The sequence below is a fragment of the Anomaloglossus baeobatrachus genome, chromosome 2 (assembly GCF_048569485.1).
Source record: "Anomaloglossus baeobatrachus isolate aAnoBae1 chromosome 2, aAnoBae1.hap1, whole genome shotgun sequence".
Classification (NCBI taxonomy): domain Eukaryota; kingdom Metazoa; phylum Chordata; class Amphibia; order Anura; family Aromobatidae; genus Anomaloglossus; species Anomaloglossus baeobatrachus.
In genome coordinates, this window is record NC_134354.1 from 410041386 (window position 1) to 410113474 (window position 72089).

Here is a 72089-nt window from a genome sequence, read left to right on the forward strand (position 1 = left end):
GCTTTTAACTTAAGGGGGCTTTACACGCTGCGACATCGCTAATGCGAACTCGTTGGGGTCACGGAATTGGTGACGCACATCCGGCCGCATTAGCGATGCCGTTGCGTGTGACACCTATGAGCGATTTTGCATCGTCGTAAAAACGTGCAAAATCGCTCATCGGTGACATGGGGGTCCATTCTCAAAAATAGTTACTGCAGCAGTAATGAAGTTGTTCCTCGTTCCTGCGGCAGCACACATAGCTCCGTGTGACGCCGCAGGAACGAGGAAGCTCTCCTTACCTGCCTCCTGGCCGTAATGCGAAGGAAGGAGGTGGGCGGGATGTTATGTCCCGCTCATCTCCGCCCCTCCGCTTCTATTGGGCGGCGGTTCAGTGACGCAGCTGTGACGTCGCTGTGACGCTGAACGAACCGCCCCCTTAGAAAGGAGGCGGTTCGCCAGTCACAGCGACGTCGCCGGGCAGGTAAGTAGTGTGACGGGTCTGGGCGATGTTGTGCGGCACGGGCAGCGATTTGCCCGTGTCGCACAACAGATGGGGGTGGGTACGCACGCTGGCAATATCGGTACCCATATCGCAGCGTGTAAAGCTTTAGTCTCACACCCATGCCTTTACTTAAGGGCTGAGGATTCCTTGAGGTGTGATGGGACACCATAGGCTTTGTCTGCCTAAGACACAAAAATACCTTGTCCTGGCCCTGCTCAGAGCCCACCATTACTGGTATGATGACAGCAAAAGCTTCCCTACAGCACATGAGACATTGTGTGGCACCCTGGACAAGCCAGGGGCCACAGAGCACAACACCAACACACCCCACACTCCCGGCAGGCACACCAAAGCCAGAACACAAAACCCTTGTTGCCTTCCTCCAGGGGCTGATGATCACACCAGGGGGTGGGCCAGGTGGTTGGTCCCGCCCACCGAGGAGTTCACAGTCCTGGAGGCGGGAAAACCAGGCAGATTGAGTTTGGTAGGGAAAGTGAGCAGAAGGTAGTAGTCGAGCAGCCGGAAGTTGGTCCAGGTGTGTGGCCCGGACAGATCAGCAAGGTTGTCAGACGGTGGTGGCCGTCTGCAGGAGTGGCCGATTGGAGTCTACCGTAAGGACCGTGGACGGGCGGTGGCCCGGCGGTACCGGACCGGTACACAAAGAGGAGCCAACACCATCTGGCAGGGGCTTTTCGGACCCCGGCAAGGCTAGGAGTCGCCGTGAATTTGCCAAATCCGTTAGTGAAGGGGACCTTCTGGGTTTCCAAACAGTCAAGTCCCGACAGAAGGCAACCGTCCAACCGAGTAAGAGAGACACCGCCACCGCCAAGGCAACCGTTTCTCAGGGCCAGCACCTGCGGGCAAAAGGGGCTCCTCCGGCCCATATCCAAGCCGGGGAGCGGGTTACCGGTGGGAACCCATTGGAACCGTACAGACATCTTAGGTGCAGGTAAAGGCAGTCACCACCAACCTGCTGGGAGCAACAACACCGCAGCCGTCTGTGGGACCCGTCCATCCAGCCGTGTGTTTTACCGAGACTGTGTCTTCATCATTGGGCTGAGTGAGTACCACCGTGCCGCGAGGCACAGCGCTGCCCCCGTGACCCTGCACCTCTCCAGGCCCCGTAACCTGCCTGCCATCCGTCCCTACCCGCCATCCGTCCCTACCCCATCACCGGGCCCCGGGACAACCAACCCCCTACCCACGGAGGGGAGAACTAACAACCAAGCTGCTCCCAGTCACCGCTCCTGGGATCCCCGTCTAGAGCAGCGGTGGTGTCACCAAAATCACCACAACCATGTGTGGCGTCACGGACAATATCCATAATCAAAACCCCCACAACCAATCACCCCCTTTTCACTCACAGGCGAGGAGCGCCGCTCGAGTCCCCGGGATCCGGCCCACCGCTCGAGCCACCACCGAGCAGCAGCAGCCGCAGCAGCAGCTGCAGCCGGACCCGAGCAGTGGGAGAGCACAGCGTCCCCTCCTCCGTCCGCGACAATTTGGCGTCACGAACAGGATCCTACCGTTCTACCGATTGGTGGAAGTGCGTCTTGTGTGACCGCCGGAGGTGTCTGGACGGAAAATTTGAAAAGCCGCCATCTTGGGCGCGAAGAGTTCCCGCTCTAGCATCTCCTCGAGTAGTGGAGGCGCGAAGGCCTAAACCCCGCCCCGATAGAGGAGGAGCCGGAAAGAGACTAAGGGGGACGAAATGGCGGCTGGTCGCATGTGAGCGCGGCTATAAAAGCAGGGACGCCAGGACGCTGCGGCCATCTTGTTCCTGGGAGAGGCCGCCAGCAAGATGTACATGCCGTCCCGAAGCACCGTAGCCCCCGCACCTGGAACAGCGGCGTGGGTGGAGATCCGGACCGCGCAGCTCTATCAGAGGCTGCAGGTCAAGATGCAGCTCCTCTTGGAGGAGTGGGAGACCGACATGACGGAGGTCATAGCGACCGTGCGGAGACGCGAGGAGGAAGTTGCGGAAGGGAGGGTGAGTGACCCACGCCCCGGTACCCCTAGTGGGCCGGTCATCGTGGCTGCGGGACCCGGTCTGAACCCCCTCGCCCTACTGCCTCCCTCGCTACCCGTCCCGGCTGCCGTGACCCTGTCACTAGGCCCGCTACCACCGAAACCGGTAGCGATACCCAGCATGTCCGCCCAGGCGGACCGACCTGTAGCCGGAGCCCGTAGCCGACCGGAGGTGCTACCTTGGAAAGCCCTGAAACCCGAACCGGAGGCATCCCCCGAGAGATTCCCCGAGCCGGAGCCGACAGCCCACTCCGTGCCAAAGGCCCAGCGGAAGAAAGCCACTGTGCCCATCCCCTACACCTCGGCTGAGGTTGCGCCAGGTTGCCGCTGCAAGGCGGCGCCCAAGGCCAAGTCACCGCGGGACCTTCCGCCCAGATCACCAGCAGTGGGCAGTGTTCAACAGGTTTCGCGGGGCCCGACCCGTGCGCCGGAGCTCGCAGCAGCACCGTACTGGGATAGGGAGCCGATACGGTTGGGCCCAGAAATCGAGGAGAGGGAAAGGAAGAAGGCGGAGTTGGTGGCCCGTGCAATCCGGGAGAAAGAGAGCCTGAGACAAGCGACCTTCCATGTCCGGGGCCCCATGTATGAAGGGCAGGTGAGGCGGTTTGATGTCCGCCGGGGTTTTGGCTTTATATATGAACCGGGCCTGGAGGCCGAAGTATTCATAGCCCGGCGGGATGTTAATGCCCACCTGCCAGAAGAGCGCCCAGGCCGTAACCTGATGCCGGGCGACCTGGTGCAGTATACCCGCCACTGTGGGGAGAGGGGGTGGTTTGCGCTGGATGCCGAGCTGAGGGGCAGTCAGGAACCCCGAGTGTCCGCCGCACCCTCTCCCCCAACAGACACCGAGCCCGTTTCGGAAGAAGATGAAGGAGTCGTCGCTCTGCATGACATGGAGGCCACTTACATCCCCCGGAGTGGAAATAACGGGTATCGGGCGGCCCTTCCTCGCCGTGCCTGCTATGCGCTGGAGGGGCTGGTGCCCGTGTTCTTCCACCCAGAGCCGGGTGGGGAGGACGAAGGTGCACCATAAGGGCAGCGGAATGCCGCTGTCACCGTCCCCGTTGGGACCATGTGTGTGTTTTAAAGTTTGAAAGTTTGAAAATGATAAGTGAATGAAACAGAAGAAAGTTACCTGATTGTCAACTGTGATTTGGAACCGGTCGTAGCCGGCAGCTGGTCCCCGTTGGGACCCCCTTCACCACTTTACATAAGAAACTACTTATGAACAAGCCTGAGAACTTGCAGGGCAACCACAAACTAGTGGCATGTAAATAGAAATGTTTGTTGCAGCTTCCACCGTTACCGCCTCCGGAGAGGCAGATTGGAGGAAGGGCCCGCAGTGGAGTAGGCTGGGGCCCAGCCACCACTGGAACCGGTGGCAATCCTCTGGGGGTTTCAGGGGTTCCCCATGGACGTGGGTCCACTGAAAAGGACAGAACCCGCTCGGGCAACTTATGCAGGACTGGGGTCAAGGGGTGCTGCCTGTTTGTTTAGGGGCAGCATCAGAGCCAGGTTGCTTGGGTGGGAGAGAGCGGAAGACGTAACCTTTTGCAACCGTTAGTAACGTTTAAGTAAGAGTACCTCCCGATGTGGGAAGATGTTATTATAATTGTATGTCTGTTACCGTTTTTTATATTTTTCAGTTGGTGAAAATAAAACCGGTGATGGACGGGCAGCCCGCGGACGGTCTGCATTTAACTAAGGGGGAATGTGGCGCCCTGGACAAGCCAGGGGCCACAGTGCACAACACCAACACACCCCACACTCCCGGCAGGCACACCAAAGCCAGAACACAAAACCCTTGTTGCCTTCCTCCAGGGGCTGATGATCACACCAGGGGGTGGGCCAGGTGGTTGGTCCCGCCCACCGAGGAGTTCACACTCCTGGAGGCGGGAAAACCAGGCAGATTGAGTTTGGTATTGAAAGTGAGCAGAAGGTAGTAGTCGAGCAGCCTGAATTTGGTCCGGGTGTGTGGCCCGGACAGATCAGCAAGGTTGCCAGACGGTGGTGGCCGTCTGCAGGAGTGGCCGATTGGAGTCTACCATAAGGACCGTGGACGGGCGGTGGCCCGGCGGTACCGGACCGGTACACAAAGAGGAGCCAGCACCATCTGGCAGGGGCTTTTCGGACCCCGGGAAGGCTAGGAGTCGCCGTGAATTTGCCAAATCCGTTAGTGAAGGGGACCTCTTGGGTTTCCAAACAGTCAAGTCCCGACAGAAGGCAACAGTCCAACCGAGTGAGAGAGACACCGCCACCGCCAAGGCAACCGTTTCTCAGGGCCAGCGCCTGCAGGCAAAAGGGGCTCCTCCGGCCCATATCCAAGCCGGGGAGCGGGTTACCGGTGGGAACCCATTGGAACCGTACAGACATCTTAGGTGCAGGGAAAGGCAGTCACCACCAACCTGCTGGGAGCAACAACACCTCAGCCGTCTGTGGGACCCATCCATCCAGCCGTGTGTTTTACCGAGACTGTGTCTTCATCATTGGGCTGAGTGAGTACCACCGTGCCGCGCGGCACAGCGCTGCCCCCGTGACCCTACACCTCTCCAGGCCCCGTAACCTGCCTGCCATCCGTCCCTACCCCATCACCGGGCCCCGGGACAACCAACCCCCTACCCACGGAGGGGAGAACTAACAACCAAGCTGCTCCCAGTCACCTCTCCCGGGATCCCCGTCTAGAGCAGCAGTGGTGTCACCAAAATCACCACAACCGTGGGTGGCGTCACGGACAATATCCATAATCAAAACCCCCATAACCAATCACCCCCTTTTCACTCACGGGCGAGGAGCGCCGCTCGAGTTCCCGGGATCCGGCCCACCGCTCGAGCCACCACCGAGCAGCAGCAGCGGCAGCCGGACCCGAGCAGTGGGAGAGCGCAGCGTCCCCTCCTCCGCCCGCGACAATTGTGCCCCCTTCCAATATAGGCATTATAATTACATCCACTTTACACCTAGACTGTACATATATTTCATATATTCAGCCTGTAGCAGTCTACTTTATCTGTGCTGGGTATCAATATAAGGGATACCCTACATAATTTTTTGCAATTATTTACAGTGGTACCTTGCTTAACGAGAACAATCCGTTCTGGGACTTTGCTTGTTAATCAAGTTACTCGTTCAGCAGAGCAACATTTCCCATAGGAAATCATTGCAATGCTGACAATTCGTTCCACAATGTGTTAAATGTCCCATCCTGGTCCCCTATTCTATCATTCACAAACGCACAAACGCACACAAACATGTACACACAAGCTCACACAAACACACACAAGCACACATGCACACGCACATATTATATGCTCACCTTACCTTCCGTTCGATCGCCGGTCTCCTGGGACTTCCTGTTCTCCGGTGCGGGCCGTGTATCAGGTAACCATAACGACGAGGGCGGAACTTCCTGCCAGAGCGCTGACGTCAAAGGCAGAGCCGCTTGCCTCTGATTGGCCAGCGCGCTGCCTTTGACAAGCGATGACAGGAACCAGGAAGTTGCTATGGATGCCGATGCCTGGAGTGGAGCAGAGCGGCGCGGCGCACTACAGGACTCAGGAGGCCGGCGATGAAGCGGAAGGTACAGATATTATATGCTCACCTTACCTTCCGTTCCACCGTCGGCCTCATGGTACTTGTAGTTCGCCGCAATATACCCAGGAACTACAAGAACCATGAGGCCGGCGGAGGAACGGAAGGTAAGGTGAGCATAATACTGTATGTGTGTGAGTGCGTGTGTGTTTGTGCGTACATGTGTGTGTTTGTGTGGACTGCAAGTGCGCGTTAGAACGCGGTGGATGGACGGAACCGGAAGTGTGTGAGGTGAGGATTTCGCTCGTCCAGCAAAGCTTTCTCGTAAAGCGGGTTACAAATTTACAGAAAGCTTTTCTTGTTAAGCGAAATTCTTGTTAAGTGGGTTACTCATTAAGCGAGGTACCACTGTACTTATTTTTATACTTCACAACCAATCACAGATACCGGCACACTGGCAGTCTGACTGCAACCAATCACAGATGCTGTCACAAAGGGTGGGCAGGGGAAGCAGTGCATTTGCATGAGGGTTAATGAGCGGACCCGGAAGTAGTGTGACAGCTGCGCAAGAGACTTGGTAAGTATAACTGTTCTGTTTTAATCTCTATTTTGCTTTCTGTTAACTTTTAGTTGTCAGGTGTGGGATTTCAGAGTAGGAACTACAAGTCACAGGCAGACTGTGAAGCTACTAGGCGGCGAAAATGATGCTAATGAAGTGTGGAGGCAGGGCTATCTTCTAGGCAGCATACACCCCATAGCCTGGAAGAACTCATTAGCATAAAGCGATAAAAGAGTATATTTAAACAAGGCATCTGCTATGAGGCAGACAGGTAAGACCATTGTCAGCATTTTATAACCTGTATGCCCATATTAACAGTTTAAAAAGGCCAAAGTGGTGACAGATTCCCTTTAAATAAAGCTGCTTTGTTTTTGATACTTCCTGGTATTTGTCTTTCACAAAACTTTATTGATATATTTAAGTGCAGATTCCATGCGTTTTTTATGTACTGTATTTCTTCAGCGGAAACACACGAAAACCACATTTGCATTTTTTACCTGTGGTATTTCAGCATCTAATGCAATTCCGTGGGAAAAATCTGTACATAAAACTCAGTGTACCCACAGATGAAATTGATATGTTGCGGATTTGAAACCCGTGTAACGGGGTGCCAGGGGTGCCTCGGGGGTTGTAGTCGTGGCCCTTGCTGTCAGGCTTACCCCTGGCGCCACCGTCACTGGGGGGACAGGAGATGCCTTGGTGGGGCAGAGTGTGGTGGTGGTGCAGGTGTGGTCCGGCGCACAAACACTCTTCAGGCATGGTTCAATGCAATAGACAAACATTCTTTATTCTTCACAAAGTTCCACACGAGGCAATAGGGTGATGATACGCTTTCTTTAGCTGGGGAAAGCCTGTCCCTGCGTCCCCTCCAGTGGGGATGTGCCTGACTACTCCTCTTCGCCCGGCTCCCACTTCTGGCTACCCACAGCCCGGACCCACACCGGACTGCTTCACTCTATGAGGTTCCGCCCCGCTCCTGTTCTCTCTGGCTTCCCTGTTCTTCAGCTCCCACACTCTGCCCCGGCTCTGTTGCTCCGCTCCCGTCCCTGAGACAACTGCTCTCCTGATCTTTTCTTTCCTTCTCAACCCTTGCTCTCTCCTCCCCCTTGCTTCTGCCGGCTCCTCCTCCCCACTGTGGTGACAGCCGTCCCACCCGGCCACTAGGGGTACCCTAACACAATACACATGCAAATACAAATAAAACATTTTTATTAATAAAATTTCCGGGTTAACTATGCTCCCTTTGTAGGGGGTCTGCCCACCCCCTACATACCTCCCCTCTTAAAGCCCGAGCCTCCCGGCAAGGCTCCCATCTAAAAATCACATTTTTTAAAACTAGGCAAAAACATGTTCAATAAAACTGCGAACCTGTCCACAGGAGGGTGCCCGAAAGAGGGTGCTCCAGTCCAGCGCCCGGAGTTCCTCCCGGAAGCTCCCGGTCTTGGTTGTGCCCGGAGGCTTGACAGCACTCCCGGTCTTTGTTGTTAACCGGCAGGAACACAAAGAAAAAAAAACTCCTTCTTCTCAGCGGCGCGGAGGAGCCCCCGGCTCAGTCCAGCAGCAGGCTCTCTCCGGACTCAACAACTTTAACGGTTTCAACCAACACACCTTCTTCCGGCTCGTAACAACGCCGGCGTCTAACACAAAAACAGGGCCGCCATCTTCCGGTCTTGATGCTTATTCCGGATGGTAGGCCCGCTGCCACTCAGCTCTCTGAGCTTGTACATACTCGGACAAAGATTGCCCGGGCAACCGGCGCAACCTCCGGAAAGGCTCGTAGCTAATGGGTTGTTCCGCTATTTCAGCCTCCGGCTTTGGCTCCTCAGTCCCCGACGGAGGTGATGGGGTCGCTGCGCGGTACGACGGCGGGCTGCCCATAACAATGACCGGGTGGGTGGTGATGTTTTGATTGATCGCCAGCACCGGCGGGATTCCCTTCTCCGGGTCAGTACTCTGCCCGGGCATGACTGCCGGAGCTACAGCCAAGGTACGTTGCGGGTGGGAGGTTTCGGCCAATACCGGTCTTGGTTGTGCTCATCGCCGGTTCTGGCATTCCTCCTATTCCACTTCCTGCTGCCACTGAGCAGCCTCTTGTGCGGTGGGCACCCGGGTCACCCCAACCGCAAACAGGCCCCGGCAACCCACTTCCCTCAGGAACCGTACCTTCTCTCCTTGGTACAGGGTATGTAGGCGCTGCGGGAGGCCTTCCGTATCTAGGTTGACTCTGTTGTAGAAATAGTCATCACCGGTCTCGCCGTCCCGGATGAAGCCGTATCCCTCTCTCTGGTTGAACTACACCACCACTCCGGTGGTGTACTGCTGCTCAAATTCCTCGCTTCGGGGACCCGCCATCAGCTCCCGGGCGACGGTCTCGGCGAGCAGCCGTTCCTGTACTGGATCCGGCTCAGGTGACGGGGACTTTCGTGTCGGTAGTACTGAAGGCTGAACTGGGTCCCAGTAGAAGCCCCACTCGTCTTTCTCCAGTTTCCGGGCGTATATTTCTTCCGGAGCCAGAGCTTGACCAAGTGTCGCAGATCCCACCGCGGCTGGCAAGGGTATGTCCGGGCAGGGGTATGGGGCTCCCAGCATCCGGCTCCCCGACGGTAGTTGGGCGGTGTAGGTCGCCCGGACCTCTGTGGTGGTCGCTCCGGTCAGGGCGTCCCACGTGGTCACCCAAGTTACTTTCGTGGCTCTTCCCGGTCCTCCGGGTACAGCCGGCAGATGGGCGGGGAATCCCTCCGCAACCACAATCTGCCTCGGGTCACTCTTCTCCAAGCCAGGCGCAGGGTGTAGTCCCTCGGCATTTTCCATCTTGCTTGGGGAATTAGGCTCAGGTAAAGGCGTCAGGGTCGGTGTAGAAGCTGGAGGAAATGGAGGCGGGCTTGCTTTTCCCGCTCTTGAGCATACTCCACCCCCAGTCTCACACCTCAGGTCGACCCCTCCGCGGCGGCACTTCTTTCTTCTTACAACACCGCCCACTCCACATATCTTCTTACGTGCCCTGGGACCGGCACCTCCCCTCTTTGGGCGGAGTACTCATAACTTCTTTTTCGGCACTGGCCAGCCCCAGGCTCTTCTTTTGGCGCCAACTTTTCGCGCGCTTTCTGCATCTTCACAGACGACGGCCATCTTGCCGCCATCTTGTGCCTGGTCCAACGCTGCAGGCACTGCTTCTTCTTCCCACCATGGGACCGGGAACCTTCTCCAATAGTCCGGATCCTGGGCCCTAGGCACCACTTGATCTCCATCTTCTTGTGGGTCCCGTTGCATATAATCCGGATCCTGCCGACTACGCCACATGTAAAGGGGTGCCAGGGGTGCCTCGGGGGTTGTAGTCGTGGCCCTTGCTGTTAGGCTTACCCCTGGCTCCACCGTCACTGGGGGGACAGGAGATGCCTTGGTGGGGCAGAGTGTGGTGGTGGTGCAGGTGTGGTCCGGCGCACAAACACTCTTCAGGCATGGTTCAATGCAATAGACAAACATTTTTTATTCTTCACAAAGTTCCACACGAGGCAATAGGGTGATGATACGCTTTCTTTAGCTGGGGAAAGCCTGTCCCTGCGTCCCCTCCAGTGGGGATGTGCCTGACTACTCCTCTTCGCCCGGCTCCCACTTCTGGCTACCCACAGCCCGGACCCACACCGGACTGCTTCACTCTATGAGGTTCCGCCCCGCTCCTGTTCTCTCCGGCTTCCCTGTTCTTCAGCTCCCACACTCTGCCCCGGCTCTGCTGCTCCGCTCCCGTCCCCGAGACAACTGCTCTCCTGATCTTTTCTTTCCTTCTCAACCCTTGCTCTCTCCTCTCCCTTGCTTCTGCCGGCTCTTCCTCCCCACTGTGGTGACAGCCGTCCCACCCGGCCACTAGGGGTGCCCTAACACAATACACATGCAAATACAAATAAAACATTTTTATTAATAACATTTCCGGGTTAACTATGCTCCCTTTGTAGGGGGTCTGCCCACCCCCTACACCCGCACTGGAGGTCAGGTTACACTGAGTAAAAAAGAAGCTCAGTGGGCAGGAGATTTCTATAGATCCCATCCACTGTGCTGGATCTGTAAGATTTTAAAATACGAATAATAAATTGACCTGTCATCACATTTTTTATGTTGAACTGGACACATGAGTTAGTAGTAATGGCTGCAGAGGAGAATAAATCATTATTATTTTTTTTTTAACTGTCGCCTGTCCATTGTGGAAGAAGTACATAACCCAAGTGAAAATTCTCTGATGCTGCCCACTTGGACTTAACAAAAATGAACCCTTTAGGTGTCATATAATTTGTTTGATAATATTTCTGCAATGGATAGGACAAAATTAAAACAAATAATGTTTTATACTGCTGTGCAGCTGTCGCGGGCGGAGGAGGGGACGCTGCGCTCTCCCACTGCTCAGGTCCGGCTGCCGCTGCTGCTGCGGCCTGCTGCTGCTCGGTGGCTCGAGCGATGGGCCGGATCCCGGGGACTCGAGCGGCGCTCCCCGCCCGTGAGTGAAAGGGGTTTGGTTTTTGGGATAGTTTATTGTCCGTGATGCCACCCACGGTTGTGGTGATTGTAGGAACACCACCGCTGCTCTGTATGGGAATCCCGGGAGCGGTGACAGGGAGCAGCAAAGTTGTTAGTTCTCCCCTCCGTGGGTGGGGGTGGTTGTCCCGGGGCCCAGTGATGAGTTGGAGGATGAGGGATGGCGGGGCCGGTGCAGGGCTTGGTGGGGTGCAGGGACGCGGGGGCAGCGCTGTGCCTCACGGCACTGTGGTACTCACTCAGCCTGAGATGGTGACACAGTTCTCGGTAAAACACACGGCTGGAAAGACGGTTCCCACGGACGGCTGCTGTTGCTTTTCCCCCGGTAGTTGACGGTGACGGTCCCTTTTCCTGCACCTAAGTCTATGTTGGTAGCGATGGGTTCCCACCGGTAACCCGCTCCCCGGCTTGGATATGTGCCGGAGGAGCCCCTCTTTGCCCGCAGGCACTGGCCCTGAGAAACTGGTGCCTTGGCGGTGGCGGTGTCTCTCTCTAACGGTCGGACTGTTGCCTTCAATCGGGACTTGGTTGTTGGGAGACCCAGAGCTCCCCTTCACTGACGGATTTGGCAAATTCACGGCGACACCTAGCCTTGCCGGGATCCGAAAGGCCCCTGCCAATGGTGCTGCCTTCTCTTCGTATACCGCTCCGGTACCGCCGGGCCACCACCCATCCACGGTCCTTTCGGCAACCTCCAAGTAGCCTCTCCTGCAGACAGTCACCGCCGTCTGCTGACCTTGCTGTTCTCAGTCCGGGGCACACACCCGGACCAACTTCAGGCTTTCTCAACTGTCACTTTCTCTGTCACTACTCTCACTGTCCTTCTCCTTCCTCTCTTGCTCCTCTACCACTTCACTGTTTACTCCTTCACTTCCACTCTCTATCTCTCTCTAAACTGATCTCTCCTCTCACTTCCTCCTCCAGACTCTAACTCTATCTGCCCGGTTTTCCCGCCTCCAGGGCTGTGAACTCCTCGGTGGGCGGAGCCAACCGCCTGGCCCACCCCCTGGTGTGGACATCAGCCCCTGGAGGAAGGCAACAAGGATTTTTGTGTAGCTTTGGTGTACCTATCCGGGGTGTAGGGTGTGGTGGTGTTATGACCTGTGACCCCTGGCTTGCCCAGGGCGTCACATTCCCCCTTAGCAAAATGCAGACCGTCCGCGGGCTGCCCGTCCAACACCGGTTTTATTTTTTTATTTTTTTTGAAAAAGGTAAACATTTGAACAGTTAGAAAAACATCATCCCACAGCGGGAGGTACGGTACTTAAACGTTACGGAACATTAAAACGGTTGCTGCTGCCGCTCTCTCCCACCCAAGTAACCTGGCCCTGATGCTGCCTCTAAGAAACAGGCAGCACCCCTTGACCCCAGTCCTGAACCAGTTACCCGAGCGGGATCTGTCCTTCCCCTCCAGAGGGTAGCCATCGGTTCCTGTGGTGGCTGGGCCCCAGCCTGCTCTACTGCGGGCCCTCCTTCCAACCTGCCTCTCCGGAGGCGGTAACGGTTGCAGCGGTAACAAAACATTTTTATTTACAAGCCACTTAACGTTTGTGGTTGCCCTGCAAGTTCACGGGCTTGTCCATAGAGAGTTCCCTATGCAAACAACTTCAAGCGGTCCCCACGGGGACAACAATGTCGGCAACGGCCGGTTCCAATCACGGTTGACAATCAAGTAACTTTTCGGTTCCATTTACTTATCATTTTTCATCCTTTTCAAACTTTACAAACTGGTGGTCCCAACGGGGACAGTGCAACGGTGCTCCGCTGCCCTTACTGTGCACTTTCGTCCTCCTCACCCGGCTCTGGGTGGAAGAACACGGGCACCAGCCCCTCCAGTGCATAGCAAGCACGGCGAGGCAGGGCCGCCCGATACCCGTTATTTCCACTTCGGGGGATATACGTGACCTCCATGCCATGCAGGGCGACGACTCCTTCATCCTCTTCCGAAACGGGCTCGGTATCAGGCCCGGAATCACTATCGTCCGTCCTTGCGTCAGGCGGGTTGCCGCCAGCTGCCGCAGCTTCCAGGCTTGCCACTCTCTCCGCCACTGTCACGAAGGAGTATACGCCCGACGGGCCAGGCGCAGTGCGGTGCACGAGCAAGGAGGACTGAGGTGGCATGGGGGCCAGGGGTAGACCGGGTCCCTCAGCCGCAGCGGCCGGTCCCTCGGGGACACAGGGGCGTGGGTTACTCACCAGCTCCTCCATCATGGCCTCCATTCCATACACTCGTGCAACTGCAGCTGCATCCTCCACCTCTGCGGTCCACTGTTCCATCAGCCTGCAGATCTGGCTCCGGTAGTGTCGGCAGATCCCTGCCGTTTGGGCCCTCAGCCATGCTGCTGTCCCAGGCACCGGCTCAGTAGCCTCCGCATAGCTAGGTGGAACAGACATCTCTTTGCAAGGCTCGGCAAATCGCAGGGTCCCAGCGTCCTTGCTTGTATAGCCGCGCGCTACATACATCCAGTCGCCATTTCGTCCCCCTTAGCCTCTTTCCGGCCCTTCCTCTATCGGGGCGGGGTTTTGGCCTTCGCGCCTCTGCTACTCGAGAAGACGCTCGAGCGGGAACTCTTCGCGCCAAAGATGGCGACTTCTGAAATTTTCCGGCCGGACACCTCCGGCGGTCACAAGGCGCACCTCTACCCAACGGCAGAGCGGTAAGATCCTGTTCGTGATGCCAAGTTGTCGCGGGCGGAGGAGGGGACGCTGCGCTCTCCCACTGCTCGGGTCTGGCTGCCGCTGCTGCTGCGGCCTGCTGCTGCTCGGTGGCTCGAGCGATGGGCCGGATCCCGGGGACTCGAGCGGCGCTCCCCGCCCGTGAGTGAAAGGGGTTTGGTTTTTGGGATAGTTTATTGTCCGTGACGCCACCCACGGTTGTGGTGATTGTAGGAACACCACTGCTGCTCTGTATGGGAATCCCGGGAGCGGTGACAGTGATGAGTTGGAGGATGAGGGATGGCGGGGCCGGTGCAGGGCTTGGTTGGGTGCAGGGACGCGGGGGCAGCGCTGTGCCTCACGGCACTGTGGTACTCACTCAGCCTGAGACGGTGACACAGTTCTCGGTAAAACACACGGCTGGAAAGACGGTTCCCACGGATGGCTGCTGTTGCTTTTCCCCGGTAGTTGACGGTGACGGTCCCTTTTCCTGCACCTAAGTCTATGTTGGTAGCGATGGGTTCCCACCGGTAACCCGCTCCCCAGCTTGGATATGTGCCGGAGGAGCCCCTCTTTGCCCACAGGCGCTGGCCCTGAGAAACTGGTGCCTTGGCGGTGGCGGTGTCTCTCTCTAACAGTCGGACTGTTGCCTTCAATCGGGACTTGGTTGTTGGGAGACCCAGAGGTCCCCTTCACTGACGGATTTGGCAAATTCACAGCGACGCCTAGCCTTGCCGGGATCCGAAAGGCCCCTGCCAATGGTGCTGGCTTCTCTTCGTATACCGCTCCGGTACCGCCGGGCCACCACCCGTCCACGGTCCTTTCGGCAACCTCCAAGTAGCCTCTCCTGCAGACAGTCACTGCCGTCTGCTGACCTTGCTGTTCTCAGTCCGGAGCACACACCCGGACCAACTTCAGGCTTTCTCAACTGTCACTTTCTCTGTCACTACTCTCACTGTCCTCCTTCTCCTTCCTCTCTTGCTCCTCTACCACTTCACTGTTTACTCCTTCACTTCCACTCTCTATCTCTCTCTAAACTGATCTCTCCTCTCACTTCCTCCTCCAGACTCTAACTCTATCTGCCCGGTTTTCCCGCCTCCAGGGCTGTGAACTCCTCGGTGGGCGGAGCCAACCGCCTGGCCCACCCCCTGGTGTGGACATCAGCCCCTGGAGGAAGGTAACAAGGATTTTTGTGTAGCTTTGGTGTACCTATCCTGGGTGTAGGGTGTGGTGGTGTTATGACCTGTGACCCCTGGCTTGCCCAGGGCGTCACACAGCCACTATTACATTATGTGTCCAGCTCAATATAAAAAATTTGATCTTTGTGCATACAGATCCATTTGGCTTTTTAGTATGGAAAATATGATGTGTATAATTGTTGCAGCATTGACATTTTATGTAATGTCGCCCTCATTCTGCATAGGGAATACACAGTGTAAATAAAACAGCGCTGCAGATTTTATATGCACACCATGTCAACTTATTCTGCAGAATTTCCTTGATGATAATGGCAAATTTGGGGAACTAAATCTGCAGTATTTATTCCATTGCAGACAGGGGCGGACTGGCCTGTCTGGGGCCCACCAGGAGAATTGACTCCAGGGGCCCACCCTACAGCTAAATATAAACACCCATTAGCGTTATCCCCATTATTGTGTTGCTTTGACTGTATACACAGGCGGCTCCTGCACATCTATATTGTGCACCATAACTGGGATGTACAATTATAGTCGTTTGCAGTAATTGGGTCTTTGGTGAAAACAAGTTATCACCGATCCACAAGGTAGGTTGGTGATAACTTATTGATCAGTGGAAGCAGACCAGTGGAAACCGCACCGATCGGAAGATTGGGGAACTTTTTGCAGCAGCAGGTGGAGTGTGTGACCGCAGCTCCATTCATCCTCTGTGGGGTGGGATGTGTGACAGCAGCTCCATTCATCCTCTGTGGGGTGGGATGTGTGACCGCAGCTCCATTCATCCTCTGTGGGGTGGGATGTGTGACCGCAGCTCCATTCATCCTCTGTGGGGTGGGATGTGTGACCGCAGCTCCATTCATCCTCTGTGGGGTGGGATGTGTGACCGCAGCTCCATTCATCCTCTGTGGGGTGGGATGTGTGACCGCAGCTCCATTCATCCTCTGTGGGGTGGGGTGTGTGACAGCAGCTCCATTTATCCTCTGTGGGGTGGGATGTGTGACCGCAGCTCCATTCATCCTCTGTGGAGCAGCCAGATAATAACAAGCGCAGCGCTCGCAGCCACTGAGGGAATGAATGGATCAGGGGTCGAGTCGGACACGAGCTCCAGTGTAATGGGGGATAAAAGTTGCACGATCGGTGCAGGTCCCAGCAATCGGTCCACACAGATGAATAAGTTATCACTTATCTTTAAGCCACGTTCACACACTTTCTCTGATTTTACTGCTCCTGGTTTTGGCTTCAAATACTGAGGTAAAAAACTCACTGAATACTCAGTGTGTGAACGTGGCCTTAGTAAAGGTGATTACTTGTTTTCACTGGAGAATCTCTGTAAGTGCATATTTACTGCAGTTTAATAGTCACAGGACAGGGCAGGACAGGGAGGGGAGGGGTTAAATGTTTAAGTATTTAATTTCTACTGGAAATAATCTCTCCCTTATAGAGAGAAAAAGTAACCTCCATACACAACACAATCCACTATACCAAAACCAATAATACCATATACAAGGGGGAAATACCGCCACACCACGACCAGACAACATATTACCACCAAACAGTGAACAAATACAGCCACATACAAGGGAGAAATACCACCACACCGTGACCAGACCACAAAGTGACCGAATAATACCACATACAAGGGAGAAATACCGTGACACTATGACCAGATAACATACTGTGAGGGCCGGGGAGGACTGGTAGGCCCAGGAGGTGCATCCACTGGACCGAGCACCCCACCTGGAGGGCAGGGTACACGGTAGCTGGAGCACTAACGTGGCAGGAACGGGTGCAGGTATCAGGAAGCAAAGACAGGACCAGGTCACTAAGGTCACAGCGTACTTTAAGGCAGTAATAGGAAACAGGAACAAAGACCTGAGCACTTAGCTCACAAGACAAGGCATAGAAACACAAGCGCTGATCAGGCGCCGCCCACATGGAGAGGCCAGTCTTATATACTCAGCACAGCCTCAGGTCATTTCCTGTTGCAGCAGTGCTGGGGCTATAAGACCAGGTGAGTGGGCGCGGCCCGGTCCTATACAGAACATTAGTCAGAATCAGACTCCTGAGACCAGGAACAGGACTCTGGGGAGCAAGAGCGGGAGCGGCAGCCATGACCGGTGGACACGTGGACTGGATCAGTGGGTAAGGAGTGGTGCTGGGACACGGGGAGCGTGACAGTACCCCCACTTGAAGCCCCCCTCTCCTCCGCCGAGACAGGAAGGTACACCGAAGAGGGGCAGCAACGTACTTCCGGGACAACCAGGACCGGGCCTCAGGACCGCAATCCACCCAATCGACCAGGAAGGACTGCTTACCCCGGACCGTTTTCATGGCCACTATGTTCCGTATCGGGGAACCCATGTCAGCGGCAAGGGAGGCAACGGAAAGGGAAGGACAGTCAAAAGCAGGACTGGAATCTTGGACGACCGGATCGGGCGTCTCGGACCGGTTATCAGACAATGTCTCATCCTGGGCAGCCGGTGGAGTCAAAGTCTCATCTCCAGAAGATGGTGGAATCAAGGTCTCAGAGACTGGGGATGATGGAACGACACTGGATAGCGTCGTCTCTTCTTCAGGATCCTGCAGCTTGATTGAGTCAAGTGCCAGGGGCTGAGGAACAGGCTGCAAGCAGGTTTCGTGGCACAAGGGACTCCAGCGGGTAATCGCGCCAGAGCGCCAACTAATAACAGGGTCATGGATTTGAAGCCAGGGCAGACCCAGCAGGAGCTCAGGAGCCATCCTCGGGATGACATAGAAGGCGATGGTCTCCGTATGCGAAGTGCCAACCTGGAGGCTCACGGGCTCGGTGGTAAACCAGACAGGTTCGTAGAGCGGTTTGCCGTCTACGGAGGCGAACCAGAGAGGCTTCTTCAGCGGGGTGACAGGGACCTGGTATTTGTCTACCGTGGCCTGGTGAATGAAGTTGCCTGCTGCCCCGGAATCGATGTGGGCCTCAGCTGAAAACCGGGTCCCCTCTGTCATTACCCGGACAGTCTGTTTAACTGGAACCAAAGGGATTTCGGTGGCAAGGGTGGCGGTTCCCACCATCCCTTGGACCTGGGGTCTACCTGGTTTCACCGGGCAAGAACGGAGCATATGTGAACCGTCTCCACAATAGAAGCACAGGCCCCGGGCGAGCCGTTCTGCACGGCGTTGCTTGGCTTGGGTCAGACGGTCAACTTTCATGGGTTCTGGTGACGATTCGCGGAAAGGCAGGGACGAGGGTGCGGTAGGTCTCTGCGGGGGAAAGACGTGGCAAGGTGGTCGCTTCTCCTGGACTCTCTCTTTGGTACGCTCCTGAAAACGGAGGTCATTCCGGGTGGCCAGGGAAATCAAAGCGTCCAAGGTTCGTGGAACGTCACAGCCGGCTAGTTCGTCTTTGATGCGGCCAGAGAGACCTTCCCAAAAGGCCGCCGTCAAGGCCTCATTGTTCCAGCCCAGCTCAGAGGCGAGCGTGCGGAACTGGATGGCGTATTGGCCGACGGTCAGGGACCCTTGGCGTAGCCGGAGAAGCGAAGAGGTCACTGCGGGAGTTCGTCTGGGCTCATCGAAGGTACTTCGGAAAGCTTGCAGGAACTCCTGGATGTCGGTGATCATCGGGTCCTCATTTTCCCACAGGGGGTTAATCCAGGCCAGGGCTTCGCCTTCCAGGTGTGACATCAGGAACGCCACTTTAGCCTGGTCTGAGGTGAACAAGTGCGGGAGCAACTGGAAGTGCAAGGAGCACTGGTTCAGGAAGCCTCGGCAGGACTTGGGATCCCCTGCGTAGCGAGGCGGAGCAGCAAGGCGAAGTTGCGAAGCTGTGGAGGAACCTGGTTCAGACCTGGAGACTGGTTGCTGCGTGGACTCAGACGAGGCGGCGGTCTGCAGCGTATATAACCGGTGGTCCACGGACGCCAGGAATTTCAGCATCCGGTTCAGGGTTTTGTGTCGCCCTGGACAAGCCAGGGGACACAGGTAACAACACACACACACCCCAACCCCCAGCAGTTCACAGCAGACATCCCCAAAGTGACCTGCTTTCTGCCTCAGACTGACACACCAGGTGGGTGGAGTGAGGAGATGGGGACGCCCACCCTGGAGTGAGCTGACTGGAGGCAGGAAACAAGCCTAGTCTAGTCCTAGGAGAGGAAGAGTGAAGGTCTGCAGAGAGGCAGACAGAGCCAGGGGCCTAGGTTGGAGCCTAGGGCCTCGTAGAGAGAGTCCGGCAGACGCTAGGTGCCGTCTGCAGGGAGCCGGGGAGACAGCTGGTGGAACCGCAGGTAGCCGGGGCTGGGCAGTGGCCCCCCGGTACGGAGTCGGGGAGCCAGCTGGAAGCCGGAGTGCAGGAGAGGGGTGCACGGAGGTGGAAGAAAGGACTTACACCATCAAACTGGGTCAGGGGAGAAACAACAACCGCAGTCGTCTGAGGGTACCCGTCCATCCAGCCGAGTGTTTTACTAAGAACTGTGTCAGTGTCTCAGGCTGAGTGAGTACCTCCGTGCCGCAAGGCACAGCGCTTTCCCCGCGTCCCTGCACCCACCAGGCCCTGCATCTCCCTCACCATCACCGGGCCCTGGGATCACCAACCCCTACCCACGGAGGGGCAACCCAACATCTCGCTGCCACACACCATCGTTCCCGGGCCTTTAGAGCAGCGGTGGTGAAATCACCACAACCGTGGGTGGCGTCACGGACAATAAACTATCCCCACACCCAACAACCCCCTTTCACTCACGGGCGAGGAGTGCCGCTCGAGAACCCCCGGGATCCGGCCCACAGCTCGAGCCACCACTGAGCAGCAGCCGCCGGACCCGAGCAGAAGGGGTGAGCGTAGTGTGCTGACACCCTCCTCCCCGCCCGCGACAACTTGGCGTCACGAACAGGATCTTACCGCTCTGCCGTTTGGTAGAGGTGCACCTTGTTACCGCCGGAGGTATCCGGCCGAAAAATTTCAGAAGTCGCCATCTTTGGCGCGAAAAGTTCCCGCTCGAGCGTCTTCTCGAGTAGCAGAGGCGCGAAGGCCAAAACCCCGCCCCGAGAGAGGAGTGGCCGGAAAGAGCTAAGGGGGACGCGATGGCGGCTGGCTGCATGTAACAACGCAGCTAAAAAGACGGGAACACGAATGGAGAAATGGCAGCGTCCTCAAATTGGAGTGCGGGAATGCCCGCCACCGGAGTACCCAAGCTCTGGGGGAAACGAGGCGGAGTAGCTTTTGAGGACTGCGGCCCGGGTGAGCTCCCCTCCGGGACCGCGGCGTGGCTGGAGCGGGAGCTGGGCCGATTCTGCGTGAAGGTGAGGGCGCAGAGCCTGCAGCAGTTGATGGATTGGAAGGCAGAGATGCGAAGGATGATTGCCGTAGTGGGGGCCCGTGAGCAAGGGGCCGCTGCGGCCGTGCCGCGTCGCGATCAGTCCACCCAAACCCCCGAACCGGCCCTGATTGAGTGGGAGACAGACATCAGCACCGCGGCTGGAGGTCTGAAGAGGATGTCGTTGATGGAGGAAGAGGTCCCAAGTATGCCGCCTCCGCCGCCATTCCCAACGGCTGTCAGTGGTTTGGGGTTGAACTGCCAGTGGGAGGAAAATCCCATGTACCGCTCGGTCTCGGAATGGGCCGACACCCTGCGGTGGTAGCCGCCTCAAGGGCAGCGGATGCCCGCTGCAGCAGTCCCCGCTGGGACCACCACTGAGTTCAAGTTTGTTTGAAAGTTTGCAAAAGAATGATAAGTAAAATGAAAATTACCGAGTTTTTCACCTGATTTACAGTGATTTGCAACCGGCCGTTGCCGGCACCGTTGTCCCCGTGGGGACCGTTTAAAGTTTTGCATGGGAACTATCCATGGACAAGCCCGTGAACTTGCAGGGCACCACAAACGTTAAGTGGCTTGTAAATATGTTGGGTACCGTTACCGTTTCCGCAATACCGTCTCCGGAGAGGCAGGTTGGAGGGAGGGCCCTGAGCAGAGCAGGCCAGGGCCCAGCCACCAAAGGAACCGGTGGCCACCCTCTGGAGGGGAAGGACAGATCCCGCTCGGGTAACTTGTGCTGGACTGTGGGTCAAGGGGTGCTGCCTGGGCTTTAGGGGCAGCATCAGGGCCAGGTTGCTTGGGTGGGAGAGAGCGGAAACCGTGACCGTATACCGTTGCAACGTTAAAGTAAATGTGCCTCCCGTCTTGGGAAGAATTTTGATTAAAAATGTATTCATGTTTTCTTAACCTTGTTACCCCCTTTTACAGAAAAATAAAACCGGTGTAGGACAGCAGCCCACGGACGGTCTGCATTTTGCTAAGGGGGAATGTGTCGCCCTGGGCAAGCCAGGGGACACGGGTCACACCACCACCACACCCCACACTCCAGGTAGGCACATCACAGCTAACCTACAAATCCTTGTTGCCTTCCTCCAGGAGTCTGATGATGCACACCAGGGGGTGGGCCAGGCGGTTGGCTCCGCCCACCAAGGAGCTCACAACTCTGGAGGCAGGAAGTAACCAGGCAGATTAGCCCAGGCAGGGCTCGAGTGCAGTCTAGTCAGGGAGGAGGAAGTAGAAGGAGTGGAGGAGTAGTCTAGACAGGGCAAAAGTCAACAGAAAAGTGAAAGTAGAGAAGTGGAAAAAGGAGGAAAGCAAGTGAAGTGACAGAAGAGAAAGACAGCCTGAAGGGTCCAGCTTTGTGGAGGGCCAGATCAGCAAGGTCAGCAACGGCGGTGACTGTCTGGAGGGGGACCGTTTGGAAGTTCCTGGAAGGACCCCGTTGGCTGTGTGCCCGGTGGTCTGGAGCAGTGTTCCGAAGGACAGTCAGCACCAGGGCAGGGGCCTCTCGGACCCCGGCAAGGCTAGGAGTCGCCAAATTTGCCGAATCCGTCAGTGACGGGGACGCAGATCCCCCAACAACCAAGTCCCGATTGAAGGCAACAGCCCAACCCGTATTGGAGAGACACCGCCACCGCCACGGCACCAGTTTCTCAGGGCCAGCGCCTGCGGGCAAAGTGTAGAGCTCCTCCGGCCCAGATTGCAGCCGGGGAGCGGGTAACCGGAGGGAATCCACCGATACCACAAGTCAAACAAAGGTGCAAGGAAGAGGGACATCACCGTCACCTACCGGGAGTGCAGGTGCAGCCGTCTGTGGTACCGTCCTACCAGCCGTTTGGTTTACCGTACGAACTGTGTCCACGTCTCAGGCTGAGTGAGTACCACAGTGCCGCAAGGCACAGCGCTGCCCCCGCGTCCCTGCGCCCACCGGGCCCTACACTTTACATCTCATCACCGGGCCCCGGGATCACCACCCCTACCCACGGAGGGGCAACACAACACCTGGCTGCTCCGCATCACCATCCCCGGGAGCCCCGTACAGAGCAGCGGTGGTGAAATCACCACAACCGTGGGTGGCGTCACGAACTATAACAATCCCCACACCCAACAAACACCCCCCTTTCACTCACGGGCGAGGAGTGTCGCTCGAGAAACCCCGGGAACCGGCCCACGGCTCGAGCCACCAGGAGCAGCTGCCGGACCCGAGGGGTGAGCGCGGTGTGCTGACACCCTCCTCCCCGCCCGCGACAGTTTCACGCTGTTGCGCCAGCTCCTGGCGCAGCTCAGCCAGCTCTGATTTCTGTGCTTCAGCGGAATCCATGGCCTGTGCTCCAGCGGGATCCATGGCCTGATCATACTGTGAGGGCCGGGGAGGACTGGTAGGCCCAGGAGGTGGATCCACTGGACCGAGCACCCCACCTGGAGGGCAGGGTACATGGTAGCTGGAGCACTAATGTGGCAGGAACGGGTGCAGGTATCAGGAAGCAAAGACAGGACCAGGTCACTAAGGTCACAGCGTACTTTAAGGCAGTAATAGGAAACAGGAACAAAGACCTGAGCACTTAGCTCACAAGACAAGGCATAGAAACACAAGCGCTGATCAGGCGCCGCCCACATGGAGAGGCCAGTCTTATATACTCAGCACAGCCTCAGGTCATTTCCTGTTGCAGCAGTGCTGGGGCTATAAGACCAGGTGAGTGGGCGCGGCCCGGTCCTATACAGAACATTAGTCAGAATCAGACTCCTGAGACCAGGAACAGGACTCTGGGGTGCAAGAGCGGGAGCGGCAGCCATGACCGGTGGACACGTGGACTGGATCAGTGGGTAAGGAGTGGTGCTGGGACACGGGGAGCGTGACACATACTACCAACACATAGTGATCAAAAGCAACCACATACCAGAGAGTAATACCACCACATCATAATTAGACCAAACAGTAACCGAATATTACCACATACAAGGGAGAAATACCGCAACACTATAACCACACCACATAATGGCCGACTATAACTACATACAAAAAAGTAATACCGCCACACCATAATCAGACCACATAGTGACCAAATACAACCACATACAAGGGAGAAATAACGTGACTGACTTACCAGTGACGTCTCTAGCTGACTTTATTCATCTCCACTTTTCCTCTTCATCCGGCGCTGACCGCCATCACTTCTTCCTGCCATGACGCGACTCTGCAGAAAATAACAGTCACCTATAGCCGATCACTCCCAGAGCACATTCCTCACTATTTCCCCAATTTCTACACCACGTCAGACTCTTGTTCCCCCATTGGAGACAGTATCCTCAAAATTAACTTATATTTCATCAGTAATAATGTCCCCTAATTTGCCCCTACAGTAATTATGCCCCAAGTGCCACCATAAACCAATCATGTATGTCCCTCATTCAGGCCCCATATAGTAATTATGTCCCTCATCCTGGCCCCTTTTATTTAATAATGTCTGGGGAAACAAGTGGAATGAGAAGGGATTGTTAATTGCTTCCTGCACAAAATATCCCCCCACAATCCTGCTCTCCAAAATAGCCCCACAAAGTGCCCCTTTCCAAAATGTCCCCCCAAAAATTGCCCTTTCTATAATATCTCCCCCAACTACATCCCTGTATAAATCCTCCCCTCCTCATTATACTATGCTGCCTTCCACAACCTTTGATGCCCTATAATGTTCCAATTTCTTTCATAACGTCCCCCACTGACCTATAATGCCCCAATTTGCTTCATAATGGCCCCCATTACCCTATAATGTCCTTCCACTGCCCTATAATGTCCCCCACTGCCCTATAATGTCCCCCACTGCCCTATAATGTCCCCCACTGCCCTATAATGTCCCCCTTTGCCCTATAATGTCCCCCTCTGCCCTATAGTGTCCCCCACTGCCCTATAATGTCCCCCACTGCCCTATAATGTTCCTCACTGCCCTATTATGTTCCCCACTGCTCTATAGTGTCCCCCACTGCCCTATAGTATCCCCCACTGCCCTATAGTATCCCCCACTGCCCTATAGCATCCCCCACTGCCCTATAATGTCCCCCACTGCCTTATAATGTCCCCCACTGCCCTATAATGTCCCCCACTGCCCTATAATGTCCCCCACTGCCCTATAATGTCCCCCACTGCCCTATAATGTCCCCCACTGCCATATTATGTTCCCCACTGCCCTATTATGTTCCCCACTGCCCTATTATGTTCCCCACTGCTCTATAGTGTCCCCCACTGCCCTATAATGTTCCTCACTGCCCTATAATGTCCCCCACTGCCCTATAATGTCCCCCACTGCCCTATAATGTCCCCCACTGCCCTATTATGTCCCCCACTGCCCTATTATGTCCCCCACTGCCTTATAATGTCCCCCACTGCCCTATAATGTCCCCACTGCCCTATTATGTCCCCCACTGACACATAATATGCTCCATAAAGTCCCCCACTGCTTCTTAATGCCACTTGTAAAATAACACTGCTCCTCCCCCACCCGCAGCCCCTCATATAAAAGTACATCTTCGGCTCCTCTGGAGCGCTTACCTGTGCCTGAACGTCCTCCTCTTCATCCCTGCAGCTGCGGCCCCGGTGATGATGATGTCGGTGCAGGACTGAGGCTCCTCTGCAGCCCTGGCGATGACGGTACATCACGGGGCTGAACAGAGCTGCTCTCCCTCCTGTCACCCGCCGCACTGTACAAATGTATTGCGCGCCTGAAAGACGCGCATACATCTGAATACCGGCGCGGTCGGTGCAGGCCTGGGGACTCCCGCAGTGCACCGATAGGACCTTTGGTGAGTCACATGACACATGTGATGTCACTAAAGGTCCTGCAACTGCGAAAACTTCAGACACACACACAGTGAAAGACGCAAATACATTTGAATAGGAAAAAGTTGCGGTCACCGGCGCGCTCCTCTGCACTGCGTGCATGGCGGACACACAGCACACAGCAGGGCCGGCACAGCACAGCGCGCTGCCTCCTGCTCGTGTGCCCGGCATGCACACACTGATGAGGAGCGCACCATTGGCTGCAGATACAGGCAGGCAGGTGACTGGTAAGAAGAAGAGCCTCCCCCCGCACATACCCCCGGGGCCCCTGCTTGCTCCCCTGGGCCCCCGCACACCCCCCCGGGCCCCTGCACCACCCTCTATCTATACTCACGTGCTGCTGCTCCTGCAGCCTGGCCTGGGGCGACGCCGGGTCCGTCCTCGGCAGCGTGATGCTGCCAGCACAGGAAGGAAGCAGTCATCGCTCTGAGACATCGCTCTCCTTAGGCATTTCATCATCAATTAGAAACTAATCTGTACTAATGAAAGACACAACCTCCAAAATAGCGTTGTCTGAATAAGATTCAAAGCGGATCTCTCACCAGATACAAAATACATTATTGGGGCTTGCTCACACTGGCGTATAAATTGGATTGCACTATGACCCATGTTATATAATGAGTCAGTGCTGACCTGCGTTTTTTTTCCACAGCTGTATTTGGCTGATAAGGCTGGGGCTACACAGGGCACTAGTGCGTTCCTCGCATGACACTCGGCTCACCTGGCAGCAAAGCAGGAGCTGAGTGTCATGAGAGTGTCACTGCGACTGAGGCCCGACTATGCGATCTCCCTCTCTCCTCCATAGCTGACTATTGCCATTCTCACCCTGCACTCACGGTACACCAGTGTACCGTGAGTGCAGTGCGATCTTTCTCTCAACCCATAGAATTGAATGGGTGCGAGAGAAAGAGTCTCGCATTACAAACGTAGCATGCTGGGGCTGAGAAAATAATTGCTCATGGGTGCTGGGACATAAGTTAATATTGGTACAAGTGGAATGCAATGTTTTATCGCATTCCACTCGCTCCGATTTTCATGCCGTGTCGCTTAGGCCGGTAAGGGATTAATATGTGCCTATGCAAGCTTTCATAGGTTGCCCTCAGTACTTGGATGTTCACATTTCCTTTACAATTTCTAGACATTGCAATTAATATTTCACTAAGCAGTGGAACCGTGATACTTTTTGGTAATGCCGGCACTGATTTGAGTGTTCACTTCAGGGTTGCATTAAATGTGCTGTGCTAGGACCAATTCTTTTTAATCTCTTTATTGATGACCTTGTGGATGAGATTGATAGTAAAGTGTCAGTCTTTGCTGATGACACCAAACTATGTAGGACATTAAAAACTGACCTTGATAGTACAATATTACAAAAAAATCTGGATAAGATGTCAGAATGGGCAGATACTTGGCAAATGAGATTTAATGTTGATAAATGGAAAGTAACGCACCTAGGATGGTGTAATCCTATAGCTGCGTATACATTAAATGGAAGTAAACTCGGGACTATAGAACAAGAGAAGGGTATTCTCATTACAAATAAGCTGAGCAGATATACACAATGTCAAGCAGCAGCTGCTAAAGCAACAAGATTTTAGGGTGTATAAAAAGAGAGATTAGATCCCGTGATCCCAACGTATTGTTACCCCTCTATAAATCACTTGTAAGGCCACATCTGGAATACGGGATCCAGTTTTGGGATCCACATTTTAAAAAGGACATTCAGAAGTTAAGGGGGCTTTACACGCTACGATATCGTTAATGTTTTGTCGTTGGGGTCAAGTTGTTAGTGACGCACATCCGGCGTCATTAACGATATCGCAGCGTGTGACACTGACCAGCGACCTTAAGCGACCTCAAAAATGGTGAAAATCGTTCACCATGGAGAGGTCGTCCCAAACTCAAAAATCGGTAAGGGTTGTTTATCCAGGTGGTTCATCGCTCATGTGGCAGCACACATCGCTATGTGTGACACCGAAGGAGCCAGGAACGTCTCCTTACCTGCTCTGCCGGCCACAATGCGGAAGGAAGGAGGTGGGCGGGATGTTACGTCCTGCTCATCTCCGCCCCTCAGCTTTGATTGGCCGGCCGCTTAGTGACGTTGCGGTGACGTCGCTGTGATGCCGAACGTCCCTCCCCCTTGAAGGAGGGATTGTTCGGCAGTAACAGCGACGACGCCGACCAGGTAAGTATGTGTGACGCTGCCGTAGCGAAAATGTTCGCTACGGCAGCGATCACAAACAATCGCATGCGCGACGGGGGCGGGTACTTACACGCTCGCTATCGCTACAAATTGCTAGCGATATCGCTACCGTGTAAAGCCCCCTTTAGAGTCAGTTCAAAGGCGGCTAACTAGACTACTACAAGGAATGGAAGGCCTCCCATATGATGACAGGTTGAAAAAGTTAGATATGTTTATAAAAAAAGACGTCTCAGAGGAGATCTCATTTATATGTATAAATACATGTGTGGTCAATATAAAGGACTGGCACATGACTTATTCCTTCCAAAGACAATATTAAGGACCAGGGGGCACTCACTGTGAGTGGAAGAAAAGCGATTCCGGCAGCTAAATAGGAAAGGGTTCTTTACAGTTAGAGCAGTCAGACTGTGGAATGCCCTTCCACAAGTGGTAGTAATGGCAGACACTATAACAGCTTTTAAAAAAGGGCTGGATGATTTCCTCAGTACACACAACATTGTTGGTTATAAGTGACTTAGGGACAAAATGTAGAATTGGTGGAGGAAGGTTGAACTAGATGGACCTAGGTCTTTTTTCAACCTATGTAACTATGTAACTATGTAAATATCATTACTATGTATGGTCTGCTGTTCTCTAGGTAGTTCACACTGGCTGGGCAGGGTGTTAACCGTAAGGAAAATATAAGCCATCTAAAAATAAATATGCATTGGTGCTTCCAATGTTTCATACCTGAAGGAGATAGTAGAACGGGGCTTTCATATACCGCGCCAAAGATCACTGATGAATTCTTGGATTAATGTAAACTTTTATTTTTGCACAGGTCTACGCGTTTCAGGAGGCTCAGCTCCCTTCCTCAGGACCAACAGGCATAAGATACATCTCAGAGATTTGATGTATCTTATGCCTGTTGATCCTGAGGAAGGGAGCTGAGCCTCCTGAAACACGTAGACCTGTGCAAAAATAAAAGTTTACATTAATCCAAGAATTCATCAGTGATCTTTGGTGCGGTATATGAAAGCCCCGTTCTACTATCTCCTTCTGTTATCAGCCGTTTGGGGTACTGCTGCCGTTTATCCAAATCTATGCTGTTATAGGAGTTAGGAGTTGTGCCTGTCACAACCCTATTTGGTGAGTAGGATTACCCTCTCTTTCACCCCCTTGTTTGTCAGGGTAAGACCCTATTGCGCTTTCTTTTCCACAGGTTTCTTATTGTTTTTCCTCAATGTTTCATACCTTTGAATACAATTTTACAGTTTCAAATATACATATAGAATTAATTCGAGATATAGAATATAGAATAAATCGAGATTTAAAAAAATCATAAATCAGAATATTATTATAATTATCTTTAACCCCTTCATGACCGGCCGATTTTGCTCTTTCCGTTTTCTTTTTTCGCCATTCTTCTTCAGAGAGACGTAACTTTTTTATTTTTTTAGTCAATATGGTCATGTGAGGGTTCGTTTTTTTGCAGAATGAGCTGTACTTGTAAATGAACCATGAGTTTTAGCATATAGTGTACTGCAAAACTGCAAAAAAAATTCCAAATGTGGAAAAATTGCAAAAAAAGTGCGATAGCACTATTGTTTTTGAGATATTTTATTCACTGTGTTCACTATATGGTAAAACTGATGTGTCAGTGTGATGCCTCAGGTAGGTGCGAGTTTGAAGACATCAAACATGAATAGGTTTACTTTTATCTAAATGGTTAAAAAAAATCAGAAGTTTGTCCGAAAAAAGTGGTGCACGTTTTACGCCATATTCCGTGACCCGTAACGTTCTCAATTTTCAGGATCTATGGCTCAGTGACAGCTTATTTTTTTGCATCTCAGGCTAACGTTTTTAACGGTATTATTTTTGCGCAGATGCTACATTTTGATCGCCTGTTATTGCATTTAACGCAACATTTGTGGTAACCAAAAAACGTAATTTTGGCGTTTGGAATTTTTTTGCCGCTATGCCGTTTACCGTTCAGATTCATTGATTCTATATTTTGATAGATCGGGAATTTCTGAGCACAGCAATACCAAATATGTGTATATCTTTTATTTTTTTTAACCCTGTAATTTTCAATGGGGCGAAAGGGGGGTGATTTGAACTTTTAGGGTTTTTTTTTATTTTTTTTTTAATTTTTTAAAACTTTTTTTTAACTTTTTTTTTTTATTTTACTAGGTCCCCTAGGGGGCTATATGGATCAGCTGTCTGAACGCTCTGCTATATGTGCTGATCACAGCTACACAGCTGTGAATACCAGATATGCTCATTTCCTGTCTCACCCAGCTCTCGGCTGTGTGAGGCAGGAAGTGAGTCATGTGACTTACAGGAGTCATCACATGATCACGTCACGTGACTTCCAGTATCGGCCGGTGAGTAAATGTTTACAGCGCTCGCGATTATAATGGCGCTGTCACGTCTTGACAGCGCCATTTAAGGGGTTAAAAGGCACGGGCAGATATCGATTCCGCTCGTGCTTGGCAAGCACACATCTCAGCTGTAAAAAACAGCAGCAGCAGACTGCGGGCGTAAACACTATGACCACTAGGACGTAAGATTACTGACCTCGGTCGTTAAGGGGTTAAATCACCATTAATTGAAGGGTGCTGTACTTGTTAATAAAGAAAATAATCATTACAGCTACAGTGGTACCTCGGTTTTCGTTGATGCCGGTTATGGTTTTCATTGATTTTTTTTCCACTGAAAATTTGCCTCGGTTTTAGATGGTTGCCTCAGTTTTCGTTGTTTTTTATCAGCATGCCCACGTGACTACGGGGCTAATTCTGAGACAACAAAGGGTGATCCACACATTCTCCTGCTCCGTGTGGCGTCGTTTGAGTATCACCCCGCTCGTCAGTTTCAAAATGTATGTAACAAATGTAAGATAAAATGTATTTATTCCTTACATTAGTATTTTATATACAGTATATTTAATATTCCTTTTATGTTCATTTTATATTAATTTCATATTGTTTTTAGTATTAAACACTATCTTTACTCTCTATAAAATGTGTTTTTGGTATGCATTTTGGAGTGTCTAAAATGAATTAATTGGATTTACATTGATTCCTATGGAAGTAATTGCATCGGTTTTCATTGGTTTCGGATTTAACTGATTGTATTCAGATGGATTGTCAACAAAAAACGAGGTATCACAGTATTATAATCTAGAAGTTGCCCATATTGCTTAGCTTAAAGAGAACCTGTCAGCACAATTTTGTGATGTATCATGTAATGTAAAGACATGGCTGTAATGGCCCTGTAATACTGATTGGATTGCTAACTTTGGTGAAAAAATCTACTTTGTTGTTCTTTAATTCTTTCTGCTAATTAGATTTTGATGTACAAAGGCTGGACTGTACTCTGGGTCTTTCTCCTCCCTATCTTTGATTCCCCAGTAGAGATGAGCGAACCGGTCGCGGTTCGGCTCGAGGTTGGTTCGCCGAACGGACCTCCCGTTCGAGTTCGGTTCGTCAAACGTTCGACGAACCGAACTCGAACTGCATAGGAAACAATGGCAGGCAATCACAAACACAGAAAAACACCTAGAAAACACCCTCAAAGGTGTCCAAAAGGTCACAAACAACTCACAACACATGGGAAAGTGACAAGGACATATACTCATGCGAAAACAAAAGAGCTGGACAAGGAAAAAGAGGAGGACACACAGATATATGAGTATATGCAAGGAAACATGCCATTATTGTGCAACTTGAGCCCTGCTCATTCTTGGCTTCCAATCTTGATAAATTGCCTGAGCTCGCCACGTACGTCTTGGGGATCTTGTCGTGTCCTGCAGCCAGCGTTCTCTCGGAACCTGTCTTCAGTGCTGCTGTGGGTCTGCTGGCAGATAAGCACACGTGTCTGTCCACTGACAATGTGGACATGGCTCTCAGAGGACTTTTCTTCCCCGGGGTCAGCCAGGGGACGGGAAAGGCACGCGTATTTTTGAGAGTGCTTCATGCAAAGCATCTTTTTCTTTTTCAAAAGGGGGCTCAACCGATGCCAGTCAAGTGGGGTGTGTGTGGCCCAGTGAGTGGCAACGAGGGAGACTGTGGTTGGAGTCCCCTCGCTGTGTTTCTAAAAGAACCAAGATGAACAAGTCATGGCTCTCAGAGGACTTTTCTTCCCCGGGGTCAGCCAGGGGACGGGAAAGGCACGCGTATTTTTGAGAGTGCTTCATGCAAAGCATCTTTTTCTTTTTCAAAAGGGGGCTCAACCGATGCCAGTCAAGTGGGGTGTGTGTGGCCCAGTGAGTGGCAACGAGGGAGACTGTGGTTGGAGTCCCCTCGCTGTGTTTCTAAAAGAACCAAGATGAACAAGTCATGGCTCTCAGGGGACTTTTCTTCCCCGGGGTCAGCCAGGGGACGGGAAAGGCACGCGTATTTTTGAGAGTGCTTCATGCAAAGCATCTTTTTCTTTTTCAAAAGGGGGCTCAACCGATGCCAGTCAAGTGGGGTGTGTGTGGCCCAGTGAGTGGCAACGAGGGAGACTGTGGTTGGAGTCCCCTCGCTGTGTTTCTAAAAGAACCAAGATGAACAAGTCATGGCTCTCAGAGGACTTTTCTTCCCCGGGGTCAGCCAGGGGACGGGAAAGGCACGCGTATTTTTGAGAGTGCTTCATGCAAAGCATCTTTTTCTTTTTCAAAAGGGGGCTCAACCGATGCCAGTCAAGTGGGGTGTGTGTGGCCCAGTGAGTGGCAACGAGGGAGACTGTGGTTGGAGTCCCCTCGCTGTGTTTCTAAAAGAACCAAGATGAACAAGTCATGGCTCTCAGAGGACTTTTCTTCCCCGGGGTCAGCCAGGGGACGGGAAAGGCACGCGTATTTTTGAGAGTGCTTCATGCAAAGCATCTTTTTCTTTTTCAAAAGGGGGCTCAACCGATGCCAGTCAAGTGGGGTGTGTGTGGCCCAGTGAGTGGCAACGAGGGAGACTGTGGTTGGAGTCCCCTCGCTGTGTTTCTAAAAGAACCAAGATGAACAAGTCATGGCTCTCAGAGGACTTTTCTTCCCCGGGGTCAGCCAGGGGACGGGAAAGGCACGCGTATTTTTGAGAGTGCTTCATGCAAAGCATCTTTTTCTTTTTCAAAAGGGGGCTCAACCGATGCCAGTCAAGTGGGGTGTGTGTGGCCCAGTGAGTGGCAACGAGGGAGACTGTGGTTGGAGTCCCCTCGCTGTGTTTCTAAAAGAACCAAGATGAACAAGTCATGGCTCTCAGAGGACTTTTCTTCCCCGGGGTCAGCCAGGGGACGGGAAAGGCACGCGTATTTTTGAGAGTGCTTCATGCAAAGCATCTTTTTCTTTTTCAAAAGGGGGCTCAACCGATGCCAGTCAAGTGGGGTGTGTGTGGCCCAGTGAGTGGCAACGAGGGAGACTGTGGTTGGAGTCCCCTCGCTGTGTTTCTAAAAGAACCAAGATGAACAAGTCATGGCTCTCAGAGGACTTTTCTTCCCCGGGGTCAGCCAGGGGACGGGAAAGGCACGCGTATTTTTGAGAGTGCTTCATGCAAAGCATCTTTTTCTTTTTCAAAAGGGGGCTCAACCGATGCCAGTCAAGTGGGGTGTGTGTGGCCCAGTGAGTGGCAACGAGGGAGACTGTGGTTGGAGTCCCCTCGCTGTGTTTCTAAAAGAACCAAGATGAACAAGTCATGGCTCTCAGAGGACTTTTCTTCCCCGGGGTCAGCCAGGGGACGGGAAAGGCACGCGTATTTTTGAGAGTGCTTCATGCAAAGCATCTTTTTCTTTTTCAAAAGGGGGCTCAACCGATGCCAGTCAAGTGGGGTGTGTGTGGCCCAGTGAGTGGCAACGAGGGAGACTGTGGTTGGAGTCCCCTCGCTGTGTTTCTAAAAGAACCAAGATGAACAAGTCATGGCTCTCAGAGGACTTTTCTTCCCCGGGGTCAGCCAGGGGACGGGAAAGGCACGCGTATTTTTGAGAGTGCTTCATGCAAAGCATCTTTTTCTTTTTCAAAAGGGGGCTCAACCGATGCCAGTCAAGTGGGGTGTGTGTGGCCCAGTGAGTGGCAACGAGGGAGACTGTGGTTGGAGTCCCCTCGCTGTGTTTCTAAAAGAACCAAGATGAACAAGTCATGGCTCTCAGAGGACTTTTCTTCCCCGGGGTCAGCCAGGGGACGGGAAAGGCACGCGTATTTTTGAGAGTGCTTCATGCAAAGCATCTTTTTCTTTTTCAAAAGGGGGCTCAACCGATGCCAGTCAAGTGGGGTGTGTGTGGCCCAGTGAGTGGCAACGAGGGAGACTGTGGTTGGAGTCCCCTCGCTGTGTTTCTAAAAGAACCAAGATGAACAAGTCATGGCTCTCAGAGGACTTTTCTTCCCCGGGGTCAGCCAGGGGACGGGAAAGGCACGCGTATTTTTGAGAGTGCTTCATGCAAAGCATCTTTTTCTTTTTCAAAAGGGGGCTCAACCGATGCCAGTCAAGTGGGGTGTGTGTGGCCCAGTGAGTGGCAACGAGGGAGACTGTGGTTGGAGTCCCCTCGCTGTGTTATACATGCTTTTAGAAGGGCATGACATGGCTTGGAGGTTGACTTTCATAAAATGCAAACTGTTGGCTACCAAAATGCTGCCTTTCCAACAACTGTGGTTATAGGCAATGAGGAACATACTGATGAAGATGAGACGCAGATACCCGATTGGGATGACAACTTAAATATTCGGTCAGGGCAAGAAGAAACTCGGTCTGAGGGGGAGGGGAGTGCAAACACAACAATTGATGATGAAGTTCTAGATCCCACCTACTGTCAACCCACAGTCAGACACTCGAGGAGGTCAATAGAGGCGGTGGAGGAGGATGCAACCGACGTCGAAGTAACCTGGCGCCTTCCTGGACACAGTCGGAGCACTGGTAGCACGTCTACAACTGCATCCTCAGCCACCACTCTGCCTCTGAGCATTATTCGGGGTGGATCAACAGGTCGCATGGCCTCTAAGCCTTGCCTAGCCTGGTCCTTTTTTGACATAAAAAAAGATCGGCCAAATTATGTGATCTGTAACATTTGCCATGGTTATCTTAGTAGAGGTCAAAACCTCAGCAGTTTGACAACTTCTTCCATGAATCGTCACATGAATAAATATCATATGGCCTGGTGGGAAGCTCACCGTGCTGCAATGCGGCCTAGTGGAGCCAACCATCCACCGCCTGCCCCTTCCAGGGCATCCGCGCGCTCGTCATCTTCTAGGACTGTGGGGACAGCTGTCACACCTGTTTTTCCACCCACAACTTCCACCACTGTAACCGCAACAGGCAGTTTGCTTGGTAGGTCGTCAGTTGGTTTGGAAGGGGAAACAAGTGAGTGTGTACAGCTCTCTCAGACATCGATAGCACCAACTTTGGATGAAGGCAACATCATGTCTCCGCCTGCACTTTCCTCCCAAAGCTGCATTTTTCCAGGGACACCCTACTCAACACCGTCTACACACAGCAGCCAGATCTCTGTCCCTCAGATGTGGTCAAATAAAAGGCCACTTCCTTCGACCCATGACAAAGCGAAGAGGTTGACTCTATCCCTCTGTAAGCTGTTGGCTACAGAAATGCTGCCTTTCCGCCTAGTGGACACACAGGATTTTAGAGACCTTATATCTGTCGCTGTGCCCCAGTACCAGATGCCTAGTCGCCACTACTTCTCTAAGAAAGGTGTGCCCGCGCTACACCAGCATGTCGCACACAATATCACCGCTTCCTTGAGAAACTCTGTGTGTGAACGGGTGAATTTCAGCACCGATACTTGGACCAGTAAGCATGGACAGGGACGTTACATGTCGCTGACTGGGCACTGGGTAACTATGGTGATAGATGGTGAAGGGTCTGCTGCACAAGTCTTGCCGTCCCCACGACTTGTGTGTCAATCCTCTGTCTGTCCAAGTTCCGCCACTGCTTCTGCATCCTCCACCTCATCTGGGTCCTCCACCTCTGCCCCAAGCCTGCCTGGTCAGGCCACCAGCGTTCTCACTGCGCAGAAGGAATCACGCACCCCTCATTACTATGCTGGCAGCAGAGCGCAACGGCATCAGGCGGTCTTTAGCTTGACATGTCTTGGGAATAAGAGTCACACAGCTGAGGAGTTGTGGTCAGCTCTGCGGTCCGAGTTTAATAAATGGTTGTCTCCACTCAACCTGCAGCCTGGTAAGGCCGTGTGCGACAATGCTGCAAACCTGGGTGCGGCCCTTCGCCTGGGCAAGGTGACACACGTGCCTTGTATGGCTCACGTGTTGAACCTTGTTGTCCAGCAATTTTTAACACACTATCCCGGCCTAGATGGCCTTCTGACCAGGGCACGGAAACTGTCTGCAGTGCTCACTTCCGCCGTTCAAGCGCCGCAGCTGAGCGACTTGCATCGCTCCAGAAGTCTTTCGGCCTGCCGGTTCATCGCCTGAAATGCGATGTGGCGACACGCTGGAATTCAACTCTCCACATGTTACAGCGACTGTGGCAGCACCGCAGAGCCCTGGTGCAATACGTCATGACGTATAGCCTGGGCCAACGAGATGCAGAGGTGGGGCAGATCACCCTGATGGAGTGATCTCAGATCACGGACCTATGCACCCTTCTGCACAGTTTCGACATGGCGACGAATATGTTTAGCGCTGACAATGCCATTATCAGCATGACGATTACAGTCATTTACATGCTGGAGCACACGCTAAACACTATTCGGAGTCAGGGGGTGGGACAACAGGAAGGGGAGGAACTACAGGAGGATTCATATGCGCAAGACACAACAACATCACCAAGGTCCAGACGTTCATCATCACCAACGCGGCAGGCATGGGACCATGGGGGACAGGGATCAACAAGGGCGCATGGTAGCAGGCGAGATGTTGAGGAAGGTGCAGGAGGACATGAAGATATGGAGGACGAACTGTCCATGGACATGGAAGACTCAGCTGATGAGGGGGACCTTGGTCAAATTTAAGTTGAAAGAGGTTGGGGGGAGATGACAGAGGAAGAAAGAACGGTTAGCACCTCTATGCCACAAACACAGCGTGGACTTGGTCCGCATGGCTGCGCAAGACACATGAGTGCCTTCTTGTTGCACTACCTCCAACATGACCCTCGTATTGTCAAAATTAGAAGTGATGATGACTACTGGCTTGCCACACTATTAGATCCCCGGGACAAGTCCAAATTTTGTGACATAATTCCACCCATAGAAAGGGACGCACGTATGCAGGAGTATCAGCAGAAGCTGTTACTCGATCTTAGCTCGGCTTTTCCACCAAACAACCGTGCAGGTGAAGGGAGTGATTCTCCCAGTTGTAACTTGACAAACATGGGACGGCCTCGTCATCTTCAACAGTCTACCCGTACCAGTAGGACCGTATCTGGTGCTGGTAACAGCAATTTTATGGAATCTTTTCATAATTTTTTTAGACCCTCCTTTGCAAGGCCACCAGAGACATCAAGTGTGTCACATAGTCAACGGATGGAGAGGATGATACAGGAGTATCTCCAAATGAACATCGATGCAATGACTTTGCAAATGGAGCCTTGCTCCTTTTGTGCTTCAAATCTAGAAAAATGTCAAGAGCTCTCCAGTTACGCCTTGAAGATTTTGTCGTGTCCAGCTGCCAGCGTTGTCTCTGAACGTGTCTTCAGTGCTGCTGGGTGTGTGCTGACAGATAAGCGCACGCGTCTGTCCAGTGACAATGTGGACAGACTGACGTTCATCAAAATGAACAAGTCATGGATCCAGAAGGAATTTACTACCCCTGTGTCATCCTGGGGAGAGTAAATGCTTGTGGATTTGGAATGTGCTTGATGCAAATCAAAACATCCTGTTTGCAACTAGGGCACAAGTCCTGCCACTGATGGGGTGTCTGTGTGCCCAATTTGGGGAAAAAAGGTAGACTCCGCTTGGAGTAACCCTTGCTTGCTGTGTTTTTTAAAAATGATACAAGATGAACAGATCTGAAGGCAAGATGAAGGCAACATCATGTCTCCGCCCTCACTTTTCTCACAAACCTGCATTTTTCCAGGGACACCCTACTCAACACCGTCTACAGACAGCAGCCAGATCTCTGTCCCTCAGATGTGGTCAAATAAAAGGCCACTTACTGCGACCCATGACAAAGCTAAGTGGTTGACTCTATCCCTCTGTAAGCTGTTGGCTACCGAAATGCTGCCTTTACGCGTAGTGGACACACAGGATTTTACAGACCTTATGTCTGTCGCTGTGCCCCAGTACCAGATGCCCAATCACCACTGCTTCTCCAAGAAAAGCATGCCCGCGCTACACCAGCATGTCGCACACAACATCACCACTTCCTTGAGAAAATCTGTGTGCGACAGGGTGCATTTCAACACAGATACTTGGACCAGTAAGCATAGACAGGGTCATTACATGTCACTGACTGGGCACTGGCAAACTATGGTGAGAGATGGAGAAGGGTCTGCTGTACAAGTCTTGCCGTCCCCACGAGTTGTTTCAATCCTTGTTCTGTATGTAGAAGTTAATACACTGCTTCTGCCTCTTCAACCTCGTGTGGGTCCTCTACCTTGGCGCAAACCCTGTGTGGTCAGGCCACCCTTCCTTGCAACTGCGCACAAGGACTACCACACACCTCCTTACTATGCTGGCAGCAGAGCTCAATGCCATCAGGCGGTCAAAGTTTTACTTTGAAATGTATGGGAAATGTGAGTCACACCGCTATTACAGAGAATAGTAGTCAGGCAGGGTCAAAACATTAATTGAGGAACAGGAACAGAATGGGACGGCCAGGAAAGAATCAGAAAACAAGCAGAGGTGAAATGCGTATCGGCCAACAAGGTACATAAACAGCAAGCAGGAAAAGTAGTCAGGTAACAAGCACACAAAATCATAAAACTGAACTGGGGGTAAAATTAACCAGAGGTTCATAGCTATGTCTGGCAGTGGTCTGCAGACAGGATGGGGATAAAAAAGGGTGTGGTGTCTTCCCATTGGTTGTAGCTGAATGATGGTATTTCATCTGTGAGATACCCACCAGCTACATTCAGCCAGAGATTCTGCATCTGTCAAGGTAATGCAGCCCAGTGGGTGAGCATAACCTGCGTCCACCTGCGCCGCTGGCATCGACTACTCTCCCATCATCAGCACTATTCATGAAAGGAACACGTTGTCACCTGGCGACCGGAGTACAAATTGACGGAGCGGACTCCGTTGGTGACTTAACAGCCGTGTGCGGCAATGATGCAAACCTGGCTGCGGGCCATCCTCAGGGCAATGTGACACACGTGCCTTTTAGGGCTCACGTGTTGAACCGAATTCGCCAGCAATTTTTAAAACACCATCACGGCCTACATGGCCTTGTGCAGTGGGCACGCTCGCTATGTGCTCACTTCCATCGTGCGCACACAGCAGCTCAACAACTTTCATCACTCCGGAAGTCTTAGGGTCTGGCAGTTAAACGCCGTAAATGCGATGTTTCGACACGCAGGAATTGGAATCTGCACATGTTGCAGCGTGTGTGGCAGCACCGCAGAGCCCTGCTGAAATACGGTAAGACATATAGCCTGGGATAACTTGATCCAGAGGTGGTGCAGATCACGCTGCTGGAGTGGTGTCAGATCAAGGACCTATGCACCCTGCTACACAGTTTTGAAATGTCGACGAAGATGTTTAGCACTGGCAATGTCATTCTCAGCGTGACAATTCTGGTCATCTACATGATGGAGAACACTGTAATTATTATTCGGAGTCAGGTGTTGGGACAAGAGGAAGGGGAGGAAGTACAGGAGGAGTCATATGCGGAAGGGATAACAAGATCTACGAGGTCCAGATGGTCAGCGGCACCTATGCGGCAGTCATGGTGAGGGAGAGGGATTAACAAGGGCGCATAGTATCAGCAAAAAGTGTTGATGAAAGTGCAGGAGCCCATGAAGAAATGGAGGACGAACTGGCGATGGGCATGGAAGACTCAGCAGATGAGTGAGAGCTTGCTCACATTTCGGTTGTGCGAGGTTGGGGGGAGAGGGCAGAGGAAGGATGCACGATTCTCACCTCTCTGCCACCAACACACCAAGGACTTGGTCCTCCTGGATGCACAAGACACATGAGCGCCTTCTTGCTGCACTACCTACATGACCCTCGGATTGTATGAATTTGAACTAATCCTGAATACTGGGTTGCCACACTGTTAGATCAAAATTTGGCGAACTAATTCCTGCCATAGAAATAGACGCACGTATACAGGAGTATCTGCAGAATGTGGTACGCAATCTTAGATCTACTTGTCCACTAAACACCAGTGCTGCACAGAGTGAATCTCAACGCTTTGTCATGGATAGGAGGAAATGGTCTTTTACTTGTCCACATCGGAGGGACCGAGGGATGGCTGCTGTGCTGAGATGGCGTTGAGTACGGTGTCCCTGCACAGTTGCACTTTTGGTCATATCCCAAAATGAGTTGAAAAAGGACAGATGCTGTTGGAAAGGGGAACAGGTGTGTTGGAAAGGGGAAAAAAGTTTTGGTCCGTGGATTTGGTGGTTAAGCAACTGTAACATTTGCTGAAGAAACAACATCTGTTACAGTGGGACTGGCAGATTTGGATAAAGTGGTATATAATCTGTGACCGCTATATAACGAAAATTAATAAGAAAAGAAAGAGAAAGGTATATATCCCCATCAGCAGTCAGTGTCCACCGTGCTCCCAGTTGGAAAAGGAGAGGTTGGCAACTTGAAGGTTTGGTGGAGGATACAGAGCTGTGTGGCTATGAAACTAATAGTAGCCTGAACCGAGTTAGACGCCATTCGGATCTGGAGACTGTGAGCCCTGTTAGCGTCACAGGGTCCACATGCCCACCCAGCCCAGGAACTCCCTGTTAACAACACAGGGGCCATTGAGTACGCTGACCGTGTGCGTAGGGGCCACACCTGTGGACAGCAGGCGCATCAGCAGCAGCAGGCCTGTTAATGCCACTGGGCTGCACAAGCAGGACTGTTAGGACAGGAGCTGGTCTTAACCGTTCTGCGTTACCAACTGTGGTGGTGGCCTGCATCCACCACCCGATCCCTGCCTACCTCTGGCCTAAAGCCGCAATGGGTTCAACACATGGAGGTGTGCTCTTTCGGAGCATAATAGAAGACTGCGCACCTCCTTGTTGGCTCCAGCCCCTTTTATAACCTGGGTCCGCCCCAAACCAGGGTGAACCACAATGCACCTCCTGGAGACAAAAGTAGAGTGACACGTCATGAGTGGCATAACTAGCGTCCTATTTGGAAACGCAACTTCAATGATGTCCTCATGGCTGCCATGACCCAAACACCTCACCAGTCATCGTCTGAGCATCAATAATGCGGTGACAAGTCATAGGTGTGGGCCTCTGCAAGCCATTTGGGAGGACACCTGATGCCCTGTGGTCTATATGGGACCCCCACATCAGGGCCAGGGCCAAAGAGTTCATTACCGGACCTAGTCTCTGATGCAGGAAGTGCCTGAGCATGCTCAGTAGCATGAAATACAGTCTCTGAAAAAAGACTATCAGCTTTAGCATGGTGTCTATGCCCAAAACAGGACTTATACCCGGCACGGAATGCAAGCACCTGTGCAAAGAGGCTTTTCACACTTAGTGTGGGAGCATGCGCTGTATCCCGAAATGAAAACTTAGCGTCAGGAATGGCACAGTCAGGCTGAGCATACTCACTAGGCGAAACACTGTAATTATGCTGCAGCTGGGGTACATCGGCACACGCATGCGCACTAGCTGCCTCTCCACACTTAGACGTGGAGGGGAAATTTGTCTTGGAGATGCTGTCTATGAACAGAAGGAAAAGCTAAAGGAAGCCTGACTTTCTATCCCTCCGAATTATGAAATGCAGCAATGAATTCCATGAGTTTGCTATAACATTAGCGTAGCAAAATGTGCATGAGGGTGTGATGTAGAGGTGCTAGAAATAGCTTGTCACCAGTGGGGCACTAATGGAATACAACAGCCAGTTCTATGATGCCACAAAATGGCAGTATTTTGTGCTATCATTATAGCTTATTAAAAACAGAGCACGAGGTTGTCATGCAGAGGTGCTGCACATAGATTTGCAGTAGTGTGAATTGACAAAAGTACAATAGCCACGTTTAGGATACAACTAGGTACAGTGAGTGTTTACTAGTATAATGGCTGAGTTTAAAAAAGTTTGAGTGTGCAAGGCAGGCAGACGTGCTGCAAATAACGTTCCAATACTGTGAATTGACAAAAGTACAATAGCCACGTTTAGGATACAACTAGGTACAGTGAGTGTTTGCTAGTATAATGGCTGAGTTTAAAAAAGTTTGAGTGTGCAATGCAGGCAGACGTGCTGCAAATAACGTTCCAATACTGTGAATTGACAAAAGTACAATAGCCACGTTTAGGATACAACTAGGTACAGTGACTGTTTGCTAGTATAATGGCTGAGTTTAAAAAAGTTTGAGTGTGCAAGGCAGGCAGATGTCCTGCAAATAACGTTCCAATACTGTGAATTGACAAAAGTACAATAGCCACGTTTAGGATACAACTAGGTACAGTGAATGTTTGCTAGTATAATGGCTGAGTTTAAAAAAGTTTGAGTGTGCAATGCAGGCAGACGTCCTGCAAATAACGTTCCAATACTGTGAATTGACAAAAGTACAATAGCCACGTTTAGGATACAACTAGGTACAGTGAGTGTTTGCTAGTATAATGGCTGAGTTTAAAAAAGTTTGAGTGTGCAAGGCAGGCAGATGTCCTGCAAATAACGTTCCAATACTGTGAATTGACAAAAGTACAATAGCCACGTTTAGGATACAACTAGGTACAGTGAGTGTTTGCTAGTATAATGGCTGAGTTTAAAAAAGTTTGAGTGTGCAATGCAGGCAGACGTGCTGCAAATAACGTTCCAATACTGTGAATTGACAAAAGTACAATAGCCACGTTTAGGATACAACTAGGTACAGTGAGTGTTTGCTAGTATAATGGCTGAGTTTAAAAAAGTTTGAGTGTGCAATGCAGGCAGACGTCCTGCAAATAACGTTCCAATACTGTGAATTGACAAAAGTACAATAGCCACGTTTAGGATACAACTAGGTACAGTGAGTGTTTGCTAGTATAATGGCTGAGTTTAAAAAAGTTTGAGTGTGCAATGCAGGCAGACGTCCTGCAAATAACGTTCCAATACTGTGAATTGACAAAAGTACAATAGCCACGTTTAGGATACAACTAGGTACAGTGAGTGTTTGCTAGTATAATGGCTGAGTTTAAAAAAGTTTGAGTGTGCAATGCAGGCAGACGTGCTGCAAATAACGTTCCAATACTGTGAATTGACAAAAGTACAATAGCCACGTTTAGGATACAACTAGGTACAGTGAGTGTTTGCTAGTATAATGGCTGAGTTTAAAAAAGTTTGAGTGTGCAATGCAGGCAGACGTGCTGCAAATAACGTTCCAATACTGTGAATTGACAAAAGTACAATAGCCACGTTTAGGATACAACTAGGTACAGTGAGTGTTTGCTAGTATAATGGCTGAGTTTAAAAAAGTTTGAGTGTGCAATGCAGGCAGACGTCCTGCAAATAACGTTCCAATACTGTGAATTGACAAAAGTACAATAGCCACGTTTAGGATACAACTAGGTACAGTGAGTGTTTGCTAGTATAATGGCTGAGTTTAAAAAAGTTTGAGTGTGCAAGGCAGGCAGATGTCCTGCAAATAACGTTCCAATACTGTGAATTGACAAAAGTACAATAGCCACGTTTAGGATACAACTAGGTACAGTGAGTGTTTGCTAGTATAATGGCTGAGTTTAAAAAAGTTTGAGTGTGCAATGCAGGCAGACGTGCTGCAAATAACGTTCCAATACTGTGAATTGACAAAAGTACAATAGCCACGTTTAGGATACAACTAGGTACAGTGAGTGTTTGCTAGTATAATGGCTGAGTTTAAAAAAGTTTGAGTGTGCAATGCAGGCAGACGTCCTGCAAATAACGTTCCAATACTGTGAATTGACAAAAGTACAATAGCCACGTTTAGGATACAACTAGGTACAGTGAGTGTTTGCTAGTATAATGGCTGAGTTTAAAAAAGTTTGAGTGTGCAATGCAGGCAGACGTCCTGCAAATAACGTTCCAATACTGTGAATTGACAAAAGTACAATAGCCACGTTTAGGATACAACTAGGTACAGTGAGTGTTTGCTAGTATAATGGCTGAGTTTAAAAAAGTTTGAGTGTGCAATGCAGGCAGACGTGCTGCAAATAACGTTCCAATACTGTGAATTGACAAAAGTACAATAGCCACGTTTAGGATACAACTAGGTACAGTGAGTGTTTGCTAGTATAATGGCTGAGTTTAAAAAAGTTTGAGTGTGCAATGCAGGCAGACGTGCTGCAAATAACGTTCCAATACTGTGAATTGACAAAAGTACAATAGCCACGTTTAGGATACAACTAGGTACAGTGAGTGTTTGCTAGTATAATGGCTGAGTTTAAAAAAGTTTGAGTGTGCAAGGCAGGCAGATGTCCTGCAAATAACGTTCCAATACTGTGAATTGACAAAAGTACAATAGCCACGTTTAGGATACAACTAGGTACAGTGAGTGTTTGCTAGTATAATGGCTGAGTTTAAAAAAGTTTGAGTGTGCAAGGCAGGCAGACGTCCTGCAAATAACGTTCCAATACTGTGAATTGACAAAAGTACAATAGCCACGTTTAGGATACAACTAGGTACAGTGAGTGTTTGCTAGTATAATGGCTGAGTTTAAAAAAGTTTGAGTGTGCAATGCAGGCAGACGTGCTGCAAATAACGTTCCAATACTGTGAATTGACAAAAGTACAATAGCCACGTTTAGGATACAACTAGGTACAGTGAGTGTTTGCTAGTATAATGGCTGAGTTTAAAAAAGTTTGAGTGTGCAATGCAGGCAGACGTCCTGCAAATAACGTTCCAATACTGTGAATTGACAAAAGTACAATAGCCACGTTTAGGATACAACTAGGTACAGTGAGTGTTTGCTAGTATAATGGCTGAGTTTAAAAAAGTTTGAGTGTGCAATGCAGGCAGACGTCCTGCAAATAACGTTCCAATACTGTGAATTGACAAAAGTACAATAGCCACGTTTAGGATACAACTAGGTACAGTGAGTGTTTGCTAGTATAATGGCTGAGTTTAAAAAAGTTTGAGTGTGCAATGCAGGCAGACGTGCTGCAAATAACGTTCCAATACTGTGAATTGACAAAAGTCCAATAGCCACGTATAGGATGCCACTAGGTACACTGAGTGTTTGCTAGTATAATGGCTTCGTTATAATTAGTTGGAGTGTGCAACGCAGGCAGATGCGCTCTGCAAATGTCTTGGCACTAGTGGGACTATAGCAAAGTCCAATAGCCACGTATAGGATGCCACTAGGTACACTGAGTGTTTGCTAGTAAAATTGCTTAGTTTAAAAAAGTTGTAGTGTGCAATGCAGGCAGACGTGCTCTGCAAATGTCTTTGCACTAGTGGGACTATAGCAAAGTCCAATAGCCACGTATAGGATGCCACTAGGTACACTGAGTGTTTGCTAGTAAAATTGCTTAGTTTAAAAAACTTGGAGTGTGCAATGCAGGCAGATGTGCTCTGCTAATGTCTTTGCACTAGTGGGACTATAGCAAAGTCCAATAGCCACGTTTAGGATGCCACTAGGTACACTGAGTGTTTGCTAGTAAAATTGATTAGTTTAAAAAAGTTGTAGTGTGCAATGCAGGCAGACGTGCTCTGCAAATGTCTTTGCACTAGTGGGACTATAGCAAAGTCCAATAGCCACGTATAGGATGCCACTAGGTACACTGAGTGTTTGCTAGTAAAATTGCTTAGTTTAAAAAAGTTGTAGTGTGCAATGCAGGCAGACGTGCTCTGCAAATGTCTTTGCACTAGTGGGACTATAGCAAAGTCCAATAGCCACGTATAGGATGCCACTAGGTACACTGAGTGTTTGCTAGTAAAATTGCTTAGTTTAAAAAAGTTGTAGTGTGCAATGCAGGCAGACGTGCTCTGCAAATGTCTTTGCACTAGTGGGACTATAGCAAAGTCCAATAGCCACGTATAGGATGCCACTAGGTACACTGAGTGTTTGCTAGTAAAATTGCTTAGTTTAAAAAACTTGGAGTGTGCAATGCAGGCAGATGTGCTCTGCTAATGTCTTTGCACTAGTGGGACTATAGCAAAGTCCAATAGCCACGTATAGGATGCCACTAGGTACACTGAGTGTTTGCTAGTATAATGGCTTCGTTATAATTAGTTGGAGTGTGCAACGCAGGCAGATGCGCTCTGCAAATGTCTTGGCACTAGTGGGACTATAGCAAAGTCCAATAGCCACGTATAGGATGCCACTAGGTACACTGAGTGTTTGCTAGTAAAATTGCTTAGTTTAAAAAAGTTGTAGTGTGCAATGCAGGCAGACGTGCTCTGCAAATGTCTTTGCACTAGTGGGACTATAGCAAAGTCCAATAGCCACGTATAGGATGCCACTAGGTACACTGAGTGTTTGCTAGTAAAATTGCTTAGTTTAAAAAAGTTGTAGTGTGCAATGCAGGCAGATGTGCTCTGCTAATGTCTTTGCACTAGTGGGACTATAGCAAAGTCCAATAGCCACGTTTAGGATGCCACTAGGTACACTGAGTGTTTGCTAGTATAATGGCTTACTTAGAATGAGTTGGAGTGTGCAGAGGACAAGAGGGTACAGTGGCAGGATTGTGGTGCTCTGGGTAGAGGAATGGAAGCCTGCCTTTCTATTCCCTCCTAATGGTGAAATGCAGGGAGGAAATCCCTGACCTGGGCTACACAGACGCTGTTGCTGTTTGCAGGACCTGTCACCTATGGCTCTCTGACCCTGCCGCTTTGAGCCCTTAAAAGGACTGCTAGAATGTGCTCTCCCTAAGCTGTCTAACGCTGTGTATGCAGCGCATACAGCTGTATCGGCGATAGGACTCAGGAGGACGGAGCTGCGACAGTGATGTCTGACACCAAAGACGCAGAAGGCAGATAATGGCGTTCGTGAAAAAAATGTCCGGTTTTATAATGCAGGGACATGTGACATGCAGATCCTATCACACATGCCGTTGCTTCTCTGGCTCAAAGTCCACTTAGGTGTGTGTGTGTCTGTGATTGGCTGACATGCTGGCCCGCCCCACAAGACGCGCGCGCTTAGGGAAGGAAGACAAGAAAAAAAAAAAAAAAAAATGGCGATCGCCATTATAGAAACAGCAGTGATCTGAAGGCGCTGTTCACGCACACTATACACTGAAATGTGATAATAGTTTGATTCACAGAGTGACTTACACTATTACAGCAGAAACCAAGCTAGGATTTAGCTGTTTTTTTGGCTGCTAGAACCGTTCTCGAACGTTTCTAGAACTATCGAGCTTTTGCAAAAAGCTCGAGTTCTAGTTCGATCTAGAACATGCCCCAAAATCACTCGAGCCGCGAACTGGAGAACCACGAACCACGAACCGCGCTCAACTCTATTCCCCAGTCCATCTGCCTGCCTCCGGTCTGTCCGATCTGTGAATGACCTGCCTCCTCTTATTAACATCTCCGCAGTGACCTGTAATTCACATACCAGAGGTAGGTGGAGAGCCTGGGGAATCACAGACAGGGAGAAGACCTAGTTTACAGTCCGAACTCTGTGCAACAAAATCTAATTAGCAAAAAACTTTAAATGGTAATTATTATTATTATTATTATTTATTTATAGAGCACCATTGATTCCATGGTGCTGTACATGAGAAGGGGTTACATACAGAATACATATACAAGTTACAATATACAGACTGGTACAGAGGGAAGAGGACCCTGCCCTTGCGGGCTTACATTCTATAGGATTTTGGGGAGGAGACAGTAGGTGGGGTGTTGGTCGGGCGGCAGTTCCAGCATGGTGGTGAGGCAGTGGTGACGCAGTGGGGTCATTAGAGATTATAGGCAATTCTGAACAGATGAGTTTTCAAGTTCTGTTTGAAGCTTGTGAGTCTAGCAGATAGTCTGACGTGTTGAGGCAGCTAATTCCAGAAGGCAGGGGATGCTTGGGAGATATCTTGGAGGTGGTTGCATGAGGAGCGAATGAGAGAAGAGGAGAGAAGGAGATCTTGGGAGGACCAGATGTTACGTGTTGGAGTGTAGCGGCACATTAGTTCGGAGATATACATACAGTACAGACCAGAAGTTTGGACACACCTTTTCATTCAAAGAGTTTTCTTTATTTTCAGGACTCTGAAAATTGTAGAATCACATTGAAAGCATCAAAACTATGAATTAAAACATGTGGAATGAAATACTTAAAAAAGTGTGAAACAACTGAATATATGTCTTATAGTCTAGGTTCTTCAAAGTAGCCACCTTTTGCTTTGATTACTACTTTGCACACTCTTGGCATTCTCTTGATGAGCTTGAAGAGGTAGTCATCGGAAGTGGTTTTCCAACAGTCTTGAAGGAGTTTCCAGAGATGCTTAGCACTTGTTGGCCCTTTTGCCTTCATTCTGCGGTCCAGCTCACCCCAAACCATCTCGATTGGGTTCAGGTCTGGTGACTGTGGAGACCAGGTCATCTGGCGTAGCACCCCATCACTCTCCTTCTTAGTCAAATAGGCCTTACACAGCCTGGAGGTGTGTTTGGGGTCATTGTCCTGATGAAAAATAAATGATGGTCCAACTAAACGCAAACCGGATGGAATAGCACGCCACTGCAAGATGCTGTGGTAGGCATGCTGGTTCTGTATGCCTTCAATTTTGAATAAATCCCCAACAGTGTCACCAGCAAAGCACCCCCACACCATCACACCTCCTCCTCCATGCTTCACGGTTGGAACCAGCCATGTAGAGTCCATCCATTCACCTTTTCTACAAAGACATGGTGGTTGGATCCAAAGAGCTCAAATTTGGACTCATCAGACCAAAGCACAGATTTCCACTGGTCTAATGTCCATTCCTTGTGTTCTTTAGCCCAAACAAGTCTCTTCTGTTTGTTTCCTGTCCTTAGCAGTGGTTTCCTAGCAGTTATTTTACCATGAAGGCCTGCTGCACAAAGTCTCCTCTTAACAGTTGTTCTAGAGATGAGAAGGTGTGTCCAAACTTTTGGTCTGTACTGTACATATACATATGTATAGGTGGTACTGGAAGCCATGGGACTTTATGAGTTGTCCCAGGCCAAATATATAGATGGAAAAGAGCAAGGGCCCCAGGACAGAGCCTTGGGGGACGCCAACAGAGAGAGGACCGGATAAAGTGGTTGTGTGGGAGTGAGAGACACTAAAACTGCGGTTGGAAAGATATGAAGAAATCCAAGAGAGGGCAAGACCTCTGACACCAAGGGAAGAGAGGATCTGTAATAGGAAGGAGTGGTCGACAGTGTCAAAGGCTGAGGACAGGTCTAGAAGTAGGAGTATAGAGAAGTGATTGTTAGCTTTGGCACTAAGTAATTTGTGATTTTAGTCAGGGCAGTTTCAGTAGAATTTTGTGGACGGAAGCCGGACTGTAGGTTGTCAAACAGAAAGTTAAGGCCACTTTACATGCTACGATTTATCTGACGATCTCATTAGCGATGTGACACGCCCAGATTGTAGTTACAATTTGCCGAGATCGCACATAGTCGTTTATTAGCGGTCACACGTAACGATCTCACAAGCGATGTAAAATCGTTCAGCGATATATTGTTTGCCCAAGGCAGCCGTGTGGATGTTGTTCGTCATTTGTAGGGTGTCAAACATACCAATATGTCTGCTGCGTTCCAAATGACGAACAATATTTTGAAAGCGAACGACGTGTCAACGATCAACGATTTTAAACCTATTTGCGATTGTTCGGAGTCGCACGTAGGTGTCACACGAAACAACATCGCTAACGATGCCGGATGTGCGTCACGGTATCCGTGACCCCGACGACATATCCCAGATAAATAGTAGCGTGTAACGCCGCCTTTAGATGAGAGGTGGGAGCAAAGTTCAACATGGACGTACTGTTCCAGGAGTTTTGAAGTGAACGGGAGTAGTGATATGGGGCGATAGCTGGTAGTAGAGGTTGGGTCGAGGGAGAGTTTCTTTAGGATGGGTGAAATTGTTGCATGTTTAAAAGCAGAAGGGAAGGTTCCAAAGGTTAAAGAAAGGTTGAAAAGATGGGTTAAGGCTAGAATAAGCATAGTGGTGAGGTTGGGGAGGAGGTGAGATGGGATGGGGTCAAGTGCGCAGGTGGTGAGGTGCGCTTTCGAGAGAAGATGTGCAAGCTCTCCTTCGGTGATGGTGGGGAGAAAATTTATGAGGGAGGGGCAGTGGTCTGTTACATGAAGGGGTTGTGGTGATTGAGTAGAAAAGACTTGCCTTGTTTGGTCAATCTTATCTTTAAAATATGTGGCAAAGTCTTCTGACTGAAGATGAGGGAGGTTGGAGGGGGCAGTGGTGGGTGAAGGAGGGAGATAGAAGTATTGAATAACTGTTTGGGGTTTTGTGTTAAAGAGGATATGAGGGTTCTGAAGTAATTCTGTTTAGCAGTGGCGAGGGCTGAACGAAATGTGAGAATTGCATTTTTGAATGTGGTGAAATCTTCCTGGGAGTGAGTTTTCTTCAACCACCGCTCAGCAGCCCTAGACACTTGTCGAAGTTTTTTAGTGAGGCTGTTGTGCCAGGGTTGTCTATTGATTCGTCTCACTCTGCCGTGCCCAAGGGGAGTGACTGAATCAATAGCTGATGTGAAAGTGGTGTTGTAGAAAATGGTGGCACTGTCTGTGTCGTGGCGTGAAGATATGGAGGACAGCGGACGGATAGAGTCCAAGAGAGTGTGTATGTTTAGATGAGCAAGGTTTCTGCGGGTGTGTGCTAGGTGCTGGACAGAGTGGGCAGGTGAGGAGGACAGGTCTGAAAAGGTCAGTAGATGGTGGTCAGATAGGGGGAGAGGGGAGGTTGTGAGGTTAGATATAGAGCAGAGACGGGTGAAGATAAGGTCTAGTATGTGTCCATCTTTATGGGTGGCAGAGGTGGGCCACTGAGATAGACCAAAGGATGAAGTGAGGGACAGGAGTTTGGAGGCTGCTAACTGGCGGGTGTCAGTGCGGATGTTGAAGTCACCCATGATGATAGAGGGAATATTAGCAGAGAAAAAGTGAAGAAGCCAGGCAGAAAACTGGTCAATGAAGGCAGTGGTAGGGCCCGGGAGTCTGCTTATGATGGCCACTTGGAGGTTGGAGGGAGAATAGATGCGGACATTGTGTACTTCAAAAGAAGGGAGGACAAGGGAGGGTAGACGTGGGATTGGGTTAAAGCTGCAGTTGTTAGAAAGAAGAAGACCCACTCCTCCACCCTGTCTGTTGCCAGGGCGAGGAGTGTGGGTGAAGTGCAGGCCGCCATAGCACAGGTAATTGAAGAACAACAACAAAGCAGATTTATTTACTAAAGGTATGAATGTAATCAGTTTTAGGCTATGTGCGCACGTGTGCGCTCTGCACCGCACCGGAAATGTGCGCTTCAGAGCGCAGCTGAAAAGCTGCGTTCTGAAGCGCATGGTGCCAGCAGATTTGTGCGCTCTGCATGCTGCCTCTCCCTATAGACAGCATGCAGAACGCATGAAAGAAGTGACATGTCACTTCTTAGAACGCAGCGATTCGGCAAGCAGCCAAATCGCTGCGTTCTAACATGCCACGTGCGCACGGCTCCTGCACAATCTCCATAGATTGTGCAGGGGATGCAGGACGCATGCAGTTACGCTGCGGTGCAGAATGCAGCGTAACTGCATGTAATACGCACACGTGCGCACATACCCTTACAGCGCTAGTACAGACATGTCTTTATGTTTCATTATAAAATCGTGCTGACAGGTTCTCTTTAATTAATAATTTTGTTCTTATTAGTATACATGATACTGCATTGCACATTTCTCTGATCAACTGTGCAGAATGTATTCATGACAGATTTAGCACAGTGATTTCTATATAAATTTCCTTTTGATTCAAATCACCTTAGAAGACCAGATCTTTTGCTAGGAAAAACAGGTTTCCATATCAATGTTTAAAGAGCTACATACCATATGTATAACACACATATGTATGTATGTATATATACTGTGTGTGTGTATATATATATATATGTATATATATATATATTATTTTTTAAAAAAATATATTTTTTTTATCAGACTGTTATAGAGGAAGAGAGAACCCTACACTCATGGACTTACAGGGTGTTGGGTAAGGAGACAGTAGGTCGAGAGGTTGCAGCAGATACTGTCGTAGATATGTGTCAGCAGGGTAATTGAAGGCTATAGGCACTCCTGAAGAAATACATTTTATACTTGTGTCTGAAGATTTCAATTTTTGTAGAGAATCGGATTTGATGAAACACGGAAATCCAGAGGATGGGAGATGCGTGGGAGAATATCTTTCTGGCATAGCAAGCTTCAGCACTGGCGATGAAACACGTAATTTACCGTAAATATTAGTATAATATCATCCTCTGACGCCTCCGCAGCAGCCAAATCAGACTCTTATTACCGGCGCAGGCGCCTCGGCGCCCATGGCCACCGCCACTACTGCTATTTCCTTCATCATCCTCTCTGGGGCCCGCTCCACCTGTGGGGTGTGACACCATCTCTGCTGCTATTACCATCCGCCCCGGAGGACAGCGACAGCAGCTGCGACTAATCCCTGGCCGCGTACCACAGGTGGCATCACGACAAACATCATCCATCCCAACCTCTTATCCCCCCCATTTATTGTGGACATCTCAGGGCACAAAACCGGGCAGGCCACCCGTGACATCTCAGGACTCGACATCCCCAGCCCGGTGATGAGTAAGGTCAACCCTCTGCCCCCTGGGTGCCACACATGGTGTCGGCGCCTGGAGTGGTCAGTCATGTGACCGCAAGTATGCGATTTGCATACTTCCAACCACATTCCGAATGAACATGTGCGGCCTCGCTCAATTTACTTATATTATGTGAGGCCACGCAAGTCTAGTCTGCATGTGACCGCATGTGTGGCGCCCCAGGACCTGGTCGCCACAACAGCATTGCCCTCCCAAAAGGGTTAATGCTGAGCCTGGAGGTAATTGGGAGATCTATTGGCCAGTAAGTTAACACTCAACACAGTTCTCCCTCCGGCCAGCAGGGGGAGCTCTGAACCTGGAACTTCAGGGAGCATTCCTTAAGTCTGGCTGGAAGGAGGAAGTGGTAGTTAGTCTGGAGACAGGAGTGAAAGAGTGCAGACGCAGAGTAGTGCTGCCTTGTAAACTGGGGCCTAGAGCTGGGATAGCTTGGCCCAGTGAAGCAAGGGGAGCAGAGAGGCACAGCAGGGACTCTGACATCGGAGTCTGTAGTTGCCAGGGCATAAAATCCATCCCTGGTAGCTGAATCCGGAGGGCAGGAGAGCTGCAAGCCCCCTGTCCCAGAAGCAATCTGAAGGTACAACTGCATCCCAAGGGCCTGGTGTGGGCTCTAGCAGAGAAGCACCAGAGAGGGCCTGCGCAGTCTACCACACAGAAAAGGGGACGAACAACAAGTCCCAGCAGCAAGAGGGCAATTGCGAACCCAAAGTGCAGTGTCCTAAAACAGCAGAGAAAGATTAAGGAGTAGGCCTCATACTCAACTGGCCAAAGATCACCCCAGGCACTTCCAGGCCGGCCGGATCATCTTTACCATCTGTGACGGTCTGCCTGGACTAAGTTTCTGCCGAGTAAAAGAGGAGAAGGTAAAGAGACTACTGTTTGTGCCTGTTTCTTTCATTGCTTGTCGGCCCTGCACCGTGTTAGTCACGCAGCACCATAGACTTCCACAAACACCAACTGTGCCCCGGGCATTGCTCCACCTGTGGGGAGCAGTACCACCATTGCTGCCATAACACTATCCCGGAGGCCTCATACTGCAGCGGCGGCTTAATAGCCGCATACCACAGGTGGCGTCACGAACACAAACATTAAAGTCATCAGCCACATATTCAACTGACACCCACCAGGGCCACGGAGCCGGGCCCAGCCACCACTGACTACCACCGGACTAGTCCGGCCCGGCACCGGGTGTCCCACAGCCCTGGGGTGGGCGAGTCACATGTATTCAAATTGCATACTTGCGGTTATGCACCCATCTGCTCCTGGCAGCTGCAATAGATCATTCTGACAGTGAACACTTTGTGCACTGTGAGGATTCACAGTGTAACCCAAGTCGCAAAAGCTCATTTGAGGACAGATTGTATAGGTTCAAGAATTAGTTAGGAGGCCACAGAAGAAGATATTGCAGTAGTCGAGATGAAAGTTAATCAGTTCTTGTACTAGCATATCCATAGTATATCGTAGTCAGTGTTGATGCTACGGCAGAAAGAAACGCTAAGCGATTTAAAGGGCTTGTCCAGTGAACACAAGATATCACCTATCCATAGTGGGCAATGGGCATCCAATCGCTAGGACCTGCAGCAATGAGAATCATGAGCTTTTAATTTATGCAATCTGTAGCAGTAGTGAGCATGCTTGACCACCACTCCATTCAGTCTCTGTGGGGCTGCCAAGCACTGGGCTTTTCTGGAAGCCCCATGAAGAAAAAATGGAGTAGCAGTCAAGTGTCTGACCTGCCACACCATTTTGTATTGGTGATAAAAGATCCCCGCTAGGGGGTAAAAATTTCCTTGTCTCCCAAATAATTTCAGTCCCACCAGTGCAATACCCAGCATACAGCAGGTTCTCATCTATTCAATAGACAGGTGGTAAGTTGTTTTTAATAGACAATCCCTTAAGTTCTGCAGTTTCCAACATTCTGAAGTATAATGCAGATAACTCAATATCAGTACAATGCACTAATATATTCACAAAGCTACTTCATTTTAAAAGTAAATGAATTCTACCTGTAAACTATAAAATAAAGGGTAGATGTTTTTTATACACTTTCATTTCACTTGAATAAAATAATATTAAAATCTAGATTGAATCATTATTGTCTCAAATAAGTGAACATGGCAGCTATTAATGGCCAGCTGACAGCTTATGACAGCTCTGCAGTGCAGCGCCATCTTGAGGCCATTAAAAATTATACACAATAATGATATTACGGGAGAAGTTGATATGCACATTCCAAAAATACATAATAAAAATATTCAGCATTTTCCAAGGGACAAAACACAAATCCTTGGAAACAAATTGTAATATGTTTTTCTTTTTTTTATTTACAGACATAAATATGATGTAAGTCAACCATAATGAAAATAAAATGCCCCAATAAAAACAACTAAATTTGAACTAAATGGATTCTCAACCCTCTGACTGAAGAAATGTATACCTTTTTTTTTCTTTTACTGATATTAGCCGGTTCTGTAATAATTACTTTTACATATTGGACACGTTTTTTATCGGGGTGCGGCTAGTAATAGCATTTTAAATGGACAGTGGCATTTTTATTTATTACCCCTTACTTATATGTATTAATTAGTTTTATTTTTTATTTACTTTACATATTGTGCCCCCCCATACTAGACCTTTGTGAAGCATTGAAATATTAAAACATTTTTATTTTCATTTATTTCCCTTGTAACTGGGGTTGGTATATTAGCCCAAGTTACAGGGGAAAGGTAGCCAACCAGCTATACTCAGCAATGATACTGTATAACCGCTGGGTCCAGATAAGGAGGTGCTTCCTATTACTGTATACACACAGCATTTTTGCACTTTATATAGGGATGGAGAAAGCACAGACTATGACAAATCATCTGTGCTTTCTCTATAAAAACTCCATCTGTCAGACATTCCTACTGCAGTAGCTACATGATCGCATGTAGCTGTGCTATCATGAAGCGACACTTTAGAACATTACAGCAGAGTAGGAGTGAGACCGCTTGGATGTTTAACACTAGAAGTCCCAGAAATTTCGAGCCCCCCCCTGAAGTCCCGACAGAGGGTCAAATGACCCTTAAGGCCACGTCTCACTAAGCGACATCGCTAGCGACATTGCTGCTGAGTCACGGTTTTGGTGATGCAACAGGGATCTTGCTAGCGATGTCGCTGTGTGTGACATCCAGCAACAACCTGACCCCTGCTGTGAGGTCGCTGAATGTCCTGGACCATTTTCTTCAAAAGCGATAACCTGCTGGGCAGGACACATCGCTGTGTTTGACACTGTGTGACAGGGTCCCAATGACAGCAGAGATCGTTATACAGGTCGCTACTGTGACCTGTATCGTTACTGAGTCGTTGGTAAGATCTGACTGTGTGACATCTCACCAGCGACCTCCCAGCGACCTACCAGCGATCCTTATCAGGTCGCATCGTTTTCGGGATCGCTGGTAAGTCACTAAATGTGACTAGAACTAACTAGAAACTAAATGGCTAAACTCAATGGAAAACAACAACCTCCCGTGGTGCGACAGTAATGGCCTTAATTACAGAACAAAAGATGGTGATTATAGGATGTTAGCTAAAATCCTTCAGGTCATTTGACCCGTCTCTGGGTTCCAAAAGTAGAAATGTTAAATGACCCCTCTCTGGGACTTCTAGTGTTAAAGTCCAGATGTAGTTACATGTATTTGCCAAGACTAACACAAATGGCACCTGAAAGACCAATGTGTTTGTAGGCATTACATCAAGTTTCTGGTGCTATTTGTTTTTTAGATAAAAGTGCCAGAATCTGTAACAGAGCCTCCAACACAGATGTCAACAGAGCCTAATAAATTAAAGATCTCTGACTCTTAGGCCTGTTTCACACGTCAGTGATTTTGGTATGTTTGTGCTTTTTTTTCTACATACCAGAATCACTGACATACGCAGACCCATTATAATGAATGGGTCTGCTAACACGTCAGTGATTTTTCACTGCACGTGTCTCCGTGCAGCGTACCCGCGTGTCCGTGATTGCCGCACGGAGACATGTCCATTTTTTTCTGGCATCACTGATGTCCCACGGACCACGCAGTGGTGTGATCCGTGAAACACGTGCCAGAGAAAAACGTGCTTTTAAAATAAAAATCATTTTTACTCACCCGGCTCCAGCGATGTCCTCTGCAGCCCATGCAGTCTGCTGCTTCTGAGCCGGCTCATTACTGTCGCGCATATTCATGATGCACAACACAGCCGACCCGGAAGCAGCTGCTGCGGGGGTCAGCGCCGGCCGGATGCTGCACCGCGGGAGCGATCAGCACCATGGAGAGCGGGAGCGCGCACAGGTGAGTTAATCTCTAAGTGCAATCACGGGCCACGGAGAACGGAGCCCGGATTGCTCTTAGACAACCCACATGTGCCGTGATTCACGGCACACGGAGGGACATGTGCGTGTTTTTCACTGACGTGTGAAATGGGCCTTACCTGAGATGGACAACACCACCTTTTTATGAACCTGATTCACTCTGTGCTGGGGAAGAGACCATCACTCTCTGCTGGGGAAAAGACCATCACTCTCTGCTGGGGAAAAGTCCAGCACATTGGTTATGCAGTGTGCCAATATCCATTGCAGTAACTATTAGAAGTATTAGGTCCGTATGAGCTTTATAATTTGCATATATTAGTACATAAATATCTTAGACCTGAGGAGGCTGGAGTGCATACTTTGAAAATCAGTTTCAGAATGGCTATGCTCTGCTTTTTGCAGTTATCATGCCTGACAATAATAATAATACGGAGCATATTATGATTCCAGCTCTAGATGTAGTATTTAAATGTTCACTTCAAGATTATTCATCCATTCTAGTGTGGATTTTCCAAGTAAGCACACCTGTCAAATCAGGTGTAAGTAAGGATGTGTTGACATCAGTAGTATAGTTGCCATTTATACATTCATGGCCGAAAGTGTTGGCACTAGTGATGAGCGAGCACTAGACTGCTCGAATTGAGCAGGTCTGATGCTTGGACAAGCTCGATTCAAGTAATGAGTATAATGGAAATCAGTTTGAAACTTGATCAGAAACAACGTTGATGTGGAACTATTACTGCTCTGCTGAAGATATGACATAAATCCAGGAAAATTGAATGAAGGTGGTTTTATTCAATGCGTTTCAAATTGTCACCCAACTTCTTCATCAGGAAATGCACCAATACTGGTTAGATTGGTGGATTTCCTGATGAAGAAGTGGGGTGACATTTTGAAACGCGTTGAATAAAACCTGCTTCATTCAATTTTCCTGGATTTATGTGATATCTTCAGCAGCGCAGTAATAGTCCCACATCAACTTTGTTCTAGATCTGCTTCGGCTTTTTAAGCGCATGGACTTTGCAGCAGCTGAGTGCATGCTTTAATTCTGGTTATGTGACACACAACCCAATAAGGTGAGCACATTACCTTATTACTTTTATATGTACGTTGGGTAAGACGCTATTGCGCTTTTTCTTTTCAGTTTTGTTTAGACTTTGAAAATCATTGAAATAGATGGAAACAGAGGTCAAATGTAATGGGAACAGCATAGGAAAGATGCCAGGATGCATCTCTAACTTTCAGGTTGCTGCTGGGAAGTAAACAAATTGAAATATAAAAATATTGTTATTTTCATCCTATTTCCTTTGTAACTGGGGTTGGTATATAAGCCCAAGTTACAGGGGAAATGCAGCCAACCGCAGAGACGTCCAAGCCTCCTCTGATCCAGCAGCTCCTGTTCCCTCAAATATACACAGCTATGAAAAAAGCCATGGGGTCCCTCCATTTTGGATAACCAGCCAACGTAAAGCAGGCAGCTGCTTGCTAGTATGAGTAGGCTGTGAAGGTTCATGATTATTTAGCTCTTCCCAACCTAAAAGTAGCGGCCTGCAGCTACCCTAGAATTGGCGCATCCAGTACATGCACCAATTCTGGCCCTTTGCCCTCGTTCTTCCCGATTGCCTTGGTGCGGTGGCAATCAGAGGAATATTTTTTTGGGTTGATGTCAGCTGTGTAATTTCAGCTGGTGTGAACCACAGGGGTTAGTAATGGAGGAAGTCAATAAGACACCCCCTTTACTAACCCAGTATGTGTAAAGTGAAAAAAAACCACACACAGGAAAAAATAGTTTATTTGAATAAAGGCTCCCCCACACTGTCCCTCATTCACCATTGTATTATTTTACAAAAAAATCAATCAATGAAGTTCCTATGTAATCCATAGTGTACTAGTCTTATGACATCCTGGAATCAATACTCCATCCTATAGAGCCACATTCAAAGAACAAGGCTCCTTAGGTAACTCCTGGTCACGCGCAGTGATGTTACTGAGGTACTGATGTCACCGCGTGGGAGAAATTCCGAATCTAGCACTGACCGGGTGTTACCTATGGAGCCTTGTTGTCAGATACATGTTTATTTCCTTTATGTGTATTGGAACAACACAAAAAAGGAGAAAAAAATGCAAATTGGACATAATGTCACACAAAACCCCAAAAATGGACGAGACAGAATTGGATTAATTGCTGGGCACTTCAGAACTTTTTTTTCCATCCATTTTTGGGTGCTTCATGAAGTATGTTAAGTATGTTTGGGTCATTGTCCTGCTAGAAGACCCATGACTAAGGTGACAAATCCAGCTTTCTGACACTAGGCACTAAATTGTAAACCCAAAAATCCTTTGGTAATCTTCAGATTTCATGATGCCTTGCACACAGTCAAGGTACCCAGTGCCAGAGGCAGCAAAACAACCCCACAACATCTTTGAACCTTCACCATATTTCACTATAGGTACTGTATTATTTTCTTTGTAGACCTCATTCAGCTTTCAGTAAACAGTAGAATCTGCTTTACCAAAAAGTTTTTTCTTAGTCTCATCTGTCTACAAGACGCTTTCCCAGTAGGGTTTTTGCTTACATACATTTTGGCAAACTGCATTATACCTTTTTTCTGTCTTTGTGTCAGTAGTGGGGTCCTCCTGGGTCTCCTGCCATAGGGTTTCATTTCATTCAAATGTCGACAGATAGTTTGTGCTGACACTGATGCACCCTGAGCCTGCAGGATAGTTTGAATTTTTTGAGAACTTGATTGGGGCTGGTTATCCATCATCCGGACTTTCTTGGGTTGCAACCTTTCATCAATTTTTCACTGCCATGCACCTCCAGGAAGATTAGCTACAGTGCCGTGGGTTGTAAACTTATTGATTTATGTTGCGCACCATGGACAAAGGAACTTCAAAATCTCTAGAGATGGACATGTAACCTTGACATAGTTTATATTTTTTAACAATTTTGGCTCTCAAGTCCTCAGAGAGTTCTTCTCTTTCTGTTTTCCATGCTTAATGTGGCACACAGACATATACTGCAAAGATTGAGTCAATTTCTCCCCTTTTCATTTGGTTTCAGGTGTTTTGGTTTCAGATTTTCATATTGCCTACACCTGTTACTTGCCACAGATAAGTTTGAACAAGCATCACATGCTTGAAACAAAGTTATTTACCCACAATTTTGGAAACGGTAGCAACAATTTTGTCAATTTTTGTGTGAAATTATGTTCAATCTGCTTTTTTCTTTGTTTTATGTTATTCTAATACATAGTAAGGAAATAAACATGTGTATGACAAAACATGTTATTGCACTAATTTTCGGGGAGAAATACTTCATTTGTGGAACAATTTCAAGTATACCAACACTTTTGGATATAACTGTATTTAAGCATTGTCACGCTTGCCAAGTATGACAAACATGGCACATGCATTCAGATCTACAGGAAACCACAACAAAAATACAATAAATAATACCACAAGTAAGGTGGAACACAGGGGACACTATAACAAAGATGGGCCCTAGCACTATTGAGAGGAGTAGATGAGACACCTCCTGCACTTACCTGCAGCTGTTCCTACTCTCCTAGTCAGGCCCTATACAGTCTCCTTAACTGTCGCCGAGCAGGAACAACCCTGTAGATGCCCTGGCTAGTGTGCTGGCAGGTGAGGGACACTAGCCCCACTACTGCCCTAATATGACACAAGGAAAAGTAAGACAAACGGGAAAACAGCAACAAAAAAGGATAAATTCCAACTTCAGAAACACTCCTCAACAGGACCTTCCACCAAGGTGGCCTGAATACAAACGATTTGTATCTTCAGCAGGGACTTCTGGGAAACACCTGTACTTAAACCAACAGGGGCGTGGCTGCAAAGTAGCTGCAACTGAAATGCTCTGCTAGGAGCTGCTGGCCACAAAACTGGCATTAACTCCTTAGGACCAAAATAAATGAAGCTACATTTAATAATAGATGGTAAGAGTCACTCTAGTCTTGAACCTGTCACTAGTCTCCAAAAAACAGAGACTACAGTTACATTTGTGCTGAATCCATCATACAATGGACCCAATTGATTTAAAATTATAATATATAGCTGTATGCTATGTCCTTGCTATCTGATAAGTCAAGTGTAAATATGATCTTCTTGTAAAAAAGTTGCTACGTCAAACACTAATTTGACAGGGGTTGCCCACTACCATGACAAACTTTTCTTATTCCATGTTTGCCCTTGTCAAAATTAAAAAAGCTTATACTCACCTCCCGTGCTGGCGCCGTTCCATTGGTGCTGGCACTCGCTTTCCCGGGTCTCAGGTGAAATTGTTATGCCATGTGAGCCCCAAGTCCAATCACCACTGGCTTCAATGTCCCCACCTTTAGAGTTGTCTCTTTTTCAAAAGTCACAATTGATGAATATACTGCAAATATCTGTATACACCAAACTTTGCACACAGTGGCGAAAAAAAATAGGCAAAAATGAAACAAAAAGCAAGCAAAAAACCCCAAATATTAGACAATAAAGTTGTAAATGATTAATTACTGCATTTGTACCTGTGTTTTCTCAAGCTGTTTGTGCTTTGCGCCTTTTTTTGTTTGCGCGATATTCATATTTCCATTTGCCACTTATTTTTCAGTTTATTTTATGTGTTCCCCTGTTTGTGCTTTAGGATAGCCACTATTGGCAATGTTTAGGGTTTCCAGATGTCCACTTGATTAATCATTTTCAACTTTTTAAAAAGTTGCAAAATTTGTTGCAAATGTACTTCAGTTCCCCCTGGAAAAACATTTCACAGAAAAAAAGACAAAAAAATCCCAAAACATCAAAGGAAAAAGAGGCAGTTTTCCTTACCAACACCAGAGTACAATATCAAAACACTACAGGATACAACAGACCCCATGAGAAGGTGGAAAATAATGATGAAACAACCATTCACATGCCTTCCATTCACGGAGGAGGTGGCTGCCTGATATGCACACAGGTGAGACTTCCAAAGGGCGCAATCACACAGAGGTGTGAAGCACAGTGTCTGGCTTACAGCCGAATAGTGATTCCCATACTATTAGATCAAACGGGCTGCTCAGACACCCCAATTTACTCAGCCACCCCAATTTACTCAGCCAACACTAAAGGGCCTGGCTGAATCCTGTATAAGAATGGAAAAATTTGCAATAAAAAGATGAAAAAGATACATGAGGTATTGGTTGATATTTTGGCCAAGGGTCCCTATGCAAGCCTTATCTCTGTGCATTTCTAACACAACTACCACCTCCATGAATAACAGCTTTGTGAGTGGTTGTTTCATGAATTATTTGCACCTGTACTTCCCCTCCATTACCAAGAGGTCTGCTGTATCCTGTAGTGCTTTGGTATTGGGTCTTGGGATCTGGTGTTGGTAAGCAGGATGTTCTCCCCCGAAGAAATGTTATGTACGCCAGTTATTTTGTCCAATTTTTGCACTGTGAAAACTATGGGACTTTTTTTTCGCAAAAAATGGTGGAAAAAAACAAAATAAAGACAAGTCTTGACTTTTACACAAGAAATTAAGTAACCTCATACCCTGTTGTGAAAACTTTTGCACATGAACAGCAATGAATACTAGAAGGCCAAAAAAAGAAATCAGTCGAGGCCACCTTATTGGGACGCCCTGGCCTATCAGGTCGCCACAGGGTATTGTGCGATCTGCCCTTCTGTGCAATATTCACCTCCTCCTTGGTTACGGGTCCCCAACTAATGGTGTTGCCAAAACCAGCTAATCAAAATCCTAGGAACACTCTGCACCACACCCACCAGACACACCAGTGGACGGCCTGAGTGGAGTAGGGTTGCCCACTTGGGGGGTTGGTAAGGGGAGGTCAGGAGTGTCAGGAGTAGGTCAGTGGAGTGTTGGAAGTGAAGGAGAGAGGAGGTCAGGAACTGGGCTTCTTGGGAGTAGGTAGCAGACGGTGGTCTTGGCCTAGTAGGAGCTGGACCCCCGGTCGCAGGGGATCGTGACAAGGGGCACGGTATTGTCGTGGAGGACAGCCGGTGGCCTTGTACCATCACCGGGCTGAGACCAGGGCACGACGGGGTACGTGGACCCTAGGTCAGGGAGTAGCTTCAGGCAACCTGACAATTCACCCGACGAGAACGGAGCCTTCAAGATCCGCCCTCCACCCACTCCAAAATCGGGGTACTAGCGCAACGAGAGGGATAGGACTTTCCACTAATACGGTCTAGGAAATCCCAAGCGTGAACCCTGAGAGCAAGCTCCCTCAGTTAGCCACACTGGGGAGTGGGACCCGACTAGTTTCAAGCTATAGGGGACAACTAAGAAGAGAACAGGGTGCCAAGGGAAAGGTCACAGATCATCAGGCCACACCAGCAGAAATGGGACCCAAACATGCTCCCCTCAGCGGCAGCGGTGTCCAGAACTTTGGTTTACTAAGTTGTCGGTGTCAGCTTTATGGACTGAGTGAGTACGCAAGTGAGCCTTACCTCCCCAACGACACGTCCCCGTCGCCATCACCGAATCACGGGGCATTCCCTCTACCCATATAGCACTGCAGCGTAAATGCATGCGTCCTGCATCCCCTGCACAATTTATGAAGATTGTGCATGAGACATGCGCACGTTGCTTTTATGAACGCAGCAATTTGGGTGCTAAAATTTTGACCCAAATCCGTGCATTCATAAAATGAGCATGTCAATTATTTCTGCATTCTGGATGCAGCTCCCACTCTGTCTATGGAGGGGGCAGCAGCCAGAGCGCATGAAATCGGCTTTTTTTAACAAAAATACTGCATTCATTATGCAGTGTTTCTGCAGCGATTTGAAGCGTACATGTGCTGTCAAATCGCTGCAGAATAATCAGCAGTTATGTGCGCATGAGCCCTAAGGGGCCCTTTGCACACTACGACATCGCAAGCCGATACTGCGATGCCGAGCACGATAGTCCCCGCCCCCATCGCACATGCGATCTCTTGTGATAGCAGCAGTAGCGAATATTATCGCTACGGCAGCTTCACATGCACTTACAGTCATATGAAAAAGTTTGGGCACCCCGATTAATGTTAACGTTTTTTCTTTATAACAATTTGGGTTTTTGCAACAGCTATTTCAGTTTCATATATCTAATAACTGATGGACTCAGTAATATTTCTGGATTGACATGAGGTTTCTCGTACTAACAGAAAATGTGCAATCCGCATTTAAACAAAATTTGACTGGTGCAAAAGTATGGGCACCCTTATCAATTTCTTGATTTGAACACTCCTAACTACTTTTTACTGACTTACTAAAGCACTAAATTGGTTTTGTAACCTCATTGAGCTTTGAACTTCATAGGCAGGTGTATCCAATCATGAGAAACGGTATTTAAGGTGACCACTTGCAAGTTGTTCTCCTATTTGAATCTCCTATGAAGAGTGGCATCATGGGCTACTCAAAACAACTCTCAAATGATCTGAAAACAAAGATTATTCAACATAGTTGTTCGGGGGAAGGATACAAAAAGTTGTCTCAGAGATTTAAACAGTCAGTTTCCACTGTGAGAAACATAGTAAGGAAATGGAAGAACACAGGTACAGTTCTTGTTAAGCCCAGAAGTGGCAGGCCAAGAAAAATATCAGAAAGGCAGAGAAGAAGAATGGTGAGAACAGTCAAGGACAATCCACAGACCACCTCTAAAGACCTGCAGCATCATCTTGCTGCAGATGGTGTCAATGTCAAAAAACAATACAGCACACTTTGCACAAGGAGAAGCTGTATGGAAGAGTGATGCGAAAGAAGCCGTTTTTGCAAGCAAGCCACAAACAGAGTCGCCTGAGGTATGCAAAAGCACATTTGGACAAGCCAGTTACATTTTGGAAGAAGGTCCTGTGGACTGATGAAACAAAGATTGAGTTGTTTGGTCATACAAAAAGGCGTTATGCATGGAGGCAAAAAAACACGGCATTCCAAGAAAAGCACTTGCTACCCACAGTAAAATTTGGTGGAGGTTCCATCATGCTTTGGGGTTGTGTGGCCAATGCCGGCACCGGGAATCTTGTTAAAGTTGAGGGTCGCATGGATTCAACTCAGTATCAGCAGATTCTTGACAATAATGTGCAAGAATCAGTGACGAAGTTGAAGTTACGCAGGGGATGGGTATTTCAGCAAGACAATGATCCAAAACACCGCTCCAAATCTACTCAGGCATTCATACAGAGGAACAATTACAATGTTCTGGAATGGCCATCCCAGTCCCCAGACCTAAATATCATTGAACATCTGTGGGATGATTTGAAGCGTGCTGTCCATGCTCGGCAACCATCAAACTTAACTGAACTGGAATTGTTTTGTAAACAGGAATGGTCAAATATACCTTCATCCAGGATCCAGGAACTCATTAAAAGCTACAGGAAGCGACTAGAGGCTGTTATTTTTGCAAAAGGAGGATCTACAAAATATTAATGTCACTTTTATGTTGAGGTGCCCATACTTTTGCACCGGTCAAATTTTGTTTAAATGCGGATTGCACATTTTCTGTTAGTACAATAAACCTCATTTCAATCCAGAAATATTACTCAGTCCATCAGTTATTAGATATATGAAACTGAAATAGCTGTTGCATAAACCCAAATTGTTATAAAGAAAAAAGATTAACATTAATAGGGGTGCCCAAACTTTTTCATATGACTGTACATGCAGCTGACCCACTCCTATCGGGAGATTGTGCGTCGTGATGCAATGCAACTCTCGCACAGTGACAACCACTTAACAGGACCTTTGATGACGTCATAGTCATGTGACCAGTCTGTAATACAACATTCACACCTGACTGGTCACATGGCCATGACGTCACGGAAGGTCCTTTAACCCGGGGGCACAGCAATGATCAAGCAGAAGCGGCCAGGAGACAGAGTCTGCAGGTTCTTTCATGGGACCTGTAAGTATAATGACAATGTTTTTTAATAATGTGCTTTTGTTTTACAGACCCTGGACCCGATTTGGACCCGATCTGTAACATGAGCTTCCCAGGAAAGCTCGGGATCGGGATCGTGTACACGATCACTATGTAACTGGTATGATCCCTGATCTTTACAGTTCGGGATCGCCCATCACTAGCCACTGGCTGTCAGTCAAGGGATGGTTCAGCCCATCATTCGGCTAGCAGCTATATCTCCTCGACTCAAATACAAAGGAATGATGCTCTGCTGTGTTATTTTTAAGAGCCACTGCAAGAAATGTCTGTCGGCAGCTTATCTCAGTGAAATCAAAAGGATCGCTGTCCAAAATCGGACATGCCGGATATTTATCCCCTCCTAAAGTAATTTAGTTTGGAAGTTTGGAGCCCCCAAAAGTTTGGAGCCCCCATACACCTAGACTGTTGACCTATCTGCAGGGTTGGCTAACAGTAGTTTGTGTCTAGAGACATTATTGCTTGATTTGTAAGGCTTCATTCACACGTCAGTATTTTCGCATCAGTGTATGTATGCCAAAGCCAGAGAAAAACTATAACTGAAAGTGTTATGGTTCGGGGTTCCCCTGAGCCTCGAACCGCTCCTGTCCCATCTTTATCTCCTGCATTGGAGTCGACCATATCCGCAGCGACACCTGTCAGTCGCTCCAGGTGTCTGGCTAAGAGGTGTCAAGTGTCCAGGGTCTTGACTCATCCTGAGCCTAAGTCCCCGTTTTGCCCTACCGGGCATGCTCGGGTTCCCGCTGCTTCTCCAGGCTCTAAGTACGGCATTCCTGCTACCGCGCGTGCATGTGACATCACCAATGACGCGGCGGCCGCTGATTGGCGGTCATGGGCGTCACTGATGACACAGCGGCCGCTGATTGACCGCAGCCGGCGCCATTGCCATCTGGTGTCTGGTTTGGGCAGAGCTTAGGCTATAAAGGACCCTGGACGACGCCCATTGACGTGCGAACGTCATTAACCCATGTGATAGCTCCGTCACCAGGCTGAGCTGTATGTTTTAAAATATTTTTATCTATATATATATATAATTGCCTTATTCTGTCTGTCTGTCTGTCTTGCTCCAAAATTGCGTCCTTACGGTGACAACCAGCGGATTGGCCGCTGGCCTCGGCATGGCCCCGCCCCCAGCACGGATTGGCCGCTCGGCTCGCCCTGGCCCCTCCCCCCCATGGATTGGCCGCTCGCCCCGGCACCCTGCACGCATTGGACGCTTGGCCAGGCCCCGCCTCCTCACGCATTGGATGCTCGCCCTGGCCCCGTCCCCCCGCACGCATTACCCGAACCCACACGGAGACGCCCGACACCCAGGTGACTGCTGCAGCACCCGAAGCCCACATCGCAAGACAAAGTGGAGAAAAGCTACTAGCACACGTGTGCCGGAGCCGGCATAGGCTGGTATCCATAGTACACATCGGGTAACTATAGAAACCGCTTTCCTTAGTTACCGATGTGTAAGATGGTTACTAGCTTACCCCGGCTCCCGGCACACGTCAGCACTGTTGCTTACCTTTTCTCCACTTTGTCGCATCCGGCGCGCTCCCGTGCACTGTGTACACTACAGTTGCCGCGCGACAACCTCCGATCACGTGTTTTCATGTGACCAGGAAGTTGCGGCGCAGCCACTGTCCTGTACAGTGTACGGTTACACACACACACATAGCAGACACACATGGATACACTGGGCGCATACACACAGCGCACATGCATGTATATACACACACACACTGAGCACATATACACACATAGCAGACACACATGGATACACCGACGCATACACACATAGCACACATGCATGTATACACACACTGAGCACATATACACACATAGCAGACACACATGGATACACTGGGCGCATACACACAGCGCACATGCATGTATATACACACACAGACTGAGCACATATACACACATAGCAGACACACATGGATACACTGGGCGCATACACACAGCGAACATGCATGTATATGCACACACAGACTGAGCACATATACACACATAGCAGACACACATGGATACACCGACGCATACACACATAGCACACATGCATGTATACACACACACTGAGCACATATACACACATAGCAGACACACATGGATACACTGGGCGCATACACACAGCACACATGCATGTATATACACACACACTGAGCACATATACACACATAGCAGACACACATGGATACACTGGGCGCATACACACAGCGCACATGCATGTATACACACACACACACACTGAGCACATATACACACATAGCAGACACACATGGATACACTGGGCGCATACACACAGCGCACATGAATTTATATACACACACACACTGAGCACATATACACACATAGCAGACACACATGGATACGCTGGGCGCATACACACAGCACACATGCATGTATATACACACACTGAGCACATATACACACATAGCAGACACACATGGATACACTGGGCGCATACACACAGCGCACATGCATGTATATACACACACACACACTGAGCACATATACACACATAGCAGACACACATGGATACACTGGGCGCATACACACAGCGCACATGCATGTATATACACACACACACACTGAGCACATATACACACATAGCAGACACACATGGATACACTGGGCGCATACACACAGCGCACATGCATGTATATACACACAAACACTGAGCACATATACACACATAGCAGACACACATGGATACACTGGGCGCATACACACAGCGCACATGCATGTATATACACACACACACTGAGCACATATACACACATAGCAGACACACATGGATACACTGGGCGCATACACACAGCGCACATGCATGTATATACACACACATTGAGCACATATACACACATAGCAGACACACATGGATACACTGGGCGCATACACACAGTGCACATGCATGTATATACACACACACACTGAGCACATATACACACATAGCAGACACACATGGATACACTGGGCGCATACACACAGTGCACATGCATGTATATACACACACACACTGAGCACATATACACACATAGCAGACACACATGGATACACTGGGCGCATACACACAGCGCACATGCATGTATATACACACACAGCAGACACACATGGATACACCGAGCGCATACACACAGCGCACATGCATGTACACACACACACACTGAGCACATATACACACATAGCAGACACACATAGATACACCGAGCGCATACACACATAGCGCACATGCATGTATACACACACACAGCAGACACACATGGATACACCGTGCGCATACACACATAGCGCACATGCATGTACACACACACACACACACACATACTCTGCTGTACACTCACCCAGCGATGCGGTCCCCAGCTCTGAAGTCCCCAGCGCTGTTCCTGCTTCCAGCTCCTCAGGGCACTGAATATTCAGTGAGTATAATGAGCGGCGATAAGGAGCGGGAGGCAGCAGAGCCGGAGACAACATCGCTGGAGAGAAGTAAATATAGAGAATATTTTTATTAAAAAGACACATATTTTCTCTGGGGCGCACAGCATCCGACAAAGTCAAGAAAAGCCGAATGTGTGAAACCACTAGCTTACCCCGGCTCCCGGCACAAGTGTGCCGGAGCCGGCGTACGCTGGTAACCATGGTACACATCGGGTAACTATAAAAACCGCTTTGCTTAGTTACCCAATGTGTAACATGGTTACTAGCTTACCCTGACTCTCGGCACACGTGTGCCGGAGCCGGCGTACGCTGTTAACCAGTGTACACATTGGGTAACTATGGAAACCACTTTGCATAGTTACCCGATGTGTACCATGGTTACTAGCTTACCCCGGCTCTCTGCCCATTCAGATCATTGGTCTCCCACTGTCAAACACGCCGATGCGTGCTGCACAGCAGGAGACCAACAAGCAAAAAATAAACCAGCACTGTCGCTTTGCATAGTTACCCAATGTGTACCATGATTATCAGCTTACCGACGTACGCTGGTAACAAATGGTACACAATCCTGTAACTATGGAAAGCACTTTCGTTACCCAATGTGTACCATGGCTACCACCTTACCCCCCGGCTCCCGGCACATGTGTGCTTGAGCCGGCGTACGCTGGTAACCATGGTACACATCGGGTAACTAAGCAAAGCGCTTTGCATAGTTACCCAATTGTGTAACATGGTTACCAGTGTACGCCGGCTCCCTGCCCATTCAGATCGTTGGTCTCTCACTGTCAAATACGCCGATGCGTGCTGCACAGCGGGAGACCAACGAGCAAGAAATGATCCATCATTATTCAAGACTTGCTGATTATATTATTATTCAATCTGCTACCCTACATACACATTCTAGACTACCCGATATGTTAGAATCGGGCAACCTTCTAGTTTCCAATAATTAAGAACGGGAAAGGGGGAGGAGGAATTTGATACTATTCCATAGTTGAATATGATTGAATATAACATAGATAACAAAAGATTTATACAGTCATATGAAAAAGTTTGGGCACCCCTATTAATGTTAACCTTTTTTCTTTATAACAATTTGGGTTTTTGCAACAGCTATTTCAGTTTCATATATCTAATAAATGATGGACTCAGTAATATTTCTTGATTGAAATCAGGTTTATTGTACTAACAGAAAATGTGCAATCTGCATTTAACAAAATTTGACAGGTGCATAAGTATGGGCACCTCAACATAAAAGTGACATTAATATTTTGTTCATCCTCCTTTTTGAAAAATCACAGCCTCTAGTCGCTTCCTGTAGCTTTTAATGAGTTCCTGGATCCTGGATGAAGGTATATTTGACCATTCCTGATTACAAAACAATTCCAGTTCAGTTAAGTTTGATGGTCGCTGAGCATGGACAGCACGCTTCAAATCATCCCACAGATGTTCAATGATATTCAGGTCTGGGGATTGGGATGGCCATTCTAGAACATTGTAATTGTTCCTCTGCATGAATGCCTGAGTAGATGTGGAGCGGTGTTTTGGATCATTGTCTTGCTGAAATATCCATTCCCTGCGTAACTTCAACTTCGTCACTGATTCTTGCATATTATTGTCAAGAATCTGCTGATACTGAGTTGAATCCATGCGACCCTCAACTTTAACAAGATTCCTGGTGCCGGCATTGGCCACACAGCCCCAAAGCATGATGGAACCTCCACCAAATTTTACTGTGGGTAGCAGGTGATTTTCTTGGAATGCCGTGTTTTTTTGCCTCCATGCATAACGCCTTTTTGTATGACCAAACAACTCAATCTTTGTTTCATCAGTCCACAGGACCTTCTTCCAAATTGTAACTGGCTTGTCCAAATGTGCTTTTGCATACCTCAGGTGACTCTGTTTGTGGCGTGCTTGCAGAAACGGCTTCTTTCGCATCACTCTCCCATACAGCTTCTCCTTGTGCAAAGTGCGCTGTATTGTTGACCGATGCACAGTGACACCATCTGCAGCAAGATGATGTTGCAGGTCTTTAGAGGTTGTCTGTGGATTGTCCTTGACTGTTCTCACCATTCTTCTTCTCTGCCTTTCTGATATTTTTCTTGGCCTGCCACTTCTGGGCTTAACAAGAACTGTACCTGTGTTCTTCCATTTCCTTACTATGTTCCTCACAGTGGAAACTGACAGTTTAAATCTCTGAGACAACTTTTTGTATCCTTCCCCTGAACAACTATGTTGAATAATCTTTGTTTTCAGATCATTTGAGAGTTGTTTTGAGGAGCCCATGATGCCACTCTTCATAGGAGATTCAAATAGGAGAACAACTTGCAAGTGGCCACCTTAAATACCTTTTCTCATGATTGGATCCACCTGCCTATGAAGTTCAAAGCTCAGTGAGGTTACAAAATCAATTTAGTGCTTTAGTAAGTCAGTAAAAAGTAGTTAGGAGTGTTCAAATCAAGAAATTGATAAGGGTGCCCATACTTATGCACCTGTCAAATTTTGTTTAAATGCGGATTGCACATTTTCTGTTAGTACAATAAACCTCATTGCAATCCAGAAATATTATTGAGTCCATCAGTTATTAGATATATGAAACTGAAATAGCTGTTGCAAAAACCCAAATTGTTATAAAGAAAAAAGGTTAACATTAATAGGGGTGCCCAAACTTTTTCATATGACTGTATATCTTAAAGCTTCTATTAAGGGTTAGGTATAAGATAGGGATGGGAAGGATGTAGGGAAGGTTGGGCTGTGGAAAGTCGTGTAATTTAATTGGGGAAACAAGGACAGGAGGAAAGAAAAATTAGGGTAGAGGGTAAGGGAGAACAAGGCTTAATTAATCAGGCTGAGCTGTATGTCTGTGGTGTTCCTGCAGAGTCAGTGGCAGGATTGTGTGCGTGTGTGAGAACGGTAGGCAGGGCTAGGCAATCGGTGCTTGTCGTGCCAAGACACCCGTGGCTCAGCACACCCAGGGTTTGCTTCCGCCCTGTCCTACTGTTCCCCAAGTACCCCAGTGACGCTAACTGGGCTGCCTTTCCGGTCTGGTCATGCCCCCTACGCGCGTGACCGATCCCTCATCCCCTGTGCAGTTAACAGGGATGATTCATACGTGGAGGTGTGCTGCTAACACCACAGTATTTTGCATTGTGTTTCTCTGAAGTTGTTACGCCTGTCTTCTTGTGGCTTTGACATCTGCCCGGAGGACATCGGATGACGATTGGGCTATCATTAGTTTTGCTCCAATCGTCCTCCTGCGTAACAGAAAGATTGACCCCTTTTCTGTGTTTTGGAGACACTCCTGGTTTTGGCAACAAATACTGATGAACTACTGATGAAAAATATGTGAAT